This window comes from Camellia sinensis, chromosome 4, assembly GCF_055761805.1.
Source record: "Camellia sinensis isolate YWXY chromosome 4, ASM5576180v1, whole genome shotgun sequence".
Lineage (NCBI taxonomy): Eukaryota > Viridiplantae > Streptophyta > Magnoliopsida > Ericales > Theaceae > Camellia > Camellia sinensis.
Genome location: NC_138964.1, coordinates 205,219,407 through 205,291,495, shown reverse-complemented (window position 1 = coordinate 205,291,495; position 72,089 = coordinate 205,219,407). Strand labels below are relative to the sequence as shown.

The 72,089-nt window shown below is 34.3% G+C and overlaps 3 protein-coding genes and 1 non-coding gene across 4 annotated transcripts; 2 read left to right on the top strand and 2 right to left on the bottom strand.

The window, feature by feature from the left end:
* Positions 1 to 1,500: 1,500 nt before the first annotated feature.
* On the bottom strand, positions 1,501 to 2,211 carry LOC114285199 (uncharacterized). The gene is made up of 4 exons (XM_082924038.1): positions 2,086 to 2,211; positions 1,959 to 1,988; positions 1,619 to 1,869; positions 1,501 to 1,524 (listed from the first exon to the last, which is right to left on the bottom strand). Exons 1-4 carry the CDS (start codon positions 2,129 to 2,131, stop codon positions 1,501 to 1,503), a joined length of 351 nt encoding a protein of 116 aa, XP_082780164.1. The 5' UTR covers positions 2,132 to 2,211.
* A 6,129-nt stretch (positions 2,212 to 8,340) lies between these two features.
* TRNAN-GUU (transfer RNA asparagine (anticodon GUU)) lies at positions 8,341 to 8,414 on the top strand. Its single transcript has one exon. It is a non-coding gene; the product is annotated as a tRNA-Asn (tRNA).
* A 14,013-nt stretch (positions 8,415 to 22,427) lies between these two features.
* On the top strand, positions 22,428 to 26,192 carry LOC114271586 (putative serine/threonine-protein kinase PBL7). Its single transcript, XM_028213196.2, has 6 exons — positions 22,428 to 23,212; positions 23,356 to 23,613; positions 23,697 to 23,869; positions 23,975 to 24,054; positions 24,195 to 24,342; positions 25,507 to 26,192. The coding sequence occupies exons 1-6, from the start codon at positions 22,654 to 22,656 to the stop codon at positions 25,852 to 25,854; spliced, it is 1,566 nt and encodes a 521-aa protein (XP_028068997.2). The 5' UTR covers positions 22,428 to 22,653; the 3' UTR covers positions 25,855 to 26,192.
* A 3,286-nt stretch (positions 26,193 to 29,478) lies between these two features.
* LOC114271584 (putative fructokinase-6, chloroplastic) lies at positions 29,479 to 38,357 on the bottom strand. Its single transcript, XM_082867375.1, has 7 exons — positions 37,761 to 38,357; positions 33,042 to 33,253; positions 31,699 to 31,911; positions 31,154 to 31,351; positions 30,918 to 31,055; positions 30,190 to 30,306; positions 29,479 to 29,890 (listed from the first exon to the last, which is right to left on the bottom strand). Exons 1-7 carry the CDS (start codon positions 37,924 to 37,926, stop codon positions 29,756 to 29,758), a joined length of 1,179 nt encoding a protein of 392 aa, XP_082723501.1. The 5' UTR covers positions 37,927 to 38,357; the 3' UTR covers positions 29,479 to 29,755.
* Between the last annotated feature and the right edge of the window lie 33,732 nt (positions 38,358 to 72,089).

Sequence of the window (72,089 nt, the reverse complement as noted above, 5' to 3'; positions counted from 1 at the left end):
TCCCAAACCGGGAACTCGATTCGAGCCCCGTCTTCTTCCACAAGTCTCTCGTGCCTAGGAGGTCGTGTGTGCCAATTTTCGTCCTAAACTGACGTGGTTTGGTGATTTTGGGGCATTAACTCCTCGAATTCAAGTTTCTTAAGGAACTAGTTTGCCTAAAGTGAAATCCAGCTCTAACTCCCAAACCGGGAACCCGATTCGAGCCCCGTCTTCTCCCACAAGTCTCTCGTGCCTAGGTGGTCGTATGTGCCAAGTTTTGTGCTAAATCCGGCTCTAACTAGTCCCGTCTTCTCCCACAAGTCTCTTAACTTAGAATGTAAAGAATGCAAAGATACATTTTAGCTTAGAATGCAAAGATACATTTTATACCCGATCTTCTGGTGGTGGTGTATATGGATTCTCGTCTTCTGCAGATTCCCTAAATGCCCGGTGGCCACTCGATGCATCAGGAACCTATGTTAGTCAATGCATAATGTGTTAATCATATTCGAATTTTATACATAATCTTGAGTGAAAATTGAACTATCAAACAATTTAATTTATATGGAACCTGTCTGTTGGGATCCACACTCACCCCCTGTGGCACAAGGGCCATCATCTCAGCTCTCATCTGCTGCAAATGTGTAGAGAACTCTGCTCCCAGCTCCTCCCTCAACTCATCCCTTAGCTTTGCACGAACCTGCTGCGTGATCTGATCAATAGTCGATGGCTGGGGTGTTGACTGTGATGGCCCAACACCATCTTTATACACCGCTCTCCGAGGCACAATTCTCCCGTATGTGCGACAATATCCATGTCCGTCATGACCTATCAACTTATGAAAAATGGCATTCCTAGCCTCCAAAGTCCGACCATCCTCAGGTAGCATAGAGAGTTGACGATTGAACTCATCCTGTATTGAATAAGACATACAAGTATATGCCAAATTAAGATGGTTGGCACACAAAAAATAAACTTTAAATACAATCAAAGGTGTTTGGAAACTATCAAGGTCTGGATAACCTCTGGGTCATCTACTCTACGTGTCATAAGCCAAACATTCATTTTATCAGTAGACTCCCCCTTACTGGTCATCTACATTTTTTTGAGAAATATGAAAATTAGAATCCAAATAATTTGCAAATATACAATGTTTATTTATATACAAAAATAAAACAATAAAATGTAAACCTCATGCCGTATCTGAGAGAAAGTAGTACGCTCTGTGGTATGAGCTATACCGTGAGCTCGTCGATTTTTAGCGTTCCTACTTGCAATTTTCTATAACAGGTTCAACAAATGTAAGTATGTAAATATGATTTGTATGTTTACATATCATAAATATAACGTAATTGTATACCTCAGCATCGGAAGTACGCCAATACTCCACAAGTTGGTCCCACTGGCTTGGCACAATGTTCATAGGAACATCATCCTTTAGATTAGGATCAGAGCTTCTAGGCTTGAAATACTTAGCCTTAAGCTTGTTCTTGTGATCCTTTCATATGCTGTTGCAGTTTTTCATGCAGATTGACTTGTATTCCTCTGGACATATATTCAAATTGTCCTATAAAACACAATTTCAAAGTTTAAGGCTAAGTTTTGGAATTCGAATTTGTGGACAAAAATATACTTTTACCTTCACATCCTTCCAGATAGCATCAACAATATCATCAGGCACATTGTTCCAGTCAAGAAAAGTAAGAGGAACAATGTTACCATTCCGCACAATAATGCCAAGTTGAGTAGTTAACTTGGCCACGTTATCCCCTATTGGGCAGTAATTTCCATCAAATTGTATGTCTAGCTTTTTACCAGTACCCCACTCTTTAATGCCCTTGGCACATCCTCTACCACGCCTAGTCGAGGTTGATGAAGAACTAACATGACCTGCGATATACAATAATAATAAACAATATGCAATGGTAATAAACAAATGCAAATTTAAATAATGTGAATACAAATCATATCAAATAAACCTGAGGTGGGCTGTGAAGAAGTCGAAGGGTCTGCAAAATACAATGAGAATAAACAAGTTATATATAATGAGCATAAATAAATGTATGTGTAAATAATTTTCATACAAATCAAAACAAATTTATATACCTGCGGATGGCTCATAAGCTGATGATGATAGCTGCTGTGGTGCCATTGATGGTGGACGCACCGATGGTAGGCGTGGAGGCTGAGTACATGGTAGCTGCTGTGGTGCCACTGATGGTGGTCGATACGGTGGTATTAATGGCCCCTCAGATGGTGGTGGCACTAATGGCCCCTCCGATGCTGGCCGATGTGATGCCTCCTCTGATGGTGGTGCTACTGATGTCCTATTATGTAGCACATCAGGCATCATGCGCCGGGGATAATCAGGCTTCCTCTTCCTTCCCATAATAATCTGCAAGCAATATAACATTAATTGACATTAGAAACATAGACAATGGTTTGTCATCAACTATAATATGACATTAATTGAACTAATACAATTACAAAGACAAAGTAAATTAAGAAATTGATGATTAACTACAACCTTGGCCTTAATTGAATTACTAATGTTGATTAAATATCAGCCTATTTGAACATCAACTGTTTCCCCTTCTGCGGCTTCCCTCACCCAACCAACTTCTTCATCACGAAGCATTATATTTTCTTCCAATTGTTGGCTCATGTATGGCTCGATTTGTGGATTAGTCGAACTCATATCAAATAAACCTCTTTGAGACATCTTCACCACGACTTGCCAGTCTGGTTGTAACGGGTCTGCAACATACCAAACTTGCTCTGCTTGGGACGCCAAGATGAAAGATTCATTGGTAATTCGATCATCTCGGTACAACAAATGATTGAAGTTCACCAACGTGAAATTGAAGACATCTTTTTTCTTTCCGTGAATGTTGTCAATCCAATCACACTTAAACAACACATGCTTCTTCTCATTGGAATATCAAATCTCAACAATATCTGCCAATTGTCCATAATAGTACACAAACCCCAGACGAGGATTCTTGTCTTTTCGACTAGCATAACTTATGGTATCTGCCTTCAAAGCTACACCACAATTTTGTGTGGCTCGACGATCATCCATGGCCTTTACTTGATACCGAAACCCATTCAGTATATACCCGTTGAACCTCCTTGCCAGGTTATGAGGACCATTTGCCAATAGAATAATCTCTTCAGAAAATATGACAGTAGTCCTTCGCAAAGTTTGGACCTATTTAATACGAAAATGTAAAATTTAAAATGTAGATCGACTTAAGTAACTAGAATCTATAGAGTTAAATACATACATGTTCCTTGAACCAAATGTGAAAAGTTTCAAAATGTTTACGCCGAAGCTGATGATCGTCGACACGAGGCATTTTGAGCTTAAGTACTTCAAGGTGTTTGCTGTGTAGATTGAAATTTTAGCAATACAAAAAATTTAGTTGAAAATTCAATAAAACATAATAAAATATTGAGTGAGTGACTTAACCTACTTTATGAATGGTTGAACTGCGCTTGTATTGAATAAGATGTACTGATGAGCTTGTACCCAAGAAGTATTATCAAGATAAAAGCTTGTGTTGTCACCAATAGCATGACCCAAATTATCAGCACCATTATAGTTCCTCACGGTTTGACTAGATTTGGTTTCCACATCATTGAGATATTGTGCACAAAAATTAATGCATTCTTCCATAAGATATCCTTTAGCAATTGATCCTTCAGGATGAGCTCTATTACGCACGTATTGCTTTAATGTAAGAAGATACCTTTCAATTGGATACATCCATCGAAACTGAATCGCTCCACCCAATAAGGCTTCATCTGCTAGATGTATAGACAAGTGCTCCATTATATCAAAAAAACTCGGAGGAAATATTTTCTCTAGATGACAAAGTGTTATAGCGATACAATCTTGAATATATTGCAAATCCGTCACACGATTCACTTTTGAACACAATTGTCTAAAGAAATTGCTCAATTCAATTAAGGGTTCAATTACATTCTTCGGTAACGATCTTCGAATAGCCAATGGAATACGTTGTTGCATCAGAATATGACTATCGTGGCTCTTAAGACCCCCAATACTTCTATCATGTGAGCGCACACGACGTGATATATTGGATAAATACCCGTCGAGAACTCTTACTTCCTTCAACACTTTCAAGAACAAATCTTTCTCATCCTTGGTCATCGTGAATTGTGCTGGTGGTAAATAGGCTTTATTCGACCCTCTTAACTGCAAATGTAGGGGTTTTCTAATATTCATATCTTGTAAATCACGCCGAGCATTAACACCATCCTTCGATTTTCCTGCAACCCCTAATATTGTCCACAACACATTGTCACAAACATTCTTCTCTATATGCATCACATCAAGGTTGTGTCTTATTAGATTGTGCTCCCAATATGGCAATTCATAAAAGATACTATTTTTCTTCCAACTGTGGGTGCGATGTCCAACTTTCTCCTTCTCTACCTATCTCCTATGCCTCTCCATAAGGTCATCCCTCTTGTATTGGGTTAAAATACCCTCAGATTCTAATTGTAGCAACATCTCAGTTCTAAACAACAATTTTGGTTTGAATCTGACTTCCTGACTACCATCAAATGATATTTTATCCTTCCGGAATTTATGGCCAGTAGGTAAAAATCTGTGATGACCCAAGTATGATTGTTTCCTACTATGCTTCAACCAACACGATGTAGTTTCCTTATTGCAACAAGGACATGCATATTCGCCTTTAGTGCTCCATCCTGACAAGTTTGCGTATGCAGGAAAATCACTAATTGTCCACAGTAAAGCTGTATGCATTTGAAACATTTGATTTGTTGATGCATCAAATGTTGACACACCCTCATTCCATAGTTTTTTCAACTCCTCAATCAACGGTTGCATATACACATCAATCTTGTCACCAGGTCCTTTTGGGCCGTCAATAAGCACAGCTAAAATTAGAAATGGTTGCTTCATGCACATCCATGGCGGCAAGTTGTATAGAACGAGCACAACAGGCCAAGTGCTATGAACTATGTTCATCATTCTGAATGGGTTAAAACCATCGGATGCTAAGCCAAGCCTTACACTTCGGCAATCATTACTAAAGTCAAGATTCCGACGGTCAAAATCTTTCCATGCAAAGGAGTCAGCAGGATGCCTGAAGACACCATCATCAGTTCGTTCCTCTGCATGCCATCTCATTAACTTGGCCGTCTTGGATGACATAAACAATCTCTGCAACCTTGGCTTTAAAGGAAAATACCTCATCTGTTTTGCAGCTATTCGTTTGCCACCTTTGTTAGGACCATTTGAACCATCATCACCATTTGATTTCCATCTAGAACTGTTGCATATGACACATTTATCAAGATTGGCGTTCTTGTTTCGAAACAACATGCAACTGTTGGGACATGCATCCCACGTCTCATACGTGAAGCCCAAATCTATTGTGACCTTTTGAGCTTTATAATATGAGTCCGGGAGTTTCACACCCAATGGGAACGCCTCATTCAATAACTCAAGCAACATGTCAACAGACTTGTCTGTCCACTGATTAAGCACCTTCAAATGTAAAAGTCGAGCAATGAATGACAAAGATGTGAACTTCTGACAACCCAGATACAATTCACTTTGTGCATCTTGAAGAAGTTTGAAATACTTTGCAGTCTCTGCATTTGGACCGAGCTGGGGTTCAGATGCATAGGGATTAGGCCCTTGTGGTTCATTACTTTCAACACTTGTACCGGCATGTGGATTTCCCATAGCCCCTTGTATCATTCCAATCATATCATCCCCAATGTCTAAATTAGCTAATGTTTCATTCTCTCGATTACCATGCAGAGATACGTAAGATTCCCCATGATTAATCAAATGTTTGTATTTTTTAAAAAAACCATTCAAAATCAGATGCTCACGTACACCCTCTCGTACAAAATAGTATCGATTCTCGCACTTCCTACACGGACAACTGATCATCGATCCTTCAACCCTATTGGTGTAGGCAAGCACAAGGAATTCATCAATCCCATTAATATATTCGCTCGACATCCTATTTGGCAAATCAATCCAACTCTTATCCATCATCTGTACACATCCACAAAAACATCTCATCAAAGTAACTCTAAATATAATACCTTTAACTCAAACCTATTCAAAAAAATACTCAAAACTCATCTATTTAAGTTTGTCTAAAAAATACTCAAAACTCATCTATGCTCTTTAACTCAAACCTATTCAAAATTGAATTCTACTTTTTTTTTTTATTACCCAAAATCAAGAGATCCTTTTAGCAAACTCAAAACTCATCTATGCTCCGTCACCCATTGGCAACCCCTCTAACCACCGTCACCAGTCACCACTTTCAACAACTAAGACGAACAAAATTTTCAAATTTTTTAGAAGAAAAACAAAAATGAAAACCAAAATACAATCTTTTTTTTTTTTAAATTCAAATGAAGTAAAAAATGAACAGGTGCAGAGTTATAAAAGAAAACTAGAGGGCAGAGGCTTAAGCCCTCCTGGAGTTTGCAGATATCAAGTTTGAAAACCAAAATATAATCAAATACATATATAGGACTATATAAATTCTCAGAACGACTCATCCCTCTCCAATCAAGATTTCATGGTCAGGTTAACGTGCCTATTTTGCTATAAAAAAACAAACAGACACATATATTTATTAAATGATATTAAAAAGAAGGTTTAATAAAGGTAAATGAATACAGATATGTTTGGTCTCAGTTTCGATTTTTCACTATTGTTTGGTCTCAATCTCGGTTCTTCACCAAGCCATTCAATATGAGACACCACCCAAAGAAACCACAGTGTGAGAGTTGAGACCAAACATAATTGAAAACACACAAAAATAATACATAAATCAAGTACAAATATATAGCAAGATTTATTTAATTTTCTCACATCACTAAAAATATAAGCAAGATTTACACCAAAATTAGTCTAGTTAATGGGGTCTGGAAGGAGTAAACTATAGTCTCAGAGGGGTGTGTTCAATGGAAATGAGGGGTAATATGATAAAAATAAATCATTAAATAACTTATTTGAGTGTTCCCAAACCATGCCTTAATACATATTGAATGCCTCTTTATCAAAATAATTTTAATTGTGAAAGTTGGAGATATTGGTATAAATTTTAAATAAAATTTACAGTATTAAAAAAATAAAATTAGATTATGAGTAATTATAAAGGGCCTCAACTAGATATTTCAAAGTCATTTTTTTATTAAAAAAATAATAATAGTAAATAAATAAATTTACAAATAGAAAAAAAAATTATATTCATGTATATATATATATATATATTTTTGAACAGGTAATACATACATATATATATATATATATATATACGGAGAGAGAGAGCATACCTGAGTAGCTGTCGTCGTCGAAGCACCACCGCACCACCACTAGCCCTTCGCCGTTCGTCGCTCGTCGTCGCTACACCACCGCTAGCCCTTCGCCATTCGTCGCCCGTAGCTCGTTTGGGGATTTTGGGGGAAAGAAATTTTGTTTCAAACAATTTTAGGGATTTCGATACAACTGAGCGGCAAGATGAAAGGGAAGAGGGGGGGGAATTTTTTTTTACTTTTTGCGACGGGACGGTTTACACCGTCGCAAATGATACATAATTATTAATAAACCGACGTCGTTTTGGTAATCCTTTTTTTGCGACGGACATTTGTCGTTGCAAATTGTCGAGTATTTGCGACAGCAAACTTATGCCATCTCAGACATTTTTTTTTGGTGACGGTTCAACACGCCGTCGCTAATACTTCCGCATTTTAATACCTGCCCGTGCAGTTTTATTACCGACGGTTAAACGCCGTCGCTAAAATAATTTTTTGCGACGGTTAATTTTGCCGTCGCAAAAGACCATTTTTTGCAACGGGGAACGCGCCGTCGCAAATGCTTCTGTGTTTTTTACCCTCTTTTCTTGTAATGATTTTTAGTAATGCTATTTCAATGACACAAATGTTAATTTTATTTATTTTCCCTACATTGTTATTATCCTTTTTAGTAATACTATTTCAATGATACAAACGTTAATTTTATTTATTTTTCCTACAAAATATCAAATGAAAATATCATTCTTGAGTTTCATGCTTAAATTTTAGCAATAACAAGTATGTTAACTAGTCATTAAAGACACCTCTAACAATTGAAATATTCCATTAAGATTTAAATGATTCAAATGTTAAAATAGAATCTTTAATTTTTTGATACATTAAAAGTCATAATCTGATATTCAGTCAATTTTGCAAACATTGTTTTATAATTTTTTCCTTGAACTTTGCTCATGGGATTATAATATGTGGAAATTAGTTTTAGATAAATAAATAAACAGATAGCTAGCTCTTAACAAAGCTGGAATAGCTCAGTTGGCTAGAGCGTGTGGCTGTTAACCACAAGGTCGGAGGTTCGAGCCCTCCTTCTAGCGATTTGCCTTTTTGTTTGATTTGGGGTTGGGTTGGGCCAGGATTTGTTGTTTTTTGATTTGTGGCTGTCAACCACAAGGTCGGGAGGTTTCACGCCCTGCTAGCGATTTTTTTTTTTTTTTTTTTTATGATTTGGGGTTGGGTTGGACCATGAATGGCTTTTTTGGTTTTGGGGACCATGAATGGCCAGGATTTATTTTAGTTTATTTTATTTGTGGCTGTTAACCACAAGGTCGGGAGGTTCAAGCCCTCCTAGGTTGGTTGTTGTTATTATTATTATTATTTTTTATTTATTTATTTTAATGATTTGGGGTTGGGTTAGACCATGAATGACTAGTTCTTTTTTTATTTTGGGTTAGACCATGAATGGCTAGGATTTGCAGAGAGAATGTATTTTATGTAACGGATATATTACGTGATTTATTTATTTATTTATTAATATTTAGGGGAACAAAAAAAGGCAAGATCAAAATTTGATATGATTGAACACTCAAAATTTCAAACTAAGTAAAAAATGATTTTTCAAGTTATAGTTTAATCAAATGCCAATTAATAATGTCATATTGATTATGTAACATACCCGTTACATAAAATACTTTCTCATTGGGAGGGAGGACATGGGTTTACATAAAAAACCACTATCATGCATCATCTTGTTTGGGTTTATTTTTATTTCAATTAGAAGTGTGCACATCCATATGACTATATATGTTTGAAATCGAAAGTTACAGATTTATGAATATGATTGAATTTAACAGTTATAATTACAAAATGACATTTTGAAAAAGCCTTAAACGTGACATTCAAACTTGTTTAGGCAAGTGGGTAAAAGTCAAATTTTGACTTTTAACTTATTCTATTTGGAGTCACATTACTTATGTTTTTTTACATGTTTTTTTTAAAAAAATAAAAAATAAAATAAATTAAAAAATCAATTTTTAACCAACTTTTCAAAATAATTATAAAAATCTAATGTTGGCATGCAACCTCCTTTAGGAACAATCTTTTTTAGTAATTTTTTTGTTTTTCAGTTAAAATATGATGTAAAAAAAAATTAGTATGTTTGGGATGACTTTTTAATTTTTTACGAAAAGATGTGTAAAAAGTAAAAAAAATAGAATTTTTGATTTCTTGGTCTAGGTTGTTGACTTTTTAATTTTTTTAATAATTTTTTAACTTTTAAACTAAAAAGTGATATTGTCAAACGAGGCTAGCTTTAACTAATGTCTAAAACACATTTCTCAGCTATATTTTGAACTTCTTTTTTGTCCAAAATAATTGTTTGAGCCTTTGACTCGTTTTTAAAATGCTAAATTTTTTTTTATAGGAAAATCCTTCCTGCTCTTCTGTAGGTCCAAGACAGCGTCCCTTGCAGAGATCACCACGGTATTCTATTAGCCCTTCCGAGCGAGGAGACTATAATTTGGGAACTTATCCCGATCTCTTAAGAAGAGTTCCGTTTAAGTCAGGACTCCCACAGCAGAAAAATATTGAACCCACACCAAATGCTGATTAGACAACTTGAGGTCCAACCTTCTAACCAACTGTGCTTTGCCCAGGAGATTGGTTAAGAGGAAAGAATTGAACCTGTGACTTGGGGGCTTAATCCTTAGGCCTTAACCACAATGCCACCCACCCTTGGGTTCAGGGCCGACCTTGAGTTCGTCGGGGCTTAAGGCGAATTTCGGAAATGGGGCCCTTTTATATTGAAAAAATTCATGAATAAAATGATAAGTTATAATTTTTTTATCTGTTTGTAAGCATAAAAAAATTTACTTACACATATAATCATTAAAATTATAAATAAAACAATTTAATAAAACAAAATTAGAACAAAAAAATTAGGAAAAAATTATTCAATTAAAATTGATAAAGACCTAGGTAAAAAAATTTGAGCAAAATTATTTATTCCACTAAAATCTAATAGATAAAGAAGGTAAAAATAAAAAATAAAAAAAATAGGGCCCATATATTGTATGTATTATTTTTCTTGAGCCCAAACACTTTTTTTTTAATATATATTTTCATTTTAATAAATATGGACCAAACTACACTTATAAATAAATATGGAGTAAATCATACATGGACCAAAAAAAATATTTTAGAGCCCTTTAAATTGATCCTAAAATCAAAAAAAAAAAAAAAAACATTGAGCCTATAATATTTTACCAAATTTAGGGGCCCTATTTTTGGGCCAAATTTAGGGGCCCTATGTTATATATGTTTATATGTTTTACCAAATTTAGGGGCCCTATTGTTTTTTATTTATTTATTTATATATTTTCATTTTAATAAATATGGGCCAAACACATTTATAAATAAATATGAGCTAAATTATACATGGGCCTAATAAAACATTTGGGGCCCTTTAAATTGATCTTAAAACCAAAAAAAAAAAAATTGAACCTATAACAATTTTTTAAATTTGGGGGCCCTATTTTTGGACCAAAATATGGGGCCTAAGGCACAAGCCTTACCTGCCTTAGGGCAGGGCCGGCCCTGCTTGGGTTCAAAAAAAAAATGCTAGGTTCAAAAAAAAAAATGCTAATTTTGGATGACGTTAATTTTGTGTTTTGTGTTTTTGTTGTTTAGGGTTGGTTTGGAAAGTGGGTTGACTTTTTAGCATTTTGAATTTTTTGACTATTTTAGTTTGGGCTAAAAAGTTTGGTTTGGGAAGGATTTTTTTAATTTTTTTATAAGAGAATAATGTAATGATTATGGATTAGATGTAATATTTTATTTTTATGATTAAAATAATTTATTTTGTAAAATAACCAAAAAAAACATCTTATCCTTCTTTTCAAACGGTGCAATAATTTTGTTTTAGGGCTTTAGGGGTCGTGAGTTAGGCGATAAAGTACCTTCACCCCGCGAGGTACTACGCATATGGCAATCTAAGATATTTTCTATCATCCACTTGCTAATAATAAAATATTACCATTCCTAAAAAAAAAAAAACACTTACCTAATTTGACAATTGATCTAAATATGGCTAATTTTACGGTGTGTTTGGTTTGAGTTTTTTAAATTAAATTTTTTAAAAGTTGAGTTTTCTAGTTTTCTTATTTTTTTATTTTTAATGAATATTTTTAAAATTTTAAATTTTTTTTTACTTTTTTAAATATACCTTACTTAGATGTATTTAAAAAGTAAAAAATTTATGAAAAAATATTTTAAAAAATTAATAAATATATAAATATATAAAAAAATAAAAAAATATAGTGAGTTCTCATTTTTTTTTGATATTTTTAGTATTTAGTGAATTTTTAAAAGGTTTTTTTCACAATTTTTTTACTTTTTAAAGTATATTTATGTTAGGTATGTCTAAAAAGTAAAAAAAAATGTTTAAAATATTAAAAAAATTCAGTAAAAACAAAAAAACATGAAAAATAAAAAAATAAAATTTTTTGAAAAGTATTTTTAAAAAACTGTAACCAAGCAAAGTTAGTTTCAAAAAATAGTCATGCAACATATAAAAAAAATTCAAAATTTAAAATTACTCCTCAAGATTTCTTATAATTCGGAGTATAAACGAGTCGAGTCACATTTGCCTTCGTTTGGCATGTCTGATTTTTTGATTTTTTGGTAATTTTAGTTACAAAGAGACAAAATAAACTTTTTAGCCCAATAAGGCAAGATATTACATCCTACTCATAATCATTTAATTTTTTTTTTCACAAAAATAAAAAAAATATATCTCAAACGAAACTTTTTAACCTCAAGTTTAAATAGTCAAAAAGTTAAAAAGTCTACGCACATTCCAAATGAACCATTTTTAAATATTCAAGCTTGATAGTCTTGTTTGAACTCAAGCTGAGCCTAAGTTAAGCTTAAATAATCAAACTTGAGCTTAAAAAAAAGAAAAGAAAAAGATTATGATAAAAATATACGAAAGTGCTTATGGCATAGTTTGGGAAGTTGGTTTTGGTGGGTTAGGGGTTAAAATGGCCATAAAAAACAAAATAGGCTATTTTAGTCATAAAAAACAAAACATCAAATCTAACCCATAATCATTATACTCCTCTCTCACAAAAAAAGTTAAAAAAGTTATTTCCAAACCAGGCTTTTTAGCCCCAGGCTAAATAGCCAAAAAGTCAAAAAGCCAACTCACTTTCCAAACGGAGGCTATATTAATAATAAATATCATCAATCAAGTATGTAAATTTACAGAAATAAAAAATAAAATAAATATTAATTTATATTTTATATGTTCACGAGTCATATGAAACAAAACTTAGAACTACTCAAGTTTGACTCGATTAATAAACAAACTTAAAAATCGAATTTGAACTCGTTTATTTAACAAAGGAATCGATTTCAAACCAATTTTAAATAAGTCGAGGTCAAGTTATAACAATTTAATTTGTTTGCAACACTACTCATAATAATAAGTTTAACGATAATGCTACGTAACTCAAATTTTGTGGCTCAAAAGTGGCTCAAATGGCCAAAACGAGATATTTGAGCCACTTTTGAGTCACAAAATTTGAGTTACGAGATATTTTTCTAAGTTTAAATGCACTCCATTAATTTAAAATTGACGATAAATTTTATGAAACCATTTCGACAACCGTAGGCTTTTCCTTTAAACAATCAGTCCTCCTCCTACAGGAACAGCAGAGTAAATGGTACTGATGGAGATGATGAAATTACTTTTGTTTTTGTTACTTTTATATTTCAAAGGTGAAATTAATATTAATGTCAAATGAAAAAGTTGCCCTTTTTTAATGAAGAAATTTACCTAATTACCCTCATTCTCCCTCTTATTTGTTCCATGCCTTCCTTACTTTAATTACTCCAGCCATTAATCTCCAATATGTCATCCATTTCTCTCTCTTCTCATCTTAGGCAAAACCATTGACACCCTATTTCCATTACCTCTTTCGTCCCCTATTCTTCCCCTCTCAATCTACAATGACCACTAATCTCCCACTATTTTTACACATGATATTAAATTTAGTTTTAATTAATTAGATGACTGACGTAATGTGTGTATGATATATATCATAATCACAGATTTAATAGAATCATGATTTTAAATATTTATTTATAATGGAATTAGTTAATAACAACGGTGTTTTTAAAAATCTTTACTGATAATGTATAAAGGAAGACTCTCCATCCATAAAAGATATATAAAAAACAAAAATAGATTTAGATGAAAGCTAAATGAATATTTCAAATAATTTATATCATGGCATAAAAAGTATTATCACTTTTTACACAACCGTTTAAAGACATAAAAAAATGTATAATGTGAATTTAGATTTTAAAGAAAATGACATAATTTTCTCAAACTAACGTAATCAAATTGTATTTCTCTCTCCTATAAATAAATTAAAAACTATATTTACTTCAATTGCAAAGAAATTTATTTTAAAAAATAAAAAATAAAAAACAACAACATCAAAACACACACACACACACACACACACAAAACATGAATTTGGTAGGTAGTCGACGTCAACCAAACAAGATTTCACCATCAGAACACTTCAATGAACATAAATATGCCACGATTTCTCTCGTCTTGTCTTTTGTTTGTAACTAAAATACTCATGCTTTCTGGTTTCATGTACAATCATCATCACACCACCTTTGTGATAGTCTCATTGTATTATGACTTCATTTGAAAATTAACTATTTTATAATAATTTATAGTGATTTTTTTTTTTTTTTTTAACTAAAAATTAAAGTTCCCAAACAGAGCCTACATAACATTATTTTTGTGAATTTTATTAATAAAAAATTACAATACATATTAAGTGAGTTATTTTATATTATAGCGGTTGATATGTATCATCAAAATAGTTTTATGGGAGCTCTCCATTTCTTAATTGATTTTTACATAATATAATAAGTCTCACTAATTATTAAATAATATGAGTTTTACACATACACATTATTTTTATTATATCAAATTATCAATACATTTAGGAAATAAATTGTAGTGATGAAATAAAGTGCGAGTCAAATTCACTCAAAAATTTTTTGAACTAATTTTTTTTATTTTTATATTATTATTTTTTTATTTTTTACATGTTGGGCATTTTTTTTGAACATTAATGATTAATTTTTTATATTTTTTGTTAAGTAAAAAATATTATTTTTTTTGTTTTATTTATTTATTTGGAAATTTTTAATTTTTAATTTTTTACATGTTGGACAATTCTTTTTAACATCAATATTTAATGTTTTTGTATTTTTTTTATTTATTTTATTATTTTATATAAAAATAATTTAACAATTCCTACACTAACAACTATTATCAAAATAAACACAAATTTAGGCTTGGTTTGGGAAGTAGGTTGGCTTTTTGGCTTTTTGGCTTTTTTGGCTATTTTAGCCTGGGTTAAAAAGCTTGGTTTGGGAAGAGCTTTTTGGCTTTTTGGCTTTTTTGACTTTTTTTGTGAGAGAAGAATGTAATGATTATAGGTTGGATGTGATGTTTTGTTTGTTATGGCTAAAATAGCCTATTTTGTTTTTTGTGGCTAAAATAGCCAAAAAAGCCTAAAAATCAACTTGCCAAACAGAGGCTTACTTAATTCCCTCACTATGAATTTCCTCCATTCTACCTCTGAAAACAAACAGTGCCAAAGGGGGATTTGGTTAAAATTTCTTCATAATAAAATTTTAATACATTAAGGATAAGTAAAAAAAAATTTCTTTGAAAAGTTTAACGAATGCCACTATTATTAAAATATTAAATTTTAAAATAATATAATTTTGATGTAGATCTTGATGAGTGAATATTTTTAAAATTCTCTCATCAAGATCTATCAAATAAGATTCATGTCGACTATAAAATTATATTTAAAATTTTTTGAAATTGATGTAAACAGTAACAGTAACACGTTACTCAGTTTGACAATTACTCTATTTGACAGTAACACATTATTCTATCTTATAGTAACATGTTATACTATTTGACAGTAACATATTACTCGAACAATATTGTCCAAGAAAAAAAAAATTTTACTTTATCCTTACTCAATTATGTGTTTTTTCCTTAAGGGATTTATGAAGAAAAATAAATTGAACTGTCATTTTTACTCAACAAGAGTCCAATAGAAGAATTATTTAATCAAATCATCATTTGAGTCACAATCAAATACCTTGATTTATAATTAATTTTTTTTAAAAAAATTATAACTAATATTAATTTATATCGTGATCAAATATCACTTTAGATCGTAATTATATTTGATCATAGATGGATCTTTTCACTAATTCAAATTATAACTAATACAACTGTACGATATAGCAACACATTAAAAAATAATTTTTATATGATATACAACTTTTAATGAATATGCGTAACTATACAATTGATTATCAACGACAATGAGCTAGTATATCATCTGGTAGGATAAAATTGAGAAATTTGTCATGTAACAAGGTTTTGATTTATCTCTAGTCCACACAGTGAACTAGACCAGTAAAGTTTGGCGGATCAATTTAACTGTTTTTTCTTTTTCTTTTTTTTAATGAATAATTTACACACAAGAATATATAAAATAAACAAATTAAATCATTAAAGTAAGATTTGTAATTTTCTTTACAAATTATATTGATAGTACTTACATTTTATTACTTGTGTCATTTTGATCTCTAAACTTTAATTGACTCAATTTTGACTCATAATTTTAGATTTTGTACCAATTTAATCCAATCAGTAATATCATTAGGATTTTTGACAAAAAATTATTACTGAGTTTGGTTGAAATTAAATCACTAATTAATCAAGTTTATAATTTCGTCCCTAAAAACATTACACATGCCACTCATATGCGCATTTGTTATAAAAAAAAAAAAAATGCTAATAATCGAAATTAATTAGATCAATTTGAGATAAAATAAAAAGTTCAATATCCAAATTGAGCCATTAAAAATTATAAAGACTAAATTAATATAAGAATCAAAATATAAGGACTCAAGATGTAATTTTTCCTTTATATTATATACCTAAGGAACATTAGAGATGAGAGGAAGAGGGAGCTTGAACACTTAAATGGATGAACAACCTTAATAGTTCTCAACCATGATCTCTATGGTTTGGCCTCTTTGCATCTTTAATACATTTTTTTTATTGTGGAATGAAAACTAATGATTTTATCAAATGTTATATGGATCTCACACTTACGTAAGATTTATATCTGTATGAGACATTTAATAAAATTATTCGTAAAAAAATTGATATTCTTAACATTATTCGAAATAAATTTTCTTTTTATAATTAACCTTAGTAGTATGACAACATCCTTTCCTCCTTGGTGAATCTCTTCCCTTCATCAACTAATGGTTAATTGAGCACTTAAGTGTGCAACTTTATCATAATCTTATGTTGATGCAAGTAATCAATGTTACAAAACCATCCCCTAATCTTTATACTTTAGGCCCAATTATTAACCTACATCTGGCACATGTGCAATGACTCACATCCATATATAATTATTGAAAATTGCCTAACCATTATTCATGACAAAATTACAAATTAAGAAAACCTACCCTACCAAAATCCTACTACGATCTTCCTACTCCAATGGCCCATCAATTTCCACAATACTCTTAATTGTGTTGGGGATCCGAATGTTGATGTGTCCCCATTTGATTATTGTGGGTGAAAAAAAAAAAAAAAAAAAATTCAAGCTTATGTGAAGCTTTAACTGACCTACTGATCCACTAAACTGAACAAAATTTTAAAAGTATGTTTAAGTGTAAATATAACACACTTTCAATAGTTAATTTTGCATTTATTATGATATTATTTCATTGATTTGATTAATGAAAGAATATTTTATTCACACTATATAAATAAATTCACATTCAATATATAAGATTAGAACATATTTAACAATTTACATAAATAAAATTCCATAACCATTTTAGGTAGACTCCCTTGCATTGTCACTTCAACAAACTAGCAATCAGACTAATCATTTTACCCCAACATTTGGAGAGCCAATCTACACTAGCTAAAAACAAAAAAAATAAATTATTCTTCATCTCTGGCGCCTTTTTTTTTTTTTTAATTTTTTTTATATATTTTATTTTTAAGTAGAAATTGTTATAATTCCGTGCCTACCTAGCCGAGCCGAGACTTTTTTTTTTGAACATGAAAATGCCAAACGGCTTCCAGAACATCACTAGATAACAAAACAGAAAGTTCACAAGGGAGATGAGCAACCCAATTCAAAGGCAGTGAGCCCTTTAGGTGCATAGAGGCAGCCTAATGGGCGACACGATTACATTCTCTGGATGACCAACTGAAAATGATATTGTGACGAGCTCGAGCTTGAAGGATGTCATAGATAATGGCTTGACAGTTCCAAGGAGGATCCAACTCGGACACACTTAGCTCAATAATTGCTTTATTATCGCTTTTGACATGGACTTGAAAGAGATCGAGAGTTGAAGACAAGGCACATGCCAGTCGAACCGCTCGTGCTTCCCCTTGGGTAATCGAAGATGATTGAACAGTAAAGGTAATACCATCTCGCAGATGTCCTTTCCAATCCTGAAGAACCACGGCTAAAGAAGTCTTATGACTGTCCGAAGCAAAGCTAGCATCACAATTAATCTTGAACTGTCCTTCGGGAGGAGGAATCCATCGTAGAATTTGAACCAACTAATTAGGTCTTTGGACCAACTAACTAATTAGGTCTTGAATCAATTTGACCCCAAAAGTACAACAAAGCAAACCTCTCATGATCATGACAAATCGGAACCACCCATCTCGGCTGTCAAAGGAAAATTGGATGGTCACCAAACTATGCATCTCATCTCATCTTCCTCTCTTTAATTGTGCATTAATTGTTCTCCATAGTAATTTCAAAATCTCCTAAGAATTTCTCATCCACTAAAATCTAGCCTCCCGGAAAATAACAGAATACTTTCGAAATATTATCTTCCTATTTTTTAGCTAATCATTATTTATTATATTTATTATATTCTTTAATTACTCAACATAATATTTCACTTACTTATTTTTTTTCACCAATTACTATATTACATAATATCACATGTTCATACTTTGAGACTACTGAATAATCACCCCACTCTCTCTCTCATGTGAATATAATTAATATAATTTTAAGTATACAAAATTAGATTACAAAATTGATAGTCTCATCACCTCTTATAAGCGAGATGTGTCTAATTTTAAACATGTAAAAGAACTATAATCATATTCAACTTTATTAACAAGTTGAGAATCGATCTAGAAGATCTAGCTCTCGTTTAATAATGGACTAAGGGTTTTGCTTAAGACCCATAGGGATGTGGCACGCTGCCATTCGCTGAAACAAAAAAAAAAAAAAAAAATTTTGGCCAATCATGGGTCTACACACACAACCCCCAGTGATCCCCACTAGGGGTCTTAGGCATTTTTCAAACTAAAATGAGGTTAGTAGCTTTTTTTAGTCACAAAAAGACAGTGGGGTCTTTTGATAAGCCAAAAAAAGGTCAGTTTTTAATTTTTTACTTATTTTGAGTCAAATCACCTCTCATATTTTTTATTCACAAAAAGAGAAAATAGACCTCGTTTAGCAACAAGTTGCTAAAAAGTCAACAACCCATACCAAAAAGTCAAAGATTTCTTTTTTTCTCTCTACTTTTTTGCACAACATTTTGTAAAAAAATAAAAAAGTCATCGCAAACATACTTGTTTTTTTTACATCACATTTTAGCCAAAAAATTAAAAAGTTACTAAAAAAGCTTGTTCCCAAACGAGTTCTAAAAAAACTAAAAAGTCAAATTTTTACCAACTTTCCAAAACACCACAGTGTGTTAAAAAATTAATAAGACAAAATGTTACATTCAAATCATAATTATTTCATTTTTTCTCTTATAAAAATCAAAAAAATTAATCCAAACGAACTTGTTTGGGAACAACTAATTTGGTAACTTTTTGGCTATTTGGCTAAAATATGAGCTAAAAAAAACTAGTATATTTGGGATGATTTTTTGGTTTTTTATGAAAATATGTGCAAAAAGTAAAGAGAAAAGAGAATCTTTGATTTTTTGGTAAGGGTTGTTGGCTTTTTGGCTAATTTAGTAACAATTTGACGTTTTGACTAAAATGGAGGGTTCTCAAACGAGGCCTAAAATAGCCAAAAAATTAACCTACTTTCTAAACAAAACCTTAAAATAATTGTGTATTTTTCATATTGTACACACTTTTGTAAAGTATATCTAACAATTTCAAGTCAAATAAAGGTATTTATTAAAAAAAATCCATCATATTATTGTTATTTGGCGCTAATGCTAACAAGTGCACGGATCTTGATAATGGGCATTTAACATTGTATTATTTGTCTTGAATTTAATAATTTTAATTTTAACTAGTTAATGTATATTTAATATTATATTAAAATGTCTTGAGTTTAATAATTTTCTAAAAATGTCTTGAGTTTAATAATTTTCTATTTTTAGCCTATTAATTGAATTAAATATATTTAATAGCTTTCTATTTATGTTCAAATATATATATATATATATATATATATCAGTAGTGTTTGGTGGCCCGAAAGTTCATGACTCGAATGGTTTGAATGTGTCAAAATGATATCGTTTTGGGGATAAAACGACGTCGTTTTGATACATTAGAGCCATTCAGACCACACAAATTCGAGCCACCAATCATTTTTCTATATATATATATATATGTGTGTGTGTGTGTGTCTTTCTATTTTTAACTTGTTATTTTGCCTTCCTTTGGAATGTGTATTGACTTTTTGTCTTTTTTAACCTGAGACTAAAAAGTCTTATTTGGAATAGATTTTTTAACTTTCTTAACTTTTGTGAAAAAAAAAAAATGAAATGATTATAGTTTAAATGTGATATTTTATCTTATTAATTTTTTAGCCTATTTTATCTTTTTGTGGCTAAAATAGCCAAAGTAGCTTATGCCAAACATAGCCTTTAAATGAATAAAGTTATACACATTAATTGGTATATCAATTAGTGTACTAATATATGATGTAAAATAATTTTAGAGATTTTAAATCTTTGTAACTTGTATAATAAGTGGGATCTATAGTTTTAAAGTGATAATATCATAACATATGTTAATACACTTATTGGTATACCAATTAGTACTACTACCGATTTCAAATTGAACAAGTTTTAATACTCATTAAATGCAATAAAGTATCATTAATTACTTCTCATATGCACTATTTGGCATCCCTTATACTAGTATAATTTTTTTTTTTATCTTTTTTATTTTTTTTAGGTCAAGTATACTTTTTGATTTTTTACCAAAAAAAAAAAAGTAAAATATGAAATAGATTTGAAATGATATTGTAGAGAGGTAATTTGATCCAAATAGGATAATGTGCTAAAATGTGTGCTATTTTAGAGCATTCACATCTCTTCCCTTATATTACCTCCTTACTCAAAATAAAAAGTTTTTCTGTCAAAATACATCTTCAACAGTTCCTCTATCCAACCCTCCAAATATAAGTATTGCTACAGTGATTCCCTACAAATAGGGAGTCACTGCAACTCCGTCATATCTGATAAATTCTTATTTTATAGGCGCGAAGGACGTCTCCCCGGATGTCCCTCCAGATGTCCCGTGAGAGTCTTAGAGCTAAATAATGAAAAATATTTAAAATTAGTTTGATCGGTTGACCGCCCATTTCTCTATTCTATTAAAATAATATTTTTAATTATTTTTATAATTAATATTTTTTAATAATAAAATAATAAAAACAAATGAGCACAAGAGCATAGAAGGAAGTAGCAACGGAGGAAAGCAAAGGGGCGGTCGTCCGGGTGGTCGATTGGGCGATCGATCGGTCAAGCTAATTTTGAACATTTTCCTTCTTTAGCTTCAGGACTCTCACGGGACATCCGGAGCGATATTCGGGGGGACATCCTTTGCGCCTATAAAATAAGAAAGGTAAATTACATTGACACTCCTTGAGATTTGGTCCAATTACTACCCACCCCCTGACGTTTTGAAAATAACATTCCTACCCCTGTGGTTAATAGTCTCATTTCACAAACTCCTATGCTTATATAAAAGGTAACAACTTCTAGTAGAAAAACAGAAAAAATTACATTAAAAAAAAATAAAAGAAAAGGGAAAAAAAATAAGAGAAAGTAAAGCAAAAAAAAAGAGAGTGCATGAGTTTAATGTCTTCATTCCGTCTAAATAATTACAATGGCAGGGAGGTTAGTATAATTTTTCAAACGTTAGGAGGTGATATGTATTAAACTTAAACCTCAGGGGGTGTAAGTGTAATTTACCCAAATAAGAATTTATCAGACATGAGGGCGTAGGGAGTCACTGTAGCAATACTTATATTTGGGAGGTTGAATAGGGGAATTGCTGAGGATGTGTTTTAATAGAAAAATTTCTTATTTTGAGTAAGGAGATAATATAAGGGAAGAGATGGGGATACTCTTAGTACATGCCAAACATCTCTTAAAAATGAAAATAAGTTAAAATGTCAATAATTAAAATCTCACATTCAAATCATAATCATTTCACTTTTTCTCTTACAAAAATATTTAAAAAGTCAACTCAAATAAACTTTTAATTTTAAACTAAAATAGTTAAAAAGTAAAAAAAGCTAACTTAAACAAGTCCATTGGCAAACGAGAGGTAAATATTTATAAAAATGTCAATTAAGTTGAAAAAAATATTAATAACAATTAAATACAAATAAATGAGTTTAGGGCTCATCCTAAAATTAACCCTTTGATCATTTGGATAGCTTGTTAGTTTTTTTTGAGTGTTTAACTCAATGCTTCTTGTCTTCTCAACCAAGACACTCTATTCAATTCACGTTTTTCCTGTGTTATAAATAAAATTAAAAATTTAATAAGATAAAATATTATATTTAAATTATAATTATTTCAATTTTTTTTATAAAAATCAAAATAATTAAAAAATTTATCCTAAATAAAAAATTTTAACCTGAAATTAAAATAACTAAAAAATTTAAAAATCAACCTACCTCCTAAACAAAAGTTATATATACATAATGCCATCATCAACTATCAAGGCCATTCAATTCAATCCATTCAATTGCTTTTGGGACCATCTCTCGACCTTCTCGCAATACAATAGTCCTATAATCCAATCCAATCCAATCCCCACACACACACACACACACACACACACACATCCCCACTCTCACTTTCTTTTTCTCTCTCTTTCAACCCTTTTCCTTTTTGCTTTCTGGGTTTTTCTGGGTTTTTGTGCTCTCATAGAGATCCGCTTTCAAAATGGGGTTTTCCCGAAGCAGTGGTACTTACTGTAGAGAGCCTATTCACAACCAAATTACCCCAATTGCTTCATCTCTCTCTACTGATCAGTACTTGGACTACAATGAGATAAAATTCAAGACCCTTTTGTATAAGATGATTTCGGAATTTGGGTTGTTGGCATGTGTTCTCCCCAGGGGCAGGGCCAAAGATCAATCGGAGAGAGAGAATGTTAGCAGCAGCAGCAATTCGGAGCACAACAAGGCTTGGTTGCTTGCGGAGTCTGGAGGTTGTGGTGCGGAGTTGAATTCGAGTACTGACCCACAATCAGTTCACTCCTCTTTCAGGTTCAGTCTCTGCTCCCAAATCGAACTCGAATCAATGAATGTGGCTACTAATCCTTCTTCTGCAACTATTTTGATGGTGAATTTGGACAATGGTTTCTTAACTGACTCTCGATCTCAAGAGCTTAAATGGCAAAGAATTCAATCACTGGAAAGGAGTATATCTCCTCTGGCTCATACATTGACTAGGTTTAGCTATGCTCAAATCGTCTCTGCTACTCGAAATTTTTCAAAAGGTATTATTCAATTGGGTTTTCTTGTTTTTGTTTTTGTTTTTTTGTTACTATTTTTTCTTTGTTACATATATATATATATATATATATATATGTTCATGATTGATTGATTGTGAATTTGTAATTGATTTTGTTGAATTGGGTAGGCAGGGTTTTGGGTAGAGGAGCACTGAGCTATGTTTTCAGGGGGAAAGTAGGGTTTTTGAGGACCACCGTAGCGGTTAAGCGGTTGGATAAGGAAGATAAAGAGTCTTCAAAGGCATTTTGTAGAGAACTGATGATTACTAGTTCACTCCATAACTCAAAAATTGTCCCTCTTGTTGGTTTTTGCATTGATCCTGATGAGGGTTTGTTTTTGGTCTACAAGTATGTATCCGGTGGAAGCTTAGAGCGGTATTTGCACGGTATGATTTCATGTCTTTTAAATGGAAAATTGGCTTCTCTGTTGATGAATTTAAATGACTTTAGAAATACTCATCATTTGCAGAGAAGAAGAGGGGAGTGAAGGGTGGTTCATCACTTCCATGTTCTGTGAGGTACAAAGTAGCTGTTGGAATAGCAGAGGCAATTGGTTATTTACACAATGGAACTGAGAGATGTGTCGTTCACAGAGACATTAAACCCTCGAACATCCTTTTATCTTCCAAGAAAACACCAAAGGTAGCGATAGGATTCGCTCTATTGTTATTGTGATTCTATGAACTTTTTAGTCGACCATGATATTTTCTGGTAATGTTTCTAACATTTTCAATGGTATAATTCTAGTTATGTGACTTTGGATTAGCTACGTGGACTCATGCGCCTTCAGTACCTTTCCTTTGCAAAACTGTGAAAGGAACGTTTGGGTACGATCTCATTCTCGAGACAATTTTGAATAGAACAAAAAAAGCATAATAGCAATCGAGATAGCGATACCATCCATTGTTTCTTGTTGAATGGTTGATTTTTTTATTTCACTTACGGACTGTTTGAATTAAATGTGCAGTTACTTGGCCCCTGAATATTTCCAGCATGGGAAGGTATCTGATAAAACCGATGTTTATGCTTTTGGTGTGGTCCTGTTGGAACTAATAAGTGGACGGAAGCCTATCGAGGCAAAGAGGGGTCCAGGAGAAGAAAACTTGGTGGTGTGGGTAGGTCACTGTTTTATTATCTGCTTTAATTACCTTTGTCAGTTCCGTTATTTTTCTGACAGTTGAATCAGTGGTCCCCCAGTTACCTTACTGTAAAGATCAATGATTCTCACGACTGCTAATGTCGACAATAATTGCAATGTCCGGAACAGACATTTTAAATCGATTAGAGGACAATTTGTTCAATGAACAATGCTTCTAGGCAATTGTCCTTATTCAGCAGATGCTACTAATAAATTAAATGGTCTCATTCATTCAATCAGTTTTTTGTCATCTATGTTTATGATTCAATTATTTCTTTTTTTTGTGGCTTGGTAGAAATAGATGGTAATGCACCTATTGTATAAAAATCGATTACTAATCTAAAAAGACTAATACTTGTTTGTAGGGATTCTCATTTTTTGCATTTTTAGATTGTTGCCGTGTCATATAAACTCTTTGAAAATGATGCTTGAATACTATAATGTTAATTTTTTTGGGTAAGAGAAATGGGGATTCTTTCTGACTCCACTCTTGATGAAGTAGTTTCCTCTGTTGTATAAAGTTTTGAAAAGAACCTATTTTGGTTTTGTGTGTCAGCTTAGTTCGAAGTTTGCATATGAATTTTTGGCTTTTTTTTGCTCGAACACAATGAAGGCTTACAAAATGGTTTCCGTTATGTAGCTGAATGGTCCTTAATATAAATTATGAGAGGAGCTAGTCTTGGGGTTTAAGCTCTCTGATTCTCTTAGGATCTTTTCTCTCTACTTTGAAAATGGTATCAGAGTTTATATGTTTGTTTGAAATGACAATTACACCTGAGCATGCTATTAGATTTTAAGTACATAAATGTGAAATTTGGCAATTTGAGAAATCAATTTTCCAAGACAGAAAAAGGCTACACTCAATTCTGCTCAGGGGTTCTACCTTACGAGAAACAAGCTATTTAAAGTTCTACGTAAGTGAATTAAATTGTGTTTGTATTATAATGATGTGATAACATGCCTGATGTAGCGTCATTGAGTATGAATTTTTACCTTGAAATTTAGGTCTTTTGTTTTTGTTGGTTAAGAAAAGGGATATTAAATTTTCCATTTTGATTTGATTTATACATTCTTTACAATCATAATGATGCAATAATGATCTAAATATGTTTTTTTTTTTTTTTTTCTTCTTGTTTTGCAGGCAAAGCCATTGTTGCAGCAAGGAGCGATTGAAAGTCTGGTCGATCCACAGCTCAAACTCACTCCCAAGAACTTGAATCAAATATCCTGGATGGTTCAAGCTGCAGCTGCCTGCATAAACAGCGAAGAATCCCAGAGGCTTGGCATTGCTGAGGTTATTGCAATACTAAAAGGAGAAGAACGTAATTTACCTAACAGGAGGAGGTGCAGTTTTTCTAGTAGTGGTTGCGTTGTTGATTGTTGCCCTCAATTGCAACGCACGAAAAGTGATATGAGGAGTCATTTCGCCTTGGCAATGCTTGGAGTTTCGGAGTTTGAAGACGATGATCACCATCTGTACTGTCGATGAAATGAAACAGATCGAACAATTTGAATTTTTAGAAGTTTTTTTTTTTTTTTTTTTTTTTTTTTTTTTTTTTTTTTTTAAACCCTCAAGTTTTATTATGTTGCGAGTGTAGAACTCAAAAATTGTGTTGAAATTGTAGATGAAGAGGGTGTCTCTTGGTCAATTGCTTTTGTACATAAAATATCTTGCCTTTTGCTTTCAGAGGCAAGGATGAAATAGTGTTTTTTTTTGGGGGGGGACAAGATTAGAGTGCTTCTACAAGACGAGTATAGTCGAGCTAAGTATAAATTTTTAACGAGTAATATGATTCGACTCACATATATATGATTATGGTGTACAAATTCTTATGTGATTGCTGAAAAGTATTTGGTAATTTCTTGCTGCTTCATTCTTGTTTTTCGAAAATGGTGGAGCTAAGATTTTATCACTATGTCAATTTATTTCAATATTCAAATCTATAGAATTTTCTAAGCATTATGAAATGAAAAAAAAGAAAAAGATAAAGTGCAATTAAATATATAATAGAAGGAAATATTTTCTTAGATTTATTTGTGAATATGTTCATGTTCTAACCAATAATGTGTTCCTCTCCCCACCCCCCCCCCCCCAACAAATATAAGATATTTGCATGTTACAACACAAATCGATATCTCTCTATAGATTTGAATTTGGAAGCTCACCCTAATATTTAAGTTCATCGTAAAATTACTTGGGTTATAGTTAGTGCCTTAAATATCATTTTCAAGTATGGATTTTTATTAAAAAAACCTAACGTATATGAATAAAAGAATTAATATTGAAATGCTTTTTATAGTTGGTGTGTTGAATTTGTTGAAAGAAAAATAAGACATATAAGAAAAATTTATAAAAGGTATATATAATTTCAAAGAGAAAATATTGAGAACATTTTCAAGTTCTTAATTTAAAATATGATTTCTTAAAATTTAAGGGATAGAATACTCCTATCGTCAATACTCATAAATTGTAAAGAATTATCTTTTCTCAAAATTTATCTTTTGTATACTGCTCCTAATATACTTATAATTGCTGATAAAAATTTAAAAATATAAAAATCTAATAGTGACAACAAGATAAGGATTTTGGGAATAAAGTATAACATAGCACCATGCGCATGGTTTTGAGCATGACGTTTATATGAATTGAATGGGAGAGTCGGGCCAATTAAAGAACAAAATGACGTCTATATTCATATTTCTTTCGTTGACATGCTTTCTTAAAAATTTTTTTTTGATGAAATAGGTAAATGGCTCTGATATCAAAAGGGATAAACACGGGTCGTCCGTCCCCACTCTGTATCATATTTGGAGCGGGATAAATAAGGAGGTGATAGAAGTGGAGCGGATGCGTGACGGAAATTAAATTAATTTTATAAGTTGAAAAATAAAAATATTAATAAAAATTATAGATAATATAATATATTACAAATAATAATTTATACTTAAATGAGAATTATATTTGTGAGATAAAAAATAAATAAATAAAAAATAATATTAAATATAATATTTTTATTTTATTATAATAAAAAATAAATAAATTATACATATTATATATATAAATATATTTAATAAATATAATCGGAATGAGATTCGAGCAGAACAATACTAGGGAAGCAAAACCTAGACCAACCGATCTCGAAACATCCATAGACATGCCTAGTGGCGGAGTTAAGAAATTAAATCAGAGGAGACACTTATTAATCACAACATTAAAAATTTTTACAAAAATATTTCACATAAATTTTTACGATTTACTTCAAGAAAGATATATATATATATATATATATATATTATTTGTAACTAGTATATCATGGACAATATAAAAAAAAAGTCATGCATATAAGTTTTAAAATAAATTACATAATAATAAAGTATTTTTTATACAAAATTTCAGTAAAAATTCAATATAATAGTCATACTACATCATCATTGACTTATAATATCACCAACCAATAGTAAAGAAACACATAGAAGATGAATCCCACATGTCAAATGTAACTAATAATTCAATAAATTTCATATCTTCATTGAATTTAATTATAATTGCAGGTTAATAATGATGGACATCACCATTATATTGAAATTTTCATAAATAATAATATAACTTATCGTAATATCTTTATTTCAATAAAAAAAATAACTATTATTATTCTCAAAATTTTAAAAATGTCATTAATATTTTAATCTAAATAATATTTTATAATTTTTTTATTTAAAATTTTTTGTTTTTTTTTGCAAAAAAAAAAAAAAAAAATTCAAAACCAGTGGGGCACGTGACCCCCCTGGAGCAGGTGTGGCTCCGCCACTGGACATGCCTACTCTTCTCTGCCTCAACTAGGACCATCGATCTTGGGTTAGTTTTTGTTTTTTGGAATTTATTTTTATTTTCTCCCACAACTGCACTTTTCTCTCTCTCCTCACGTTATTTTGTTTTCTTAAATGAAAGAATGTTTTTTTTAAAGCAATTGATCCAAACAACAACTATAATAAGGTAAAGCAATTGCCAAAAATGAGTCAACCCAACATAATTTTTTTTATAAATAAAGACACAATTACAACTTTCACATATATGGATCACGACAGTTAAATAATTTTAATTCATCTTACAAAGCATTATATGTAACCAGCTTGCTATCTTCACTAGCCTGCAAAGCCCAACTTGTGTTATCAATCACCCCACATATATTAATATAAATATCAAATATATCTTTAAAAACAAATTTATGTAATTTTAACTAACAAAACAAATTTTATTTTTTCTATTTTAGAATATTTTGCCAACATCCTTGACTAGGCCCCGGTTGGCACGTGCAAAATCCGTGAATTCCTGGAAAGAAATGAAGCCATCGCCATCAGTGTCGATCTCAGCCATCATTCGCTGGATTTCGTCTGGCGTAACGGAGCCGAGCGCCTTCAAGGCGTCTCCAAGCTCCGAGGCGGAGATTTTTCCATCACCGTTGGCGTCGAAACGCTTGAAGATCCGCTCGCGTTCGGCCTTATCTTGTGGATCATCATCTGCCATTATTGACTATGATAACGTTAATAATTGAATCTTATGTTGTCAGCTTAGATAATATGGTTTTTGTTAATTGAATGTTGGAGATTTGTGAGAATTTGGGTTTTTATAAAGAAATGGGAGAGGAAGAGGTATGGTTGTCCTTTGGACTCGGAGGTATTTTTATCGGATCACCAGCTCTTTAACTGTCTTACTGTTAATAGAAGCTGTGGGTGATATATACTTCAAAAATAAATTTTCATATGAAAAAATAAAAATATTTGGAAAAATTTGAGTATAGGAAGACCACTGCAGAAACTAAAAATACAATATATGTCAATCATTTTGAATAAATTTTTGCCAAATGAAAACAACATCATTTGCAAGGATTACAAAAATAATTAAAATTTCTCATGATGCATAATCCGATACTTTTTACACCAAAATATTTGCAGAAAAACACTTGTTTAAAAAGACAATTATGGCAAAACCCGTATTTTCCCCCAACAATTGAAACACCTATATATATATGTGTGTGTGTGTGTGTTTTGCATCAATTGAATGCAAAAAAAAGTTTGCCCTAAAAAAGAAACTAGGATTCTTCACAGTAAGGAATTTGACCAGAAGAAGAAATATATTGAAGCAACCAACATGTCACCGGACCTTTATGTCTACAATATGGTTTAATGTATGCAAGAACGAAATAATATATCGGAGAGGAGGTTCTCAACAACCTTGGACAAAACACGTTGCATTAAGATACATGCATATCAATTTATTTAAATCTATTCGAATGTGAAATGGTCTGCTCAACATCATCATCATACCAAAAACAAAAATTTGGGTGAAGGTTGGGAGGTAGTTGTACAATTACAGTGTTCCAGATCAAAACTTATGCCACCGTCTTAAGCAGTGCATTCAGTACGGCTTCTCTGGTTGGCAACGCTGGAATTGCACCTCTCTCCTGGACGGTCAATGCACCACAAGCATTGGCAAACCTCAGAGCTTCTTTCAGTCGGTTCTCCTCCTGGAAACATAACCACATTTATCACCGTTTATTAAGGACAGAAATGTTATGCTTATGCATTTTTATCAGACAAACTGAAAAATGAGAATGATATGTGAATTGATTGATAAAAAAAAAAACTACCTAAAAAAAGAAATCCAAATTTACATGTAATGCAAAGTTTCCACACTACAAGGATATCATGAATAAATCGACAATACGAGTATGGAAAACAAATGCAAAGGACTGAAAGTAAATTGTTTGCTTGCCAAGCATATTCAGTACAGCTGTTAAAAACACTAGTATTTCTATGAACGTACCTGTAGCAATGAGACATCAGCAGCTAGTTGTGATAAGATTCCAGCAACAAAAGCATCTCCGGCTCCTGTGGTGTCCACCGCATCCACCTTTAAACCTTTAACTCTGCCACTGAACTCCTGAAAGAATGTATAAAGTCCAACAGTTACTGTTCTTGACTCAGAAAGATATAGTGGAGCCCAGCAATACAGAAAAGTTGGGACATTAGGATCAACAAAACAACAACAACAACAACAACAACAAAAAAGAAGGAAAAGAGAGAGAAAAATTGCATTTGCCAAGCATATCATCTCAAAATAAATTGGCTTATATGACAGATTGACCAAAAAGTGAGACCCATATATAACGTCTCTAGTGGCTTTTGAAGAAATCACAGTTGATATTTTGAAGGTCAAGAGGTACACCTCAGAAATGCAATTTGATGATGAACTTGATTGCCCCCATACTCACTTCAAAAGAAGAATCCTTTTAGTTTTGTTTCAAAAAAGAAGAAATATCTTTACTTTCGTTTCCTAAAGCAAGGAAAATATGTCAAAATGCAAGGTGAACAGAATGTAATGATCTCTTCAGCCCAAGTGCATCTATCTTCATCCCACTGCAGTATGACTGAATATTTTCACTCATCAAAGGTAAATGGAACATGCTAAATAAACAGTTAAGAAACCAAAAAGAGTACAGTGTTTCAGCATAGCTTATTCTACAAAATGATATATATTTGGAGGAATATTACCTTGGTGTAATACCTGCAACCATCTGGGCCTTCAGTGACAAGGAGTAAAGTAAGATTTGGATGAAACAATTTACGAACAACAGCATCATCATATGGATCCTCCCCTTGTGTTAAAAATGATATCTCTTCTTCACTTATCTAATAAGTAATTTAAACAGAATCATCAGAAATGCAGTTTCCATTTACATTATTGCATTGTGACATTTATCCATTTATGCATTTAACATGAAGAATACCTTAATAATATCAGCGATCTCCCATATACTCAAAATTCCTTCTCTGGCACTCTCTGCAGATGACCACAATGGCAGCCTCAGATTGGGGTCGTAAGACAAAATCACACCAGCATCTTTTGCAGCTTTTGCTGCTGCAATATGGGCTGACTTGCATGGTTCTGTAATCAAACTTATGGAACCATAATGAAAAATTTTTGCCTGCCAGAGGGTGTTATAAATTACTAGATTTTTTTACACAATTGAACATATAATAAAAACACAATTATGTATATTGTGGTACGAACATAATCATATATATCCAGAAGCAGACTCCAAATATGGGCAGATAAACTGTAAATACTTCAAAAACTGAGGCCCTTTATGACATAAATGCTCAGAGGCATAGACAGAGGGAAGAGGAGCAAGAGGGGAGGCATAAACTGAGTCCCTTTTGAAGAAAATGACTTGGTAGACAACAACTTAAATAAAAACAAAGTGGGTTTATAATATTTACTTCCTCCTCATTGTTTCCCTTTTATTTAGTTATCAAAATACTCCTCAATTACCTTCCTAATTAAATCGTAATCAAGTTCAGTTTCTTGAAGCAGCATATCAGCACTAGGATTGCGATAAAACATGAACTCACGCTCCCCATCATTTCTCAGTGTCACAAATGCTAAAGCAGTTCGGGCACCAGGGTCAAAGCGCATTCCTTCATTGTTTACATTATTCTCCTTTAAAATATCAGCAAGCATGTATCCAAATTCATCTTCACCCACCTGTGCACATTGCTTAAAACATGAACGATCATAGTAACAGGAGAAACAACCGTTTTTCCTTTTCCAATTATCTCAAGTAATAAGCACATGACAAGCAATTCTCAGAAACCAATTTCGAGACAAAATTTAGGTTGATGCTCTAAAGATAATAGATATTGCATTTCATACAGAGTTATATTCAGTACAATTTAATAAACAGTTCAAAGCTTAAAAGATCTTCCAGGTGAATAGCATTTCAGATTCAGGAATAAACAACTGACAGCTTTTGGTAATGGTAGATAACAACTTCTTCTAAATGGAAGCCACAAGGATGACTTGGTTTGGAATGGATAAATGAATCCATGGATATTCATGATGCAACTATATTTTCTCACAGGCAAGTTGCATAAATACCAGACACTCTAGCAGTAGAGCTCCAATATCGAATGATTCAAAAAAACGTACAAATACAGCACAAGTACGTAGGGTGATCAGATTCTGTTTTAATCAATTTTAATGGGCAGAACTCCATACTATTGAACTAGCTAACTGGGACCATGCTACATAGGCACAACAGAGGCTACATTTGATGTATCACTGCAGTGAATATATATCTATGCATGTTTATATATGAAAATCCTTTTCCAGAGCAGTAATCCAACAATATAGAAGGCATGAACAAGAAGAACCACATCAAGAATGAACATGAAAGTATGAAATCCAGATAAGGTCTTATTTGTTTATCTAATTATTTTTTGCTAGCAGTCAAGGAAGAAAAAAATTAATGTGGGTTAAGACAGCAAGAAAAGACTTGTTAACTTGTGGTTCAGCTAAAATTATGACCTTTGATCGAGTGGATTGGTGAAACAAGTGGTTGGGACAAAGCATAGTTGAGTTTTTTTTTTTATTTTTTGGGAAGTATAGTTGAGATTTTATTTTATTTTATTACATAACTTTTGGTTTACGGGAGGGGGTTAATAAATCTTCAATATTGACAAAGGAAACAAGATGAAGGCAACCACCAGTGACATAAAACAACCATGTTATGAACAATTTACATTAGTTAAGTGGGAATAAAAAATATTACTTCTGTCTCATATTTTGTAGACAATGAACAACATTAGACAAAATGAATATATTCAAAATGATACCTTTCCTATAAAAGCTGATGAACCACCTAGACGAGCAATACCAACAGCAACATTAGCAGGTGCACCTCCCGGAGCCTTTTTGAATGCAGGTGCATCGGCCAATGACAGCCCACTTGTAGTTGGGACAAAGTCAATTAGCATTTCTCCAAAGCAAACCACAAGGGAGGATTCATTTGTTCGAGATACCCCATCATCACTTGGAAATGCCTTTCCTAGAAAAAATGAAGTTGACAAAAATTATCAACAATGGAATCGAGGAAAAAAAGTATTGTCTAAATAGATCACAAAATAGTTTTTTGTTTCCAGTTTTACACCATCACACATTCTATTAATCATTATTTGAAACATAACTCTACCTTTAAATGAGTTTTAGGCCATTTCATAATGTTTGCTAAGTTTCCATGATATATATATCAACAATGCTAGGTGACCCGAAAAAACATGGCTCGAATGGCTCGAAATACTCAAAACGGCGTCGTTTTGGGTGTAAAACGACATCGTTTTGACATATTCGAGCCACAAAAATTCGAGCCACCAAACATTTTCCTATATATATATATATATATTTTTAATTTCATTTCGCAAATTCCAGCCATTCCAGTTAATGACTAAAATTAATTAGCTCATTGAAAAAGCTTTGAATTGTAGTGTTTTTCACTTTTATTTCCAACCCTTTTTTCTTGTGCATTTTGATACATTCCAAACTTTTTTTATTAGACAAGTAAAGAATTTTATTAAGCAAAAAGTTCCACAAAAGGGGGCCAATCTTCTGCAGTAAAACAAAAAGAAATTCCCCAATATATGTACTAGGATGTACAACTCCCCCAAAAGTCAACAAAATCATAAAAAGAAAAAGGAAATGTCTCCCTAAGCCAAAAAAATAAGGAGACAAGCACAGTCCCTATTAAGCATATACCAAAGTCTCTACATTCTCAAAAGAACACGTATTCCACAAGTACCATACAATGCATTTAGGAGCAGCCTCCACACCTTCCTCCAGCTCCCCTTCAAGCACCCTCTACTCCAAGAACAAAATAAGTCTCGGACCAAGCCAAACACCACCCATTCCACCCCAAAAACTGAAAATACCATGCTCCACACTTCTTTGACTCTAGGGCAACTAAGACAGTTGGAGGGGTGATTTAAGCTCTCATATGCTCTGTATAAAATTATCAGCAAGAGTGGTTTTAGTTCTTATGATATTCTTGCATAGTGACTTTTAACTTCTGTTCCAACACTGACTGCTGCAACTTTAACCACTATAGATATCCAATATGAAAAGGTGTCCCAAAATATGCCTTGTAATGGAAAAGCTTAAGAGAGCTAACAAATAATCTAGAATTCTACCTTCTTGTCTCTTTCTCTTTTTAACCCCACATTGTCATAATACAATTCAAACCAAGAGCTGACAAGCTGGGAAAAATGCCTTATGTTGAGGTACATGTGGCTCAACACCCTTGGCTCGACAAGCCTTAGGTTTCTCAACCACCACCTACACTCATGATCAAATCTCAAGGGTTGTATCGTGGGAGTGCAGTCGCAGGTAAGCGAGCCTCAAAGACTATGGGCATGTTTGGTTTGTCTCTCACAACATGTTTTTGGAGAAAAAATTCCAAAAATATGTTTGGCTGGAAAAAAAAATTAAAAAATTAAAAATTCTAGGCCTTGTTTGGTTTGTTTTTTAGAAAAATTTTCGGGAAAAATTCTCTACAAACAAATTTTCAAGAGTAATCAAATCAAACAAATTTTCAAGAGTAATCAAATCAAACAAATTTTTTCAAAAAAAATCTCAAAATTTTGTTTGGTTACCTACTTTCCAAAATCACTCTCTCTCTCTCTCATACACACCAAATCAGTCACTTTTTTTAAAACTCTCTTCCCAAAACAATTTTCCAAAATCATTTCTAAAAAAAGACAAACCAAACAAGTTTTCATACTTTTTATCTCAAAAACTACTCTACAAACACAAACCAAACACACCCCTAAAATCACTTCTCTCTACTACACATCTATCCAAGGTTGTTAAAATCGGGATCCTACGTTGGATCGTTGGAGGTGTTTATAGGATCGGATCGTAGAATCGGATCGAGGATCGTAAGATCCTACTGAAAAGGACAGATTACATAATAATTTAATTTAAATAAATATTTCTTATAAAGTATACACGAAATGAGCCTATATTCTATTAAAAAAAAGTGGAGATATTATGAAAAATATAATACTCTATGTAAAATGTACATATAATATTATACAATAGAAAACTCGATGACAAAAGTATTGTATTTCATCAAAAAAGAAAGTGAAAAAGAAGAAGAATTCTATAACAAAATACTTTACAATCTACAATAATGCATAAAAAGTGAAGAAAAAATATTTAACAAAGTTGGATATGAAAATATATTAAAAACTCAAAAGAATAACTTAACCAAATGATAATGTTTGTCGTTAGCATCCCTGGTGGAGCGGATTCAAGTCACAAAAATAATCTCTCCAAAAATTAGGATAAAATTGCAATCATCTTACCCTTCTTAGACTCTGCTAAAGCTAAGTTTGTTTTTCCGATTATTTAATTTTTTTAAATTATCGCAATATTTGAATGTTTGTTTTCTAGTTTGTTTTTCTTAGTCTATTTGATTCAATACTACTTAATTTTTATTATTTATTTTGACCACATAAATTGGTATTTAGACAACAAACATAAAATTTACAATAAAATATGTCATACAATACAAAATAAGGCTTGTAAATTGGATCGGATAGGATCGGATTCGGATTCGGATCGGGATTCTACGATCCTATAAGATCCCACTACCAGGATCGAAAGATCCTATCTATAAGGAGTTTTTTACACGATCCGGATCGATTGTACTTAAATAGATCGTAAGATCGTAGGATCGTAAGATCCGGATCGGGATTCTGATAACTATGCATCTATCAATCACTTTTTCTCTCTCTCCTCTTTCATGCTCAATCACTTTTTCTCTCGCACCTATCTATTCAACTATAAAAAAATATCAAATCATCTCAAACTCTGAAACTTCAAAACTATTTTCAAAATATACAACCAAACAAATTTTCAAATTTTCTAAACTCTCTCTAGAAAATTATTTTTTAAATAATATCTCAAAACACAGGTCTATATCATGCCCCTGTAGGAGTTAGGTACACTTCTCATGAGGTGTCACATATCTTGGTCAATTTGGTCACCTTGTGTAGTTTTCTCTTTCTAAGACGAGGTGCAAGAGTGGATGACGAGACACCTTGATGAACCCTAAACTCTAGCCTCCAAGCCATAGATCCTCTTAGGCCCTACTCTTGACCTAGGTTGGGGTGGTAGCATCAGGGTGCTTGGAGACCAAGTGTGGATAATAGGCCTACTCGATGAGGGAAAACTCGATAAGGGTTGCTTGGCCAAGCTAGGTAGGAGTTGAGCTGCAGTAGTGGGGAGGACATGCTCGACAAGAGAATAAGCATGCCATGGCATTGAGAGAATTTCAAGACATAGACACACTCAGGCAATGAGCAATCCGATCGAGCTAGAGAGGGCACAGTGAGGGGAACTACTCGAATGAAAATTCCTTGATTGAGCCAAGGTGTGCCACAAGCAGTCTGGGGCATGCCTTAGTGTCTCTGCTCAGGGAAAGGGTACCACAAATGCTTGCTTTGGCCATCATAGCTCAACCTTGGAAGGGAGCATGAAGAGATTTTCCATTGGTCCATATGTTGTCTCATGAGGATGACATGTGGACTGTGTCATTGGTCCACAGGTCATCTCAAGCTGACGCATGGCTCCTTATTCTTCATGTGTTGCCAACATAGATGATGTGGCAATTACCTCGTAGCAGAGTTGGACATAAGTATCTACAATGTCCAAGATGAAAAGCTGAAAATCATAAATTCAGATGTACATGAATCAAAAGCTTTTCACCGTTTACTTATCATGTAAAATATGTTTAGTTGGTCAGTTCTCCAAACCACATCTGAAGTTGCTTCTATTTGCCAGTGTAATAAAAGATTAACACAAAACTTTGCATTTTACACAAACAAATGTTGATCACATTTAGCACTCACCAACACCTTTCTTAAATTTACATCCTCTATGCCGTCTTCAATTAAAGATTCCACATCAATTTCTTCGTCAAGAGTGGTTTCAGTTGTTCGTAAAATATTTTTGGATACCAGTACTGACTGCTGCAACTTAAAACCTCCATAGTTATGCAATATGAAATATGTCCTAAACTATGCCTTGTATTAGAAAAGCATAAGAGAACTAATAAATAATCCATTGTCTCGTGCTTTTTTTACCCCACATCCTCGTAACACAATTCAAGCCAAGAGTCGACAAGGATCAAATTCAGGTTGGAAGATAGTGCTGCTAGGTGTCAATCATGGGATTAGCTAGACTAATCAAGGAGAAATAAATAATCAGTTCAGATTCCAAACAAGTTACATTCATTAATCCAAATTGATAGTAAATTCTTTGCACTCTCTCCACAAAGTAATTTCTTTGATTCTTTACAACTTTCTGAAATCCAACTCAATTTCAAGAATTCAGTTTTAGTTTCCGTACAGGTCAACGAAATTGTGCCAGGAACTCATAAATTATGAGATCTTAGAAAAAGTAAAATCAAAAATAAAATTGAACTCCACTTGACGAAGATCTAATAGAGAACCAACAGAGCAAAGAAATCGAAAAAAAAAAAAGAAGGATTTTTTTACCTCTCAGTTGAAATCGCGAAGGTGAAGTGGTGATCGGAGAAGAAAAGGCAGATATTTTGACTCCACATCGCCTGAAAGTAGATGAACCAGAGAACTGATGCGAGAGAGAAGTTGGATGATTCGAAGAGACGCCATTGAAACACAGAGCAGTTGAATGCAGTGCCATAAGCAAGAGTATGGAGATGTATGAAAGACAATTGATGGAGCGCAAAGGGATCGTCGTGCTGATGATAATAAAAAAAACCTAATCGTTTTGGGTGTGTAGTGGTAGATAAGGCGTTAAAATTGATAGTTTTGAGAAGGAGAAAACGAGTGGGGATTTGGTTTGAAGCGAAATTGGCATTGGAATGATCGCTGAGATTGAGAGACAAACAAATTCCAGGGTTTATTGAGGGTTGAATAGTTGGGGAGATGAGTAGCTCTGTGAGTGTGAGAGGAGAGAGAGAGAGGGAGGGAGGGCGAGTGCGGAGAAAGCAAAGAGAGAAGAGTAGGAGCTTGTCGGGTTGCAAGTGTCTTGCAGTTTTGTGGACAACCAACGACCAAGTCTTCTAGCAGCAATTGCCTCCTCCCAAAGCTTAAAAAAAATAAAACGGCAAATTACCATCACCCCTCAAGATCTGAATAAAATGCAGATTTTTTTTTTCTCAAATTAAAAAAATTACATTCCGTTTTTTAATGTTTATATTTGTATAATAAATTATCTCTTAAAATTTATATTTACATAATAAATTATTCTCTCATTTGTTATGCAAATATAAATCTCAGAAAGTAATTTATAATTTCTCAAACCTCATAGAAAAATCCGTATTTTAGTCAAACCTTGAGGGAAGAGTTGGTAATTTGCCCAAAATAAAAAATCAAAGATAGTATTGGGAAGAATTTTAGAATTATGATTTGAACATAGAATTATATTTGGAGTTTGTGAGTTTTGAAATTATAATTTAAAAAAAAAAATGTTTGGTTATGAGTTTTAAAAAGAGTTTTGAATTGAGTTTTAAAATTTTTAATGTGACATATGAAATAAGAAAATTTGTTTGGTTATGAGTTTTGAAAAGAGTTTTCAAAATTTAATTCAAAAACTTAAAACTTATAACCAAACGCACAACTCGAAACTCTGTTCAAAATTCTATTCAAAATTCATAACCAAACTCTTTTTAAATTTCAATTTTAAAAAATAATGTCATTTTGGCCTAAAAAAAAATAATTTGTATATTTAAAAAAATCAAAAACAAATATAATTTTTTTTCCAAATAATAGGTGACAATTGGCAAAAAAAAAAAAAAAAAAAATTACACTGTTTCAGTCAACCAGCCGAACGTTCGGGCTGATGACCCGGTACACTCAAAATTCAAAAATTAAAACTCTTACCAGACATGTTTTCAAAATCTGTTTTGAAATTGATTTGGAATCATGATTTGAAAACTCTTACCAAACATATTATTCAAATGTAAAGGTGGAATTAATTTTTGAAAACCTTACCACACACAACCAATTTTTTTTTTCATGAAAAATGATATATAAAAATATATTTTAATAGACTGTCATCTCATCATTGTATTTAAAAATTGAGTATAATTTTTTAATTTAAGAGTTATTTAAGATGATCTAAATAAGTGTATTATTTGATTTTTTATAAACATATATGCAGAAATATAAAGAGGTGATGTGATCTAAAAAAATAAAAATAAATAATTAATTAAGGTGATGTGATCTAAGTGGTGTTGAAAAATGGCTTTGAAAAATTCTTATTTTTTTGCTAACTTTGAGCATTAATTAAGGTAGAACTCAAGCGTTATTTTTAACGATTTTCATTGGCTTCATGTTTAATGCCGTGTAGTGAATAACATCGTGTATTTAGCTGCTCAAAATCATTTCCGGATGAATGAAAATTCAATGTGCGTTTTCAGGTTTGTGGAAATGACTTTAGGTGGGTTTCCTATACATTTGTGAAATATACTTGTCCCACGTTAGAAAGGCTTAAGTTTTTGAATGGGTTTATATACACTAGCTTGTGATATTTGGGATGGGCCACAAGAGGTGCCCAAGTTTGTGGAAGGGTGAGGTTATGAGTAAAGTGGGCTAGATCCATTGAACCCAAAACAAAAAACCACACGTGCGCGCTGTCCGTCCGAGCGGGTTGGACGCGGATGCGTAGTGTGAGGTTGGGTTGGGCTTGTTTGACCCAATACTTATCTTTTTTGGCCAAAAACATTTGAATTGGTCTACATTTTTGTTTCAAAATTCAAAATAAATTGGTCTAAATTTTTTTTTTCCCTTCACTCAAACAGATCCCAAACCGTTACCCACCTGAATAGGTTCAAAACAGGTTCATACCTGTTGAGTTCAAATATGTATCTGTTCAAATAGGTTTGTACCTGTTCAATCTGTCCGAACAGGTTTTCTACCTGTTCGGAAAAGCCACCATTGCTCCTATATAAAGCTTTCCATTCCAACAATTCTTGGCATCTAATTTTTCCCTCAAAATTTTGTCATTCTTCTTCTGTTCATCTCTGTGTTTCTGCATCTATTTTGCATTTAATTTTTAGAAAGAAAAAGAGAGAGTCACAACAGAGTTTCAGTTTGCCAGACTTGATTTTGTAGTGCTGCAGATCAAGTGTTAGTCGTTGCATCCTAGGAAGTAGACGCCATTAAAACTCGAAGTACCGGAGTGAGGGCGAAATCTACTTTAAGGAGATTGTGTCCAACACAAGCTTCGACTTATAATTTCTATAAGCAAGTAATTCGAAATTTAATTTATTAAACTATTTTCTGAATTATTTTATTTTGTTTTTTATTTTATTTATACATTTAATTTACACACATACCACTGTGGGTATAACAATTTTAAAGTAGATTTTCTTGTTTTTTTTTATTTGTGTGATAGACAGACGAATATTTTGTTTCAGGAAATTAAATAATAGTTATATACCGTTTAATTTCTTAAATAGTAGTAATATATTATTTAATGATTTCTTTGATAACATAGTAGTAATATACTATTTATCATTGGAATTTTGTTACAAAATATTATTCTATATATTTTGTGTGTAAATTATTTTCTGTATAAATTTGTGGTTGGTACATTTTTATTTCGTCAGAAATATGACTACTAACAGTACTGAGATTGTTATTACTCCGACCCCTCACACCTATTGTGCCAGTGATAACTCTGGTAGTACCGGTAAATCATGAGGAGAAGTCAGAAAAATACAATGGAAATGATTTTAAAAGATGACAACAAAAGATGATAACAAAAGATGATGGTTTATCTTACGACATTGAATTTGACTCGCTTCACTCATGAAAAAGCACTGGCACTAAACAAAGGAGAAACTGACTGGCAAGTGGTTGCCGCAGTTGATGCACAGAAACATGGTGATTTAAAATGTCGGAATTATATCCTTAATGAGTTGGATAATACACTTTACAATGTGTATAGTGTCAAAAGTACTGCAAAAGAACTATGGGAATCTCTAGATCATAAATATAAGACAGGATGCTGGTATAAAGAAATTTATTGTCGACTGTTTTTTGGATTCTAAAATGGTAGACTCCAAGACGATTATTAGCTAGGTTTAAGATATCCAATTAATTCTCCATGACATACATGCGGAAGGGATGGTTCTCAGTGAATCTTTCTAAGTAGCGGGCAATCATTAAAAAATTGCCACAATCTTGGAAAGAATTCAAGAATTATCTAAAGCATAAGCATGAGGAGATGAAATTAGAGGAACTGATAGTGTGACTCAGAATTGAGGAGGACAACCGTGGTTCTGACAAGAAGACAAAAACCATGTCATGCAGACTAAAGCAAATGTTGTGGAACATGGGCAAGGGTTAAAGTTCAACAACAAGAAACGGAAGCATGATGACAATAGTCTCAAATAAGGATCCACTAATAAGATCAACAAATGGATCAACAATGGGTTCAACAAGAGGTTCAAAGGTAAGTGCTTTGTGTGCGGCAAAGATGGACATCGCGTTAAGGATTGTCACATTCGCAAGAACGAAGGGAGTTCAAGCAAAAAGCCAGTACAAGCTAGCATAGCCGAGGATTTTTATCTTTCCGATAGAGTGACAGACATCAATCTTGCTACAGTAGTCTCTGAAACAAATTTGGTGGGCAATCCTAAGGAGTGGTGGGTGGATACTGGAGCAACCCGCCATATCTGTGCAGATAATAAGATGTACACAACCTAAAAAGTAGTGGAAAGTAGAGAACAACTTTTTATGAGAAACTCCTCCATATCAACTATAGAAGGACAAAGAAAGATTGTGCTGAAAATGACTTGGTGAAAGAAGTCACGTTTAACAATGTACTCCATGTGCCAGAGATTCGAAAAAATTTGATTTCTGGGTCGTTGTTGATCAAGAATGGGTTTAAATTAGTCTTTGAATCTAACAAAGTTGTACTCTCTAAGAGTGGAATGTATGTGGGGCGAGGTTATATGAGTGATAAGCTCTTTAAGCTCAATGTAATAACTGTTGTACCTAATTTGAGTATTAATAATAATAACACATCTTTTATTTATATTGCTGAGTCTTCATTTTTATGGCATAGTAGATTAGAATATGTTAATTTTAATTCTTTGCGTAGACTTGTTACTTTAGAATGTTTACCAAACTTAGGGGTTGTTTGGGATGATCTAAATAAGTGTACTTTTTAACTTTTTATGAAATATGGGTTGTGTATGAGTTGTGTTTGAAGTGATGTGATAGAGAGGTGATGTGACTTAAATAAGATGATGGGACTTAAATAAAATAGTGACTTTTAGATTATGAGAAACAAGGCCTAAGTTTGATCCTAATCATAAATGTGAGATTTGTGTTGAGACAAAACTCACTAAGGCATCATTTCATAAAATAGAAAGAAATATTGTACTCTAAGTTTGATTTACACAGATATCTGTGATTTAAAATTTGTTCAAACTAGAGGAAGTAAAAAGTACTTTATTACTTTTATTGATGATTGCACTCATTATTGCTATGTTTACTTATTGAGAAGTAAATATGGAGCCTTAGAAGCTTTTAAGCAATATAAACTTGAGGTTCAAAATCAACTTGGCAAAACTATTAAGATAGCAAGGAGTGATAGAGATGGTGAGAATGATGCACCATTTGAGGAATTTTGTTCTGAACATGGTATTAATCACCAAACCACTGCACCCTATTCTCCTCAGTCAAATGGAGTTGCTGAGAGAAAGAATCAACTCTTAAAGAGATGATGAATGCCATGTTGATTAGTTCAGGGTTACCTTAGAGCTTGTGGGGGGAGGCAATTTTGTCTGCTAACTTTATCCTTAACAGGGTACCCCACAAGAAACTCAATCAAACACCTTATGAATTATGGAAAAGTCGATGATCTACTTACAATTACTTCAAAGTGTGGGGGTGTTTGACCAAGGTGGCAGTCCCTAGTCCCAAAAAGACTAAAATCGTGTGTTGTGTGTTCATTGGTTATGCAAATACTAGTAATAAATATAGATTTTTAGTTCATAGATATAAAAATCCTGATATGCATGTAAACACTATTATTGAGTCAATGAATGCGTCGATTTTTGAACACATTTTTCCTTGAAAGGAAACTGAAGAGAGAAGTTCAAGTAAAAGAACTTCTGATACTGCTATGGGTAGCAGTGAAGACCAAAATGATAATGAAGCAGATGAACCTAGACGTAGTAAGAGGGCTAGGATCTTTAAATCATTTGGTCCAGATTTTTTGGCATACTTATTAGAAAATGAGCCTCAAACTTTCAAAGAAGCAATGTCAAATCCCGAAGCTCTATTGTGGAAAGAGGCTGTGAATAGTGAAATTGAATCAATACTGCAAAATCATACTCGGGAACTGGTGGATCTTCTACCAAGGTGTAAACCTCTTGAATATAAGTGGATATTCAAGAGGAAAATAAAAACAGATGGTTCAATTGATAAATACAAAGCTAGGCTTGTTGTTAAGGGATATAGGCAGAATGAAGGTTTTGATTATTTTGACACCTATTCACCAGTGACAAGAATAACATCTATTCGCATCTTAATTGTGATTGCAGCTTTGCATTATTTGGAGATTCATCAAATGAATGTTAAAACAGCTTTTTTGAATGGCAAATTAGATAAGGAAATCTATATGGAACAACTGGAAGGGTTTCAAGTTCCCGGCCAAGAGAAAAAGGTTTGTAAACTTATTAAATCCCTTTATGGATTAAAACAAGCTCCAAAACAATGGCATGAAAATTTTGATCATGCTATACTTTCGGATGGTTTTAAAATAAACGAAAGTGACAAATACGTCTATGTCATAATTTGTCTTTATGTGAATGACATGCTCATTATTGGAAGCAATAATGACATGATTAAATCTAAAAAGAAAATGTTGAACAAAAAGTTTGACATGAAAGATCTGGGAGTAGCAGATGTAATTCTAGGAATAAAAATTACTAGAACATCTGAAGAATATACTTTATCTCAGTCTCACTATGTTGAAAAATTTTTACAGAAATTTGAAAAGTATGACAACCGTCCTACTAAAACACTTGTTGACATTAGTCTTCATTTGTCAAAAAAAGACAGGTGCAGGCATATCACAATTAGAGTACTTTCGGATAATCGGAAGCTTGATGTACTTAATAAACTGCACTAGGCCAGATATAGCTTATGTTGTTAGCAAATTGAGTAGGTACACAAGTAATCCAGGGTCCGATCATTGGAAAACGGTAATTAGGGTACTTAGGTATCGAAGACATACCCAAAATTATGACTTACATTATATCAAATATCTAGCAGTACTGAAGAGGTACAACGATGTAAATTAGATATTGGATACTAAAGACTCAAAATCCACTAGTGGATACGTCTTTACCTTGGGAGGTGCTGCAATCTCTTGGAAATCCTCCAATCAGACATGCATAGCAAGGTCGACAATGGAATCTAAGTTTATCGCATTAGATAAAACAGTTAAAGAAGCAGAATGGCTTCATAATTTCTTAGAAAGCATTCCAATATGGCCTAAACTTGTGCCAGCTATATGCACTCACTGTGATAGTGAAGCAGCAATAGGACGGGTACAGAATTATATGTATAATGGCAAGTCTCGACACATTCGTCGAAGACATAATACCGTTAGGCATTTGCTCTTACATGGAATAATTTCTATAATCAAAGGAGAATATTGCGGATTCATTGACTAAAGGGCTAGCTAGAGAGAAAGTGCACCATTTATCAAGGTGAATGGGATTAAAGCATATTATTTAAAAGTCGCCATAATAGCAACCCAACCTAGTTGCCTGGAGATCCCACGATCTAGGTTCAAAGGGACAATCGAATTATGGATGACTTCACGTATCACTAAGAAGGTTTTCTCCTACCAATTTTTATGATAAGAAGAGTGATACTTGCAGCGTTAGTAGGATAAGCTTTTCTTTTAATGATTCTTATAGCTTCAACATCCAAGTGGGGTATAGCAGGATACTTTTAATAAGAAATCACCTATATGAATGTGAACTAGGCCGATTCTGTGAGAATTGAGAAGGCTAAATTCTCTCGAGCACTCATAAATTACCAGGTGTTGTTCAGGGCCAAAATGAACACAACCGTATGTCTGTGGATACACAATATGTAGTATATTGTCTTGGCTTACACAAACAGTTGAATAGTTCAAGGCCAAAAGCTACCTATCTCAATGTGGTGTATCTTCTTAATGTACTCTTTCTTTGTCTGTATCTTGTTGCATATCAGTTATCGTGAATTCCATTCATATGGGGGGTTGTTGGAAAATGGCTTTGAAAAATTCTTATTTTTTACTAACTTTGAGCATTAATTAAGGTGGGATCTAAGCGTTATTTTTAACGGTTTTCATTAGGTTCATGTTTAATGCCGCGTAGTGAATAACATCATGTATTTGGTTGCTCAAAACCATTTCCGGATGAATGAGAATTCAACGCGCGTTTTCAGATTCATAGAAATGGCTTTAGGTGGGTTTCCTACACATTTGTGAAATGTGCTTGTCCCACATTGGAAAGGCTTAAGGTTTTGAATGAGTTTATATACATTAGCTTGGGATACTTGGGATGGGCCCTAAGGGGTACCTAAGTTTGTGGAAAGGTGAGGTTATGGGTAAAGTGGGCTAGACCCATCGGACCCAAAATGAAAAACCACACGCACACACCGCCGCCGTTCGTCCTGTCGGTGGGGCGGACTGGGCTGAACCTGGGCTTATGCACGGGTGCATGGTGTGAGGTTAGGTTGGGCTTGTCCGACCCAATACTTATCTTTTTGAGCCAAAAATATTTGAATTTTATTTATTTATTTTTAATTTTGGTTTCAAAATTCAAAATAAATTGGTCTAGTTTTTTTTTTTCCCCCCTTCACCCAAATAGATCCCAAACCGTTACCCACCCGAACAGGTTCAAAACAGGTTCATACCTGTTGAGTTCAAATCTGTATCTGTTCAAATAGGGTTGTACCTGTTCAATTTGTCCAAACAAGTTTTTTACTTATTCGAAAAAGCCACCATTGCTCCTATATAAAGCCTTCCATTCCAGCAATTCTTGGCATCTAATTTTTTCCTCAGAATTTCGTCATTCTTTTTCTGTTCGTCTCTATGTTTCTGCATCTGTTCTGCATTTAATTTTTAGAAAGAAAAAAAAAAAAGAGTCACAGCAGAGTTTTGATGCTCTAGATTTGATTTTTTAGTGCTGCAAATCAAGTGTTAGTTGTTGCATCCTAAGTAGACGCTATTAAAAATCGAAGCATCGGAGCGAAGGCAAAATCTATTTTAAGGAGATTGTATCCAACACAAGCCTCGACTTATAATTTCTGTAAGAAAGTGATTCAAAATTTAATTTATTAAATTATTTTCTGAATTATTTAATTTATACATTTAATTTATACACGCCACTATGAATATAAGAAGTAGAATTACCATTTTTTCATATGTATTATGGGCTAGCTTGCACGTTCCGGTCAATGACCCTCAGAGTTGTTTATAATTTTTTGGTCTAAAGAGTATCATTCTTTTTTTGATATGTGAGGTATTCTCGGACCATTCATGGGCCCAAGAGTTTGGTCTAATTTTATTTTATTGTTTTGGGTCTAAATTTTGATATCTAAGGCATCTTGGGACCGTTCGTGACCCCAACAGTTGGGTTTAATTTTAGGAAATTTGGTAATAAACCCTTTTTATTTTTTTTTTCTTGTTAAAAGGATCAGAAAAAAAAAAAAAAAATTATACTTTCAAAACTTCCTCATAATTATAAAGTCTTGTATAAAAGATAAAAAATTTCAGATTTATATTTTGTGTGACAAATTTACCCCTTCATACACAAACTTTCTATCGTTCTCCTCTATCTCTTTCTAATAGTTGTCTCCACCACCACTACCACCACCACCATCATCTATACTACCACCGCCATCACCATCTCTACTACCACAACTACCATGACTACCATTGTTTCCACCACCTCCGTCGTCTCCACCAACACCGTCTCAACCATCGATGTTGTTCGTCACTGTCACCATCACCACCACCACCATTTCACCACTAACATCTTAACCACCAGAGTCATTCGATGCCACCATCGTCATTCTTAGCAGTCAAGACTTCAGATCTAAGATTGATGACGTTAGATTTGAGATCTATATTCTCTCATTCTTTTTCTCTTTGTCTCCTTATCATGCTTTGTTTTTCAGACAGTAAAATTTTACTCTGGTTTGAACCAAATCTAAGGCAATATATGTGCTCTCTCTATCTCTTTATTTTTTTCTTTGGTATGTCCTCTGTTTTTATTTGAAAAAATAAGAGTAAAATTTTACTCTGGTATGTGCTTTGATTTGTTTGACAGAATGAGAGTAAAATTTTACTTTGGTATGTGCTCTGTTTTTGTTTGATAAAAGGAGAGTAAAATTTTACGCAATACATGTGCTTAATAATATAAAATTTTACTTTGTATTATAATAAATTTTACTTTGATTCAGAGTAAAATTTTACTCTGAATCAAAGTAAAGTTTATTAAGATTCAAAATAAAATTTTACTTTGAAATATATACATATACGAGGGTAGTATAGTAAAAGAAACAAATTTTAAAATATTAGGAGGTTTTGAAAGGATTCATATAATTCTTGTCTTTTTGAAAAATAAATTAGACAGTGAGGGGTCTATCATCAAATTCCCCCTTAATTTTTTAACTTAAATAGCCAATCAAAAATAAGAATCTATTTGAGGAAAAAGTGGGAGATATTTTCTTCCACCGTAGATAATTAGTTGATTTTTATCTTTCAAAGAATTTTCATGATACATCAGAATAATTAAATTCAAAGAATTTCCGTGATACATCAAAATAATCATTTAATTTATAAGATTAAATTAAGAGCATATTTTTATTATTTATTTTTCAGGGGAACATCAATTGAAGAAATGATGCACTACAAAAAATTAAGATTTTAAAAATCAAAATTTAGAGATAAAATTATTTTTTATGGACTAAATATTTTTGTTGTGAAAAGTGTCATTATTATATTTTTAACAATAAAAACTAGACATTAATGATGAATTATTATCTTTTTAGGACCAAAGTTTTTGTCTCAAAAAATAAACTATTTTGAGATCAAATTATTTTGTCCCTAAAAGTCTATTTATTAGTGACATTTTTAAATTTTGTTACTAAAAGTCTTATTTTTGATTTTTCGGGACGACCTTTTAGCGATTATGCTCATAACGATAGAAATTGGTTTTTAAATATCTTTTGTAACAAAATTTTTATCTTTAGAGACTAAAATATTTAGTTTCTAAAATTCTTATATGTTGCAGAGGCATGATACATCACCCTTTTTTGATAGGTAGGGAATTTTGGAAGGGTCAAGAATGTTTGCTAGCATGAGGAGTCGAAATCTTTGAACTGAGCAAAATTTTAAGTTGTAAGCCTCATCTACCATGTCAAACGTGGAGTTTGTTGGTTTATTTTTGTTTTTTTAAGCTATAGGCCTCATCTACCATGTCAAACGTGGAGTTTGTTGGTTTATTTTTGTCTTTTTAAGCTATAGGCCTCATCTACCATGTCAAACTTGGAGTTTGTTGGTTTATTTTTGTTTTTTTAAGCTATAGTCCTCGTTAGTGAATCATTTTTTTAAAAATTTAAAAGGTTATAGACTGTTATATTTTGCTCGACGAGATGAATCAAAAAAATTAAAATCAAGTTCATAAAAGACAAAATAATAATAATAATAATAATGAACATTGGAAGCTTATTTTGATTTTTTATTAATTTTTTTTAAAAAATACTTTTAAATTCGTCTACACAAAATGGACATGAAAAGTACCAAAAAAAAAAAAAAAAAGAAGACATTTTTAAAAAAAAAAAATCGTCAACGACCAAAAAAACATAATAATAAGAAAAACAGTGGCTTATTTGGAAGTTTCCAAACAGTGTTTTGAAAACTAATAAAAATATATATTTTTATTTTTTTAAAATTTTAAAAAATGAATTAATTTTATTTTTTTAAGAATAAAATAATATACTAAATAAGTTTTCATTTTTAGTTTTCAAAACATAAAAATAAAAATAAAAATAAAATCAAGAAACAAAAGTGTTAACAAATTGGCCTAAACTTTCTAAATTGAGCTTGAATTTTCTTAAGTTAGTCATCAAATTTGAGAGAACAGTTTGGGTTTAGTAGGTTAATTCGGAGCCAATCTCGATAATTCAAACTGTTCATTTCTTAAGATTCGTTGATTAGAACATTCATACAAAAATTTAAGACGATTGAATATCAGTTGCTATATGTTTAAATCACATTTATATTATAAAAAATATATGATTTATTCTTGAAATTATATTTATGGTCTATTTTTTTTAAAACAAATGTAATTTAAATATATAATTACTGATTTTTTGTATAATATTTTACGTAACAAGTCTTAGTTTAGATCACCGAGTTAGCCCCAAAACGAACTCACTAAGCCCAATATTCTTTCAAGTTGGGAAACCGACTTCCAACTTGACAGAATCCATTTTTTTTTAAAATTTTACTACTGAATTGTCCAAAAAAATGCCATGCCATATATAATTTTTAATATAAATTTAATAAATTAATATAAAGAATAAAACTTAATTTTTTAAATAATATGAACCTAATTCTAATTTAAAATACAAATTAAAAGTGATACACGTAAAATATAATTACTTAATGATTTTATACTCTCAAATTATTGGGGCTTTATTTTAAAGAGTTCCAACAAATAGAAAATAGGCAACGAAGCAGAACCATTGAAAATGACAAAGTGAGATTTTTAGTTTTTATTTTTGAAAATAAACCTTTCTATATAGTTCTGTTTTGTGTGCCTCTCTGCGTTGTTCAAGCAAAAGATTTTTATTATGAGTTTGAAAAAAAAAAAGAAAAAAAAAGCACTTTAATTTGAATTATTGTTGGGCAATTTTGCAACATAGCATCAAGTTAACAAGCATTTTAATTTGAATTATTTGTAATTTTTTGAGCAATTTAACAAGCAACCATATGACACTAACGGGGAAGACTGAAATTTGTCGGGAAAAAAATAAAAATAATTGAGGAGATACATGAAATATTTCAAAGAACGAATAATGATATAATTATGATGATAGGGATCTTCAACATGAATGATTAGAAGAAAGCTTAATGTGAATCACAGAATAGTGAGATTTATGTTAGACCATCGGCACACTCTTGGCTCCGTTTGGTAAGGAGGTTTGGGGCTGTGATTATTATATTCATTTCCCTCACTGTATTAAACAAGTGAATAATAATGAAGTTTTTTTTTTTTTTTTAAATTTAAATAATAATTGTTGGAGTACACTATTTTTAAAGCTTGATTTAGGCAAAGTTTGGCAAGTTGAAAAAAAATCAAAAAGTTAAAAAGTTACTGAAAAAGTTAAAAAGCTATCACTATTCACCAAAAGTCAAAAATTACAACTGCACAACTCCCAATCCTAATTTTCTCCTACACACTAATTTATACAATTTTTTAATACACATTTTTCCATAAAAAGTCAAAAAGTTAACCCAAACATCCATATTTTTTCCCTTAATTTTTTAGTCCAAAAAGATAAAAAGTACACTTATTTAGGATACCCCAAACAATCCCTTAATGTGTTGCCAAAATATATAATTAGGTACGCGATCACATCATATAATAAAAATTAAATTATATTATCATCGTGTTTAAATTTGAAATTTTTTTTAAGATTCATAATATTAAGATTTTATAAGATAAATGACATATAATATTTTCATAATAGTTAAGGTTCCTTAATATTTTCACAGAAAAAATTCAATTTAGAGAAATTTCATCTGACTCAAAGAAATTTCAGCTCTAACTTAGAGAAATTTCCATTTTCAATTGAAATTTCTCTATGAAAATTGAAATTTCTCTAAGTCGGAGTTGAAATTTCTCTGAGTCGAATATTCTTTGTGAAAATATTGAGAGATCTTAGCTAATAAAAAAAATACTGGACCTCTTCTATTACACAAAATTAGAGAGAGATGTTTAACTAATTTTCTCTTTAAAATTTTGTTCTAATCTTTTAAAAACTTTTGAAAGTTTTTATTATTTGAATTGTAAATTGGATGGAGAATAGAGTTTAACCTATCTCTTCCTAACAAGATATATGAGTTGAAAAATCTTAAAAATCTCCGAGATGTTTATTTGTGATTATGTATCAATTTTAAATTATAAAAAATAATCTTAATCAAACAATCAAAAACTAAATAACACAACGATTTAACATAGAAAAATCACAATTGGAGTGCCTTCAATTGTGATAAAAAAATCATGGGCCAAAGCAACAAAATAATCTACTAAGAAGACAAAAAGGAATTACACAAGTATACTCTCAATTACTTAGCGAATCCACGCTTAAATTGAACCGACCCCAATGTGTTTCTTCCATCACCGTCTTCACCTCGGATTTGTCTTGCCTAACGTTGAAACCACAACATCGATATCGAATCTATGACGATGAGCCACTCCAGAATCTACCAAAGTTTCAGGCTCAAGTTTCACGGAATCCACAGAAGAACAACTCTCTCTTTTGTGAATAAAACAAACTAAACAAACCCTTTGATATAATCCATTGTATTCATGATTAAACTCTTACAGATATCAAAGAAAACAAGCAAAGAAATCCCAGATAAAAACCCTAATACCCAAAAAGAAGATCTGGAAGCCGTACCCTAAAACCTGACTGAACCGCAGCTCTTATAGCAAACAGATTCGCGATCTCTGCTCAAATACAAGAATGGTCACTTGAGCGGAGTAACTAAAACACGTGTGACTAAACAAGGTCTACGCTGGAGCGGAAAAAAATAACTGCCAGTACTTTTGCAGGTGAGTGAAATTTCTGAAAGGTCGCAATCTCCGCTCGAGCGTAGGAATGGCTTGAGCGGAAAAACAGCGCAATTCCCGACAGAGTCAACGAAGTGGCAAATATAAAAGAATTAACATCATAAATTCCTTTACAATGCACAATTTGGGTTGAATTTGCATCTAAAAACTCATAACCTCACTGAAATAAGGAACGAATAAAATTACAATTGAAAAGAGTTTTGTCAAACAGGATTATCAATAACAAAACCTAACATGAGTTTTGGCCAATCCTCAATATTTAGACTCGTAGTTTTAAAGAAATTAAAATGCATTAAGAGAGTCTAACCAATCACCTCGTGGTAAGGGCATTTTCGAGAGTTGGTTTATTAACTAAAAAGTAAGTCTACAAAAAAATTATTAAAAAGATTAGTTTATTTGACATATTTTTAATTGTGGGGACATAATTTTTGAATGACAATACGTGGTCGAAGTGACATCGAAGTGTCAGTCGAGGTCTCACGTGTCCTGGTCATGATGCCGAGATGATCTCGACTAGGCCGAGGTTATCTGCGAGGATACTGGAATCCGGGATAAGCGGATAAGGGACAAGAGTCTTAGAATGGAATAAGACTTCAGTTTGGGTAAAGATAAAACTCTTAGAGAGTTTATCCTAATCTTACTAGGAGTCCAAGATTAGTAGTAATCCTATGTCCATTAGAGCTAGGCTTCTATTGGGACTAAGATTGTGTTGGCTATAAAAGGGAGGCACCCCCATGGGTCTAAGGTATGTCTTTTATACACTGTCTAGTGAGTTAAACACTATTGGTTATCTTTGAGAGATATTTTACTGACTTGATCGCCGGAGTGCCCCCGGGTGGATGAGCCACCGCCAGAATCTCTTCTTTCTGGTGCAGGTTGTTCGGACTTAACTTATTCTGCCAGTGTTCTCCAGTTGAGTACTAAGTTGGCAGTGTGGTCGAAAATTGACACACACATTAATTTATAATAAACATAAGAATGTTTAAATTATTAAAATAAGAATGTTCAATTAAGAATAAGAATGTTTAATTAATAACCCACTTAAATGCAGAGGCCAAACCATCCTTTGGTTTAAATTATTTGAACTAATTTAATCAAATTTTAAAAATAATTAGCCTAAATTATCTAAAATAACCTAAACAAGTCCAAAGAATGTTTGAATGTCATCCTGTCAAAATGAAGGTGCCTAATTTTTTAATTCTAGACCTAATCTAAACTTGATTTCGAGTACATATCATATATAAATTATGGTCTACATTGATGTTAGTTACAAACCACCAACAAATTATCAAAATACAATTAATTACAACTCATTATAATATTGATTAGGATCTTATACCCTTAATTTCTTTGTATTTGTGTTGCAATGTTAATGCTATGGTTCAGATTTAAATTTGAAACAAAATAATGCAGTTTTAGGAAGTGTAATTGATATTCTTTAATATTATTTTATCTTAATTTTAAACTTGAATAGTTGAATTATCTCATTTACTTACGTGTCATGCTATGATAAAAATCAAATCATTACAAAAAAAGAATGATGGAAATGATATTTGGTTTTGTGTGAAAGTATTGTCGGTTACAACCTATTGTAAGACTTTAATTGCTATCAAAACAATTCTCAATTATGCCCAAAATTGATAATATTACTCTAATAAATGACACAAAATCATATAGTTAAATCTAACGACTAAAAAATAAAAAATAAAAAATGCATACCACATGCACTAAGGCCATGTTTGTTTGGGTGGACATAAGCTTGGGATTGGACTAATAGTCCAATAAAATTATTAATCCGATATTTGGTTAAACAATTGAGGTGCGGACTAATTATTTTAAACTTGACTATTAGTTAAGTTAGGATACATAATCCAACGGATTCGTAATCCTAGGACTATTAGTCATGGGAATGCTAATCCAGTCCGCCTAAACAAACATGGCCTAATAGTATTATTAGTGATTAGAGCCAAGGAATTTTAATTAGAATGATTGATAACATGGAACAATTATAGTATCTCACGAATAACTACTCATGTAATAAAGAAAAAAGAATCATTAATTATTGAGAATTTTTCTTTGATATGCGAATGTTTATCATGTACACTCTCTAAACTTGCATATGAATCATAGAATCACATTGTCTAAACTTGCATTGAATCACATGCAATCATAATCACAACGAATTATAATTTTAACTAATGAATTTTTAAAATAGAAAAATAAAAAGATAAAAAATTGTGCATCATAGACACTACAGAAAATTAAGATTTTAGAAACAAAAATTTGGGAACAAAATCACTTTTTAGAGACAAAATATTTTTAACGCCTAAAGTGCTATTATTTTATTTTGGCGACAAAATTGGGCATTTTGTGATAAATTATTAACCTTTTGGGACCAAAAGTTGTCTAAAAAAATAAACATTTTTGAGACTAAGTTATTTTGTACCTAAAAGTGCATTTATGAGCAACATTTTCAAAATTTTATCTCTGAAACCTCATTTTTTTTACTTTTCGAGATGACATTTTAGCGATTGTTCTCGCGACAACTAAAATTAGTTTCTAAATGTTTTTTGCAACCAAATTTATACTTTTAGAGACAAAAAAAAATTAATCTCTAAAATTCTTATATGTTGTAGTGAGAAAGGCAAAAAAAAAAAAATATGTAGAATTAAGCGGAGTTTGATTTTGTTCACTTATTTTTATAATGGGTACACAATGAGTAATATTATATGTAAATAAATTTTCTATTTTAGTTATATCTTTTAATCTTTAAACATGAAAATTATAAGACTTACATTAATTATAAAAAAAGAAGTCTAATAAGAAATCTATTGATACATAATTATATTTTTGGAAACATGATCCATCTTCCGGATTAGTTCTTCAACTAGAATCTACTGTTCTAAGTGAAATTTAACGAAGAAAATGGATAATCTTCGTATGTCATAAATGAGAGTGAACAACAAAATTATTTTCAACTGTGGTTTCTCTTGGAAGCCAATTAAAAGCTGAAAGTCAGTTTTTAATTCAATTTAAATCATTTCAGTTCTTATATTTTTTACATATTTTTTGAAAAAAGATTATAAAAAAATAAAAAAATTAATTTTTAACGACATTTCCAAAATGGACATGTGTTAGGCCTTGTTTTATGTCCTTACACAAAAATATTTAAAATCACTTGATCATGTATTAAATTTTGAAAAATTCACTTATAAATCCCACATTGAAGAATGATGATCTGCTTAGTCCTAAATTTTTTTTTATAGACCAATTAGTCATATTGATTTTGGAAAGGTAAATTTAATATATTATTTAAAAATTAAAGGATAAATTACATTGACACCACCTGAGATTTATGTTTATTACAGTTCTCCCTTACCTTTTGGAAATTACATCCCCTCCCTAAGGTTTAAAGTTTCATTATAGATTCTCCCGCTCAGCAATTTAATTTTTTTAAATACTAATTTTGCCCTCATTGGGTAAATTACATTAACACTCCTCACATTTTAGAAATTACAATCCTCTCCCTAAGGTTTAAAGTAGCATTACCAATTACCCCCTCGGTTAATATTAGTTGGAAAAAAAATTTGTTACCCAAAAGACAACCTAAGAGGGAGGGTGATTTAGGTTTTTACAATTAAAAATAATAATACCCTAATAAAAATTATGACTAGCATAATAGATAAATATAATTGATGAAATAAAAATAATTAAAACAAGTGTTCTAACAACTATGTCAATTAATGATTTTAGCACAATAAAAATATGAAATATAGTTACAGCAATTTAAATAAAATAAAGAGATAAGGGAGAGAGAGGCAAACAAATTTATAGTGGTTCGACTTTAACTCGGCCTACATCCACTCCTCAAGTTTCACTTGAGATTTTTCACTATGCTCTAGTTTCACGGAGGTGTTAGCAACTTTTTTACAAATAGAGCAATCCTCTACGGATTTTACATAGACTTTCTAAGTCAAGAACATTGAGTGTACTACACTCTTACAAGGTTGAAAAAAAGGTATTTTTGCTTTCACAGAAAGTTACAAGAATTATCTTTCAAAGATAGATATAAAAATGAAACTCTGGTTTTTCTGTAAACCTCACACAGGAAAGATAGACTTAAAGCTATACGTCTCAGTGCATAATTTCTGAAAGATGATGTAAACAAAAATTGAAGAACACTTCTCAGAAATTTTTTTAGAGAATAAATGTGGGTAATTATAGATCAAAGAATATTTTTTGATTTTTTGTAACTTGCTTACATTAGAGACTGTGATATCTATAATGAAAATTATAGCCGTTTATAGCCGTTGTACTCCATCATTACTAATTTGAATATCTTCCACTTGAACCTTTTGAATTATTTATTTGAATTTATAGCCGTTGCAGTCTATCATTGCTAATTTGAATATCTTCCACTTGAACCTTTTGAACTATTTATTTGAATTTATAGCCGTTTATAGCTGTTGTACTCCATCATTATTAATTTGAATATCTTCCATTCCATCATTACTAATTTGAATATCTTCCACTTGAACGTTTTGAACTATTTATTTGAATTTATAGCCGTTGTACTCATCATTACTAATTTGAATATCTTCCACTTGAACCTTTTGAACTTTTTGAACTATTACTGTGCTAGACTGTTTGAACCTCTGTTTTTGGGCTGTTTGAACTCCTGATTTAATCAAATATTAAATACATTCTAACAACATTTAAGATAGAGGTTTAGGTGAGAAATGATGGGACAAAATAAATTTTGATTCTATTTTTCTCTTTCAAATAAATTAAAACATAATTAAATAAATCATCAAAATAAATTTTGGATTCTATTTTTCTTTTTTAAATAAATTAAAATATAATTAAATAAAACATCAAAATAAATTTTGGATTCTATTTTTCTCTTTCAAATAAATTAAAAAATAATTAAATAAATCATCAAAATAAATAAGTCTAACAATCTCCTCCTTTTAGATGATGGCACACAATAATGTTTTGATTTGCTTTGGAGCTTTTCTAGTCATGTTCCTTGAATTCATTTCTAAAAACATAGGTTAGCACATGTGTAATAAATAAGCTTTAATTAGAAACATGATATGAGACTAAGATATCAAACTATAAATACATAACATCAGATTAGCTTGAAAATAATACCATAATTTGAAAATAATACCATAATACATAACATCATAATTTTCTCCTCCTGTGACATTATCAAAAAAATAGATAATCAAAACATATATATACATATATATATACACATACAACTCTCCCGCGTCTCTCTTTTTCCTTCGATAAACGCATTTGACACGCGACCTCACTTTTGCGTCATTGGCCGACAAAAGCAGCTCGCCTCGATTGCCACTCGCCTCGGCTATCTCTCCCTCCTTGTCTTCTTCTCTTCAGCCTCTTCTCTTCAACCTTCTTCTTAATCACACACGTCTGCTTCTTCTTCTTCACCATTCTCTCCTATCTCTTCTTCACCACTCTCTTCTGTTTCTTCGCAACTCATTTCTTTTACACCTCTCACCTCTAAACCATGGCTTCCTCATCCCGTCCCCTAACTCTGTTTCCGGACCTGAACGATCTCTCAAGCGCTGCTGGGCCGAGTGCCCCGGCGCCTACTCTTCCCAACCTTCCTATGATGTCGATTGAGCAAATAATGGCTGCTGTAGACGCACCTCGAGGATTCCCGAGCTTCGCGCGCGAAGGCGCGAAATTCGTTCACTCTCTAGCTACTACAAGTTTGGACTCATGTCACGGTTCTGAATCTAATCTCACAATGTGCGATGTAAGATCGATAAATCCCCAAATAGTCCAAATCCGGCAAATCGTTTTGGAAAACTGATTTTAATAAAGAAGTGCCAAACATGGACTGCTTTGCTAGATATAGAGTCGCCACCTAAATATTTTATTTTGGGAGAATTTAGGAAACCTTGACTCGTGCCGAAGGCCACGTGTCCGTCATCACCAAAGTTGCCTCGGCTCGGAAACTTGGGTACGAAAGGGAAAGGTCATATGAGCACCCCCGTTCGCCCGATCAAAAGATCGGCCTTTACTAAGCATGATATTTTGTTTTTGAAAACACATGTGTTCTTATTCCGGTTATTAACCTAGAATTACTATGTGATGTGCACAGTATACAAGTATAGACTAGATCGCCTAATTTGGAACAAAACATTGCATGTTTGTTTGTGAAAATGGTTTGAAGTTTGCTACTCGTAAGTAGGCTAAATTCGGAATTCAATAAATTGTTCCAATTCAAGTAATCCAACCTTCACCCACAGGCATTCAGGCAGTTATATCAAATAAGCAGTTAGCCTCATAGCAAGCATGCTTTCATGGCAATCAATAACACACATGCAGCATGCTAAAGCGTAAACACTCACAGTGTACTCCGAGTCAAAACAAAGAACTAGTTAGAAATCATGCATGCTCCTAGTTCATGTTAAGATGGCTAATGCAACACATGCGAGAATGCAACTAAAATAGGCTCGGTTATTCTAATCATGTCATATGAAATGCAACTTGGTATATGTATTCAACTTTGGAATTAAAATACAATGCAATTTGTATGATGCGCCGAGCCCGGTGCATGCAATACAGATGAATGGATGCACGCATGCAAAGCATAAGGTATGCTAATCGAAATATGCCCTCAAACTAACCATCGTAAGCGGTTAAGTAAAAGGGAGAAAGAAATGGGGATTGGAAGACATGCATCACACACACGCACGCTTATTACAATAATACGCCCTCTCGACGGAGGGACCGAATAAGAAGCTAACTAGCTAATCTAAACTAATTAAACTAATTATTACAAAACAAATTAATTAACTAATCCTAGTTAACTAATTATTACAAAACAAATTGAAATAACTAAACGCATTAACTATTAAAGTACAAAACAAACCATAAGCTAGCTATCTAAGCATGGCAGCTAAGGAAAGCAATAAAACAGGAGCCTCGAGAGGGATAATAATGCATGCATGCCCGGTCGGCTCGTTCGGGAATCTAATGCGATGCCCCGATTTGCCTCTGTTTTCAATTGTTCTCAGAACCTTGCACCAAGCTCCAAAAAGCTTCCAACTCACCTTGGAGACCTGTGGGAGGTTGCCGACCAGTTGTTGAGGAAGGAGACCACCTGTCGACTACTTTCTGTGCTGAAAAACCAGAAAAGTGGTTGGCCAGCTAGTAATACTGGTTGGCCGACCAGTTATTGCTGCTGAATTCCAATTTGTTGCAACAGAAAGCAAGAAAGGGTATGGCAATGTATTTGCAAGATATGTGTGCACAATCACCCTCCCTATCATGTCATGAACTCAAGGGAGTGCAGTTCTCGACCCTCGGGCCACCAATCACGCATTTCAATGCGTGATGGCCGAGAAGTCAAATTGCACAATTCAATATAAAATGAATGCACAAGTAAACACATAAAGCCTAAAACTCTATCATGTATGATCAAGAGCGTTGGCGACCGAGAATTGAGGCACGTTTCATCACTTCAAGTATGAAACATCCATCGTTTCTCGTGTTTGGACTAACACTTATTCCAAATAACAATGCAACACATAACATGGCATACACAATGCGACTCGAGCATGCAAACATGCAATATGACTTAAGCATGCAAACATGCAATGCAACATGAACAACCTAACAAGGCTAATGGCATGCAAACAATGGTAATGCACGCATGCACAATGCAATGCTACAAGGGCAACTTAGCAATGTTAGAAACATGCATACTCAATGCAAAGAAACAACTTGGCATACACAATGCAAATAACCACATGGCATGCACAATGCAATGTAAGATGACATACTTAATGCAATGAACAATAAGCATGCGAACAACATATAAACAAGCATGCTAAATGGACTTAAACCAAAAGGGGGTAGACCTCAGTCATGCCCAAATCAGTGGCCATTGGTGATAAAATTAAGGCACATGAAGCATATACAAGCATGCACATGCAATGGCCCATCAAAGAGGCCTAAGAGCACAACTCTCAAGAGTGCTCAAAGAGTGACAAACATGGAAGTGTAACAACACCAAGTGCACTAAAATGAGGTAAGAAATGATGCCAAATCATTCAAATAAAGCAAGTAAGGCATGTAAGAGTCCTTAAGGCATGAAGCTAATAAAGAGGACTACAAAGGAGGCATGCAATGTATGGCACAAATGCATGAACCAATCATGGACAGAGCTGAAATAGGTCAAAACAAAGACCTAAACATGCTGAGATGAGGGCTCAAATACCTAGGCAAGATGACATACATGCTAGGCCATAAACTAGGCAACCGTGCTCAACACTCAAAGGCACTTAAAGAGTGAATGAAGTGGGAATATGGCAATGCTATAAGCTCTGAAATGAAGTACTAAATGATGCCAAATCATTTAAATAGCTCAAAGATAGCATGCATGAGTCAACAAAACACAAAGCTAGCAAGGCCAATTACACTACAACTATACAAAGCATGAAGGATATGGAAAAGGCAACCCAAAACAGTCATAGATCATGCCAAAATGATACTAAAAACATGCATGGAAGAAAACCAAAACAAGCTAGCATGCAGGGCATAAGACATGGTGCATACAAGGCAAATAAGGTGGATTACACTACACCTATTAAGACCAAGCATGGGATGACTTAACCAACAAAATTTAGAGTTATATCATGGCAAGATAACCCCAAAAACACATTGAAATGATGGCTCGCAAGCTAAGGCATGAAGGCATACGCAATGGTTCATGTTAGGGCATAAAAGGAAAAACCCTCCAACACATTGAATGAGTGATAAATGTAAGTGCATGAGCATGAAACATGGACTGAAATCACATAATAAATGATACCAAATCATTCAAATAGTCCAAGTAAAGCATGCTAGTGGACTTGGCACACAAAGCTAACAAGTTAGAATGCACTATAGCTATACAAAGCATGACATGCATGACCAAAACAATACAAATCAGAGCTAAATCATGTTAAAACATGGACAAAAGCTTCTCAGAGTTAAGCCAAAAGCATGCTAGAATGACATGTCAAAGCATGAGACACATTAGGCTAATTCATGGAATTGCACTACAAGTGCATGGAGTAAGCAAGAGGTGACCAAACCAAACCCTAACAGATGTATGACATGGTAGAACATCACCAAAAACATGCTGAAATGGACTCAACATAACCTATAAAGACATGCTACTTCATGAAGCATATAAGACTAGTTTATGAAATTTACACTACAAGTGTATAAGGCATGCAAGAGCCAACGAAACCAACCCAAAACAGATCTAAGGTATGTCAAAAATAACACCAAAAACCTACTGAGATGGCCCCAAAACCAACTAGAAAGACATGCTCAAACATGAGGCACACAAAGCTAGTTTGTAAGATTTACACTACAAGTATATAAGGCATGCATGGGATGACCAAACCAAGCAAAAACAGTGGTAAGCCTCAGCAAAATAACCACAAATACATGCTAAGAACAAGCCAACACAAGCTTAATAAACATGCTCAAACATGAGGTATATGAAGCAAGTGTACAAAACACAAGAGGAGGGGATGACTGTAGACACCCCATTTTTGACCGCCCTTAAGACTTGGGCACTACTGATGGTTTGCTCGGTGTTGAGAGATGTGCAGGGCAAAGAATCAGTTTCTTCGGCTAGAAGAGAGGCAAATCTTTCAAAACACTTTGTTTAGGGTTTTGGAGTTGAAGAAAAGAGGAAAATCTTTCGAAACACCGGGATATGTCCCTATGTTTCTCCCTGTCCCATTTCCCCACACAATTTCAGTGTGTTTGGAATTCATCTTAGGTCGCATTGTCATGCACACCTTTTCACTTGCGTTGTCACGCACATTCCACTTGCATTGTTTTATCAAACCGGCTTCGCGAAAGCGTATAAGTCCAATTACAAACCGGCTTTGCGTAGCATATAAGTCCAATGTTCAAACCGACTTCGCGTGGCGTATAAGTCCAATTATCAAAGTCTTCCTGCATATCATTTGCATCCTGCCCCTAAACTACGCTGGTTTGATTCCTTGCAAAGGGATACGTAGGCAGCCTGTGGGCACAACCATTTATTTATCGGTATTTTGTTTGTTTGTCCAAGTCTTCAGCCTTGTCAAAAATGGGTCGTCTCTGGGCTTTGACATTCACTCCCGTCATTGTTATGACTTTCGAGTTCTGTCAAAGAGGGGCAACTGTAGACACCCCATTTTTGACCGCCCTTAAGACTTGGGCACTACTGATGGTTTGCTCGGTGTTGAGAGATGTGCAGGGCAAAGAATCAGTTTCTTCGGCTAGAAGAGAGGAAAATCTTTCAAAACACTTTGTTTAGGGTTTTGGAGTTGAAGAAAAGAGGAAAGGAGAGGAGAAAACTAGTTTGGGAGAAGTTTGGCGTGAATCCGGGTAGAAGCAAGTTGAGCAACCCTCGCTGAATCGGGCTTATCTATCTGTACAGTTGGAGTTTAGCTATGGGGCTACCACCGTCGGAAATCTTACTTCTGGGGCTTCATTTTGCACTCAAGAATCTCCTAGAACCAAGTCCGGGTGGGGGAGATATGATCAGTTGAAGTTGGGTATCATCCCGGTTGGATCGAATCTGCGCGGCTTCACCAAAATGGGCATAACTTTTTCCACAGGAGGAATTTTAATGCAAGGTTTGCGCCATTGGAAAGCTAACTTCCGGGGCTTCATTTTAGACACCAACTGGAAGTTTTTTGACCTTACCGGCCATCCACCGGCACTATATTTATCCGGCCGGCAATTTATTGTGCCGACCGGCAAAATATTATGCCGACCGGCACTTTATTTTGGCCGACGACCAAATTTTCTGGCCGGTTTGCACCATTTTCACCCTCCAAGCCTGGTGCATGCCAGCTGTGCCAGCTGGGATGCACAGACCCTACTCCACGTGCATATATGTGGCTATTTTGAGCCTTTGCACACCCTTTGGCCCCTTTTCTTGCACCCTTTGCTCAAGGCTTCTTGAGGAAGCCTTGACCCCTTATCTTGGCTTCCTCAAGAAGCCTACCAGCTGTCCAAGCTTCTCCAATAAGCCTTGACCTCCCCTTTAAACCCCTTTGACCCTTTGAAGCTTGTCTTGGAAGCTTAGTATTGCCTATATAAGGAAGCCATCCTCCTCCTTTGTTTTGGTTCAGCAAAACCAGACCTAATACATACATATAACATATATATCACCCTCTCTCTCTAGATCTCCCTCTCTCTCTACATTTGGGAGTGTTATAGTGATCAAACACCCTTGTTCTTGGGCCATTTCTTCATCAACTCATAGCACAAGGCATCCAACGCCCATTCCAGCAGCTTGAGGCTGTCCTCCAGAGGTTAAAAGCTCCCAAACTCAGTCCAAAGGTTGCTAAAGTTTGGTTCTACAAGGGTGAGTCTCATTTTCCCTCTTTTGCGCATTTTTTTGGCCTATATCTAAGCCATAGTTGCTTGCACTTTTGGGCTCCGACCTAAACTTCAAATCATCATATTTTGAGGTCCTCTTCATGTTTGATTGAGGACCTCTTGCTGTTTGAGGACAGTAGCTTGCACTTGCTTCAATATCCTCCTTGAATGCCATAATCTTGCATAAAATTTTTGGCTTGTGTGTGATCTGTTTTAGAGCCTGATGTAAACTGAAAATAGGCTTATTTTGAGCCCCTCTTCAACATTTAAGAAGGGCTCAACACTGTTTGGGAAGTCCATGTTGTACTCCCCTTTATATCCTCTTTTTTGGTCCCATTTTTGCATGTCTTGGCAGCCCCTGATGTTGCTGTTTTTGGACCTTGGTCCGAACTAAAAGTGGCTTTATTTTGACCTCCTGAACATGTTTTATTTAGGGTCTTTGGCTGTTTGATGAATATTTTGTGTACTTCATGTTATAGCCCTTTTGTGGCCTTAATCTTGCATAAATTGTTTGCCATGCTTGTATCTGTTTTTGAGCCTTGCCATGAACTGTAAATGTGCATATTTTGGGCCCCTCTTCAATGTTGTTGAAGGGCCCTAACATGTTTGGAGTTAGCAGCTGTGAGTTGCTTCATAATCGCATGTTTAGGGCCGTTTTTGTATGCCATTTTAGCCCCATCTTTTCTTGCTGATTGGCCATGTCATAAACTGTAAAAATGCTTGTCTCAGAGCTTTCTTGCTTCTGTCTTCATGCTCCATGTCCATATTATGCATGCTTTGTATAGCTGTAAGCCATTTCGGGTGCCTAATTTCGCATTTCGGGAGGAATTCCATGCATCGGGCGTACTTTCGCCTCATTTCGGGGCTGTTTTGCCCCTCATTTTGCTGCTGAAATCCCATTGGCATGTTTGCATATCATTTCCATGCCATTGCATTGCGTATGCCATTGCCTCGGTTTGCGTGCCCGTGTGCACGCATTTCGAGGCACTCCATTTTCATTCATCGGCCTCTTATGTGAGAGTGGCCGAGGCTCTCTCATGTTAGTATAAGTCCATGTTGCATTCTATATGCCGTTTTAGCCATTGCATTGCATATGCCATTGCCTCGGTTTGCGTGCCTGTGTGCACGCATTTCGAGGCACTTCATTTTCATATTATGGCCACTGTTTTAGGCCTATTTGGGGCTGCCTAACTCATGTTTAAGTCCATCTTCTATTTGGTTTGCATGCTTACCTTGCATGTTTGCTTGTAAGCTTTGCATGATTACATTGCATTGTTCATGTTGCATGATAGCTAACATGCTTAGGTTGCATTGCATCAACATGCATTCCTTGTCCCTTGATTTGGGTGATAGGGATTGGGAGTTTGTTTGATTGATTTGCATTGCATTTGAAATCAAAGTTGCATACTTGATTCCTTGGGCCATCATGCATGGAAATGCGTGATTGGTGGTCCGAGAATTGAGGCACATGCCCCTTTGAGTCATTACAATGACAAGGGACATGGTTGGTGCATACATGCCTTGAATTGTGCTGCCATGCTTTGTCTTGCCCTCTGTTGCTGTGAGTTGCAGGTTCTGCAGGCTTTATTTGCCGACCGGCAGTATAAGGTGCCGGCCGGCAATCTTTCCTCTGCCGACAGACTCTATTTTGTGCCGATGGCCATACCACACTGCCGGTGGCAGTTTCATTCAGCCGGTGGCACTCCTCAGTGTCCAAGGAAGCATTCCTAAGGTTTTGGTAGCCTTCAGAGGAGCAGAGGAAAGAAAACAGAGGCAGCCTATGCATGGCGGCGCATTTCCCGAGGCGATTTACCTGTTTTCCTAGATTAGTTAATTTGTTAATTAATTAAGCAATTTGTAATATTTAATTAGCTTGCGTAGTTAATTAATTTGTATTATTATTTTGGTCCCTCCGAGCGAGGGCAAACTTGTAATAAGTGTGGGTGCGTGTGTGCATGTCTTCCAACCTCCACTTCTTTCTTCCCTTTTATTTACCTGCTTATGATGGTAGATTAGGGCACATTTATTTTAGCATACCTTATGCTATGCATGCGTGCATTCATGCATTTGTTGACATGCATTAGGCTCGGTACATCACGCTAACTGCATTTGTACTTCAATCCCAAATTGAATACATGCATCAACTGATCGCATTTCATATGCCATGCTTAGGTTAGCCGAGCCTATTTAATTGCATCCTGTATGTGTTGCATTAGTCAAATTGACATGAACTAGGACATGCATGTTTGCTAACTAGTTTACTGTTTTGGCATGGAGTACTAGGTAAGCTTTTATGCTTTAGCATATCGCATGCGTGTGAGTGTTGCCATGACAGTATGATTACCATGAGGCTAGCTGCTTATGTGATATAACTGCTTGAATGCCTGTGGATGGAGGTTGAATTACCTAAATTGGAATAATGCATTAAAAACTGTGAATTTTAAGCCCACTAGATAGTGGCAAAATCATCTTTTCGAAAAGCCCACTTGAGGGTGGCAAAATTTGTATTTTAGCCTACTTGAGAGTAGCAAACGATTTTCAAAACAAACACGAAATGTTTTGTTCCAATTTGGGCGATTTGGTTTATACTTGTTTGCTGTGCACATAACATAGTAATTCTAGGCTAATAAATAGAATAAGAACACATAAAGTTTTCAAAAACGGATATCACGGTTAGTAGAGGCCGGTCTTCGGACCGGGCGAAAGGGGGTGCTCATAGCTGACCTTCCCCGATCGTACCCAAGCTCCCGAGCCGAGACAACTCCGGTGATGACGGACATGTGGCCTTCGGCACCGAGTCAGGGTTTCCTAAATTCCCCCATTTTAAAATATTTAGGTGGCGACTCTGTATCTGGCAAAGCAGTCCATGTTTGGCACTACTTTTTCAAAAATATGTTTCTCAAAACGATTTGCCAGATTTGGACTCTTTGGTTCAGATTAAGAACCGTGACACAGAATCGAGTCCGAACTGTAGCACGAGGTCCCACGCGGGCGCGGCTACAGTTTCTGGCGACTCTGCTAGGGATTTTAGAGAGTTTGACTCGAACTCGTGATATCCTGTTTTGATCTCATTTATGTGTTTCTTTGCATTGCATGTGCATTGGTGCGCCTAGGAACACAGTGTTTGCCATCTGCCATTCCTGAACGGTTTGCTGGAGGCTTGTCTTGTCAAGGCATGTCCATAAGGCTGACCGGCTATGGGCTCTGACAGCATGGGAACACAAACCCCGGTTTACCGGGGCACCCTTTTTGACCATTCGACCTAGTGCATATTCGGAATCCATAGTGACCATTCCAAACTAGGACAGGTTGTTTACCCGATAGGTTGTTTGAAACTGCTGCGTGCATAGTGAAACCCTAGCTCCTGACAAAATAGGACAGGGAAACCCTACCCCAACATAGGGGTGTTTTGGCTCTCTCTTACTTGCTATGTGCTTTTAGAGTGTATCTCTACAGGAATGCATATACCAGTTTACAAGTCTGGGTATCAGGCCTGTGGGCATCAGCATCAGTATTTGGGGAATCAGTTTTACCTGAGGGTATCAGTTTACAGGCAGATATTTAGGAAACAGTGATCAGTATTGGGTAAATTCATCCTAGTATGCTCAAATCTGTTCCAGTGAAATTAGGCTGAGATGCTCTCTGTTTTCCCTTTTGCAAGGTAGTCCTGGAACCATAGCTTCAGAAGGCTCCAATATCTCCCGAGGTTCATCGGACTTGTGCTGATAGACTTTGTCAGGTCAGAGACTCAGTTCAAGGGTAATCAGGGCCAGAGCAGGCTAGTCAGGCACAGATCATCAGTTCAACAGTCTTCAGATCAACAGTCATTATCCATCTCGCCTGTGTGCACTCGGGTTGAGATATCTGCTTTTGCCACCGACACAGATATACCGGTTGCTCAGTTAGATTAGAACAGTATGTCGAGTCTGGAAGAGATGGTGCGCCAACTCCAGGATAGTATGAAAGCCATGCAGCAAGACGCTGTCCGTCAAGCGGAATTCGCCAAGCAACAGGCTATGGTCATAGCCCAACAGGCAGAGACAATTGCCAGATTGGAGCAGCAAACTGGAGTATCTACTTCGCACCAGGCTCCTCCCCCACCAAGAGTTCCCACACTCGGGGAGGCAACCCATGTCCAGGATAATACGGACATTCCAGTCGGGCCAGCTCCACCCCCGATTCTGCCTCAACTCTCCAAGGCACCCACTCCTACCAACCAAACAGATTCTCCCTTCGAGCCCGAGGTGGAGCCCGTGGCATTAAAAATGCACAAGCTTGAAAAGCTGTTCAAAAAATCTCAAGGTGCGAAGTCCATTCCGGACATTGGAGACGGATACATCGACGCAGCTGTGACGCTGCCAGATCGGTTTAAGATGCCACAAATCGATCGTTTTGACGGATCTGAGGATCCCATGGTACACCTGCGACTATTTTCAGACGTCCTAAGACCAATGGGCCTCACTAGATTGCAGAAGCTGTCTTTGTTTGGCCGGACCCTGTCGGGTGTAGCGGCCGCATGGTATGCCAAATTGGAGGATGACGTCAAGAGAAGTTGGGATGAGATGGCTGAGGCCTTCGTCGCACAATATTCATACAATACCCAAATCGAGATTACGACCCGTGATCTTGAGACGACGAGGCAGGAGCCTAAGGAGAGCTTCTCAGAATTCGTGGCCCGCTGGAGGGCCAAGGCCTCAATGATGACCATTAGGCCAACAGATAAGGATCAAATACGGATGATTGTGCGCAATCTCCAGCCTAAGCTAATGCAGAGAATGATTGTAATCCCCTTTCCCACTTTCTCAGATTTACACGATATGGGGGTACAAATCGAAGATGCAATGAGGCAAGGTCTGTTTGACCAGGATAAGGAGCAGCCCAGGAGGGCATTTTCCCGCAGTTCGAATGTGACCACCAGCGGTGACGCAGCTGCAAGATCATCTGAAGTGGGCATGGTCACCACCACCACACCAAGAGCAGCCACCTCCTTTGTTGGTGCATCCACTTCAAACCCCCGAACTTCAGACTATCTGCCCCGAGGCAAGAGGGTTTTCACCCCACTCTATATGTCTTTGTCTAAAGCCCTGGGGGTCCTACTCAGGAAAGGACATCTAAAACCGTTAGAGCAACGGCCTTTACCCGATCCTCTCCCTCCAAAACATGACCCGACTAAGTACTGTGCTTTCCATCAACAAACCGGTCATGACACCGACAGTTGCGTCCGTCTCCACCACGAGATACAAAATTTGATTGACAACGGGGTCATCCCCGCACCAGGTCCTGCGAAGTCTATTGGCACTTGATCAGCGAACTTGTGGGGGGATAATGTGATGTGATCAGAGGTTGGACCACCTGCGGGCGGCACTCAGTTTACTCCAGATGTGGTGTATGGAACGCACTGTTTTGAGCATTTGTGAATGTTAGTTTTGTACTTTCTGACTTGGGTATTGGGTCAGTCTTGTCGTTTTGTATTGGGTCAGTCTTTTCATGCTGAGTTAGTCGGGTCTGTCTTGTTGTGTCGAGTCAGTCCTGTTTTGTTAGAGTCGGGTGATTTCGGGGGTGTTACCTCGGACATCACTTGCTTGTTTTGTGTTTGTCCTTTTTGCTTTCTTTGGAGTCTGTTTCGGCCGAGGAGCCAGTTACGCCAATAGATCTGAATGGAACAACAGTGATTTTCACACTCTTGTGTTTGCTTCTACCGTGTGCCAGTTGTGCCAGAAGTTTGAATGAAATGACAGTGCTCTTCGCCTACCTTTTCTGTGCTTTGAATTCATTGCATCGACCTAAGCTTTCCAAAACTTTTTTCGAAACATTGTGATAAAAACGAAGAGGAAGGAATTCCTCAGGTTTTGCAAAACTTGATCAATTGAGAGAAAGAGAGGCATGCTAAGCCCTTAATGAATGAAACCATGCTTGTTAGCGTGAGTACTGAGAAGGACCCTGGCTTGATCCAGATTGGTCCCACACTGTCTTCAGCACGAGCGATTTGTTGCTTTCTTAAAAAATTTCAAAAACAAAATGTTTTGCGCAGTCCTGCGAAGACCTGTGTGGAATCGCTCTTGAGATTGTGCAACTTAGGATCGCTCTCAGCCTCGAGATTCGACCCCTCACTTTCAAACCTTGAACCTGAGTTCAGAATGTTCAATGGTCAACCGCCATATGAGGCCTGTGTGGCCAGATTCGAAGCAGCCCTTGGACAAAAGGCAAGAAAGTTAGATCAGAAGATCAGAAGAAGCTTGCAAAGCTAGAACAGAAGTACCCTTCAAACTAGGGGCAAAGATGTCAGACGTGCTCGAAGAGCCGAAGATGAGTCCTCTTGCAAATCAACAGCCACTTTCCTGGATACGGATGGCTTCAAAATCCTACAACCATTTGGCATGGACCAAACTACGCTTTTACCCTTTGAGAGGCTCGCTGGGCCGAAAACCCGGAAGGGCGACCCAGGCAAAAGTTAGAGCAAGAGAAAAATACAAAAAAAATGCAAAGAAAAGAACAAAAAAAGAAAATAAAAAAAAAAGGAAATGAAATGAAAAGAAAAAAAATGAAAAGAATTGAAAAGAAAAGAAGAACAAAGCTCGCAAGGTCGAAAACCCGCAACGGGCGCCTTGGCAAAAGTTAGAGCCTAAAAAGGAGAGGTTAATACCCGAGTGTACCTTACCCCGAACTACGTAAGGCTTGATTCCCATGTTTGGGATACGTAGGCAACTTCATTCTGAAGTCCAGCCATAAAATACTTCAAATTCAACTGTGTCCATGTAATGGTTCTAGTCATCTTTGTCTTTTCTGTATCCGGGAGTTCGGTTGCAATCATCGCTCTGAGGACTGATTACAATACACTACGGTGCCATTCAGACAAGGGGCAACTTTCCGTTGCCATTCAATGCGCTGCGGTGCCGTTCAAACAAGGGGCAACTTTCCGTTGCCGTGCAGCTTTTCTTTGAGCAAGGGGGCAATTTTTGTCCAGATCCAAGGTTGTACGTCTCAAGAGTAAGTTCCGCGCTTGTTAAGCATCGGCCGTTTGCAAAAATAGTTTTTGAGAATTTTTACTGAGGTTGACTAATTTCCTCGAAAATTGTTCCATCTTTTCTAAAAACTGGACCATTTCTTGGACGCAAAAAAGGAAAATTTTCAGTGCTCATAGCCTGACTTGCATGATTTCAAATCAAAAATCGAACAAGTATGTTAATCTAACTCTCATATTGGTCAAAATTGTTTTAGTAGAAAACCAAAACAAAAAATGGTCAAAATGATGAACTAGGGGCACAGCTGAGTCAGGCTTCCTGTCTTTTCCCCATTTTCAACATACTTGCCAAGAAGGGCACTCTACCTGCCAGAAAAGGGCACCACTGAAGCTATCAACAAAGGGCTGAAAGCTCTCTCATCCTCCAAGCAACGAGGAATCAAGTCAAGTGCGAAGCACAAACTGGAAAGGATCAAGATATTCCACTCCCTCATCTGGACAGATCTGATCACGTCCAAACTCCCCAGCGGAGCATCGTCAACCGATGTCAATTGCAGATCTGCTGCGCGTCTGGTCGCATTGCAACCCCTCTGTGGGAGAAATTCACTGTTGTGAACAAGAGTCTGGTAAAATACCAGGGGCAAGAGCCCACAATTTCCAGCTTATCCATCAACCACCCAGGGGAGGGATGAAAAACGAGAGATTAAAGAATAGAGAGATGTGCGCTGAGAGAAAAAGCGAGAAAAGGGTTTTGAGAGAAAAACCGAGCTTGAGAGCCGAGTGATGTGAGAATCACAAATAAGAAAGGGTGGGAATAATACCCGGTGAAACAGGCTCCCTGTGCACGTCTGTGTGTCGTGTCTTTTGTTTTGTTTGTCTCGATTCTTGCTTTGAGTCGTTCCGAGCGTGTCCCGACGTGTTTAGGTTGTTTACCTTTTGTTTTCCGTTGTTGAGTCTTTCTCGCTGTGTTCAGTCGTAGGCTCAATACCTGGTCGAGAACTCATTTTCTCAATTTCAAAAAAATGATTTGTTGTGTGCTCAGAGTGCTGTGCCATTCTCCACATTTGTGCAAAAAAGGAAATTTGTTCTTTCGAAAACTGCAGGGTCCACCCCCGATAAGTGTGAACGGTGAAACCAGGACCTATCTGAAGCTATGATAGTTCCAGACTGCAAAGCAAAAGCAAAAGAGCGAAAATCGAAGTATCTGAGTTTGTGTCAACTTCAGAAAATTCCGTGATTGTACTCCGGACGTACCTCTTCAGGGCCTTGTCAATGCTCCGAAATATGAGTGTACCTCTACCTCAGGCGCAAGATCAATCTTGCATTGTGATGCACGTTCCAATTGCATTGTTATGCACCCACTTCACTAGCATTGTTATGCTCATTCATTACATTGATTTTGCACATCTATCCAGCATTGTCATGCTCATTACATTTGCATTGTCATGCACCTTTTCACTTGCGTTGTCACGCACTTTCCACTTGCATTGTTATGCACGCTCTCTTATTCGGAAACACTGGGATACGTCCTTATGCTTTCCCTTCTCATTCGGAAACTCCGGGATACGTCCCTAT

Coding starts and splice junctions, on each gene's coding strand:
- LOC114285199 (XM_082924038.1), bottom strand. CDS start 2,131: ATGGCACCACAGCAGCTATCATCATCAGCTTATGAGCCATCCGCAG. Junction 1,989..2,085: donor AGCTTATGAGCCATCCGCAG/GTATATAAATTT, acceptor TGTATTTTGCAG/ACCCTTCGACTTCTTCACAG. Junction 1,870..1,958: donor TTCTTCACAGCCCACCTCAG/GTTTATTTGATA, acceptor TGTATATCGCAG/GTCATGTTAGTTCTTCATCA.
- LOC114271586 (XM_028213196.2), top strand. CDS start 22,654: ATGGGGTTTTCCCGAAGCAGTGGTACTTACTGTAGAGAGCCTATTCAC. Junction 23,614..23,696: donor CTTAGAGCGGTATTTGCACG/GTATGATTTCAT, acceptor CATCATTTGCAG/AGAAGAAGAGGGGAGTGAAG. Junction 24,055..24,194: donor ACTGTGAAAGGAACGTTTGG/GTACGATCTCAT, acceptor TTAAATGTGCAG/TTACTTGGCCCCTGAATATT.
- LOC114271584 (XM_082867375.1), bottom strand. CDS start 37,926: ATGGCACTGCATTCAACTGCTCTGTGTTTCAATGGCGTCTCTTCGAAT. Junction 31,912..33,041: donor CATCAGCTTTTATAGGAAAG/GTATCATTTTGA, acceptor CAATGTGCACAG/GTGGGTGAAGATGAATTTGG. Junction 31,056..31,153: donor AGATCGCTGATATTATTAAG/GTATTCTTCATG, acceptor ATTACTTATTAG/ATAAGTGAAGAAGAGATATC.